The following is a 72089-nucleotide window of genomic DNA, read 5'->3' as shown; positions in this document are numbered from 1 at the left end:
TGACTATGTCGTCCAAAATTGAACTAATGCTTGCTCCGGTATCAATGAGAGCAGTGGTCGCAAAGGTGTGGACCTTGATGCCCAGGGTTACAGGAAGCAAGAGTTGAGGGCCAGAAACAGTTGCGCCCAGACCCCCGCCGGGCTCAGGCGTTGCAGTTTCCCGGACGGACGGGTTAAAACTGCAGAAGATGTCCAGAAGTGCCACAGTAAAAGTGCCACCTTTCGCCGTTGTAGATTTTCGGTCGGAGACAATCGTCCACAATTCACCTCCATAGGTTCTACCATGGAGGAAGGTGATGGTGCAGGAGTCTTCGCTGGAGTGCAGGGTTCACTTGTGGGGCATACTGGAGGAGGGCATGGAGCCTTTACTTCTAGGCGTCTTTGCCGGAGGTGATGATCAATCCTCCCGGCAAGGGAGATCAAGTCTTCTAGAGACGTTGGAGTCTCACAGACAGAGAGCTCATCTTTCAGAGCACAGGAGAGTCCATCTAGGAAGATGGCTTGCAGACAATCTTCTTACCACCCAAGTTCTGTGCCCAAGGTCCGAAACTCCATTGTGTATTCGGAGAGGGTCCTTGACCCTTGACGGAGGTGGAGTAAGCTATGACTAGCGATAGCCATACAACCTGTGTCTCCGAAGATCTGCTTGAAGAGGGCAATGAAGTCAGATAACTTGGAGAGAATGGGATCAGAACATTCCCATAAGGGAGAGGCCCATGCCAGAGCCTTCCCTTCCAAACGAGACAGAATGAAGGTGACTTTAGTGATCTCCTTCAAAAACAACGAGGGTTGCAATGCAAACTGCATAAAGCACTGATTAAGGAAACCACGACAGGAGTGTGGATCCCCATTATACCTGGGGGGATGCAGGAAGTACCAGTGTTGCTTTGGGAAGCATAGTGGCCGAGAGGTCCACCGGGTTGGCCATTTCTGTATCTTGTAGCTGAGAGCGCAGTTCTTCAACCGAAGAGGGCAGCGTCTCTAAAGCTTGATGATGTTGTTTCACTGTGGCGGCCAGTCCTGGTAGGGCCCTGGAGGTGGGGGACTCCTCTGAGTCCATGGCCTTGGCAACCTGTTGCTCTCGGGGGGTGGACCCTTGTCCTGGGGCAGAGATGGAACGCCTCCTGAAAGGGAACAGGAGGTAATTGCCCTCGGGGGCGGAGCACTGGAGGAGACAGAGGCTAGGAAGAGCTTCACCACTGGAAGCCCGAGGTCCCCCCAGAGGAGCCCGTAGGGACCTGGGCCGCTTGGACCTAGGTGGGCCTCGCAGGGTCTCCTAAAAGAGTGAATGTCTGGCATGCCCACGGAGACTGGGGGAGCGCGATCGGGTTCGAAGGTGGCTGCTGGTTGGAACAGGGAGAACCAGAACAGAGCTGGTGATGACAAGGTGAGAAACAGAGCCAGAATCTGAAGATGAGGTCAGGCAGGCAAAGGTCAATGTCCAGAGATCAGTTTGAGGAATGGTCAACAGAGCAGAGGTCAGTTACCAGAGGTCAGATGAGGTCAAAGGCAGGCTGAGGTTTTGAGGCTGGCGGCAGGCAGGCGGGCAGGTCAGGAGCAAGCTGTGTTCTTTGAGGCAGGCGGCAGGCAGGCAGGCAGGCAGGTCAGGAACAAGCTGTGGTCTTTGAGGCAAGCGGTGTTATGGTTTTGAGGTGTTAGAGTGGATTCTTGGGTACTGCAGTGATGGCTACTCCCAAGGGGAGGAACCCCATGAGGAACCGCAGTTCTAGGCTAGACTCTATACACGCAGACACAGAGAATTCATATTTATTATACAGCTTGGTGGTACTGCCCAGGGGCGGCAGCAGTGAGGTAACCCAGTAGACGTAGTCCAGGGATCCTCAGCAGAGAAGACCAGACCCACGCTCCCGTAGATGGTAGGCTGCACAAGGTAGTAGAGAACGTCCCGGATGCAGACTCGCAGCGCTGAAGCTGGAGGTGAGACAGACTGACAATGTTAGTTACTACTGAAGTAGATAGCTGAATTGAAGAAGATCCTGGCAGGCAGAAGTAGTTGGACTGTAGGCACCAAGGTAGTGAGAGCAGGCCCTCGAGGAGCAAGTACCCGGTATCCCAGATATGTACCTGAAAGAAAGCACAAGGGCCCCCGAGGAGCGGGTACCTAGGTTAGAGATGACCCCGAAGGGCAGAGAGAGCTTCCAGCGGCAGCAAGGAAGCGGCAGAGCAGCTTAGACCAGAGGCATTCAAGATCCTTGCTAACTCAGTTTGTTAGCAAACGAAGGGCAGGCTAAATACCCGGATGTCGTGACATCACTCGGAGGGGACACCCCAGAGGTTCCCGCCATGACGTGGATAAAGACGTGGGTGGCGTGCGCGCGCACCCTAGGAAGGCCCTCAGGAGAAACATAGCAAACACCGTCGCCATTGCTGTTCCGGGGACGTCGGAGAGAGCGGCATGAAGACGCGGCAGCAGCCATCTTCCCAAGGCTTGTGGAGAGAGAAGGAAGAAAGGTGAGGCACAGAGGTCGAAGCCATCTGAGACCGACGAACGCAACAGGCGGCAGGCAGGCACGCAGGTCAGGAACAAGCTGAGGTCAGCACCAGTAAGACAGTCCGAGGGTACTACCTGGGTAGACAGACAGACGAACACAGGAACGAGCAGGACACAGGAACTAGGATGCAGGAACGAGTCAGGAACAGAACTGGAACAGATGGATCCTGGAACGAGACTAGGAACAGGCAGAAACAAGTACAAGCGCAGAGGCAATCTCAGAACAAACCGACCCGATTGACAAGGCAAGGAAGTAGAGACAGGAACTTCCTTATACCAGGGAATCAATCAGGGCGCGCCGTGGGGCTAGGACCCGCCCCTGGCCCTACATGAGTCCGGGCAATCCGCATGCGCGCGTGTATGGGCGTGGCTAACATGGCCGAAGTACCCGAACCCTCGGCGTGAGGCCCAGTGCACAGTGGAAGGCCCGGCGACCGCCACCGCAGGACGCCGGGGCCTGGCAGGACTGCCAAGTACCGCGAGGGAGGTCGTCCTGGGACCCGCTGTGGCACCATGAAGGTGAGCAGGCCTGCGCACGGGTCGGCTGTGGGCAGGGCGCGTAACATGATGAAAGTAGTATATCTAAGATTTATTATATTCCGAAATCCAGATTAAGGACCCAAGAGGGGGAGGAAGGTATGGATCTTGTTCAGCAATCACCTAATTTGACTTCATTCCTTGAATCATTAATTGATGATATTCTTCAGAGAGCGACTATGTTAGTCACCTTTTGTAGAGAAAGGGATAAAAACCTAATTCTACAAAAGTATTTTTCAAATAAAGATTATCTGTTTTGTGGGCAGAAGATCCAACTATTTCCAGACGTGTCCAGAGTGACACAGCTGAGGAGGAAACAATTTTTGGTTTTGAAACCGAGAATATTAGCTCTCGGAGCAACATTTTTTCTGAAATTCCCTTCTAAATGTTCGGTTGTCCTCCAAAAGAATAAGTTCATTTTTCAAGATCCCTGCCACTTGGAAGCCTTTCTGGGGGATAAAGAACAGGGTTGAGGTATAAGTCTGTAAAATGTTTATTCTCCATATTGCTGTATAAATATTACAGTTTTTCCTTTCTATTGATTTAAGAATGATGTGATATATCCTCCCAATATGAGGACTATTGATTTTTGAGTGTAAATTGTAAGAGTTTAGGATATATGTTATTGATAATTTGTTCTTTTAACTCAATAACCATTTCTTGATTTTTTGCAAATGTAAAATTGTTTAAAATCTTAATAAAATATAAATATAAATAAATAAATAAATAAATATTGGGGCTACATTAGCCACCCTCCAGTCTTCAGGTACAAATTTTTACTAATAGATCTGAAATTTCATTTTTTAGTTCCTTCAGAACCCTGGGGTGTATCCCATCTGGCCCAGGTGATTTACTACTCTTCAGTTTGTCAATCAGGCCTACCACATCTTCTAGGTTCACCGTGATTTGGTTCAGACCATCTGAATCATTACCCATGAAAACCTTCTCCATTTCGGGTACCTCACCAACATCCTCTTCAGTAAACACCGAAGCAAAGAAATCGTTTAATCTTTCCGCAATGGCCTTATCTTCTCTAAGTGCCCCTTTAACCCCCTCGATCATCTAACGGTCTAACTGACCGTTAGTAACATGCTTTCTGCTTCGGATATTTTTTTTAAAGTTTTTACTGTAAGGTTTTGCCTCTATGGCCAACTCTTTTCAAATTCTCTCTTAGCCTGTCTTTGTTGCAGTCCCAGTCGCTGCAGCCGCGACTAGGCCCTTACCTCCTTGGTCCCAGCCCGTCTCCGAGGGTCTGCGGCCTGTTTCGCGGCATCCCCACGGGGGGGGACGCCGCCGAGAAGTCCTGCCTGGCCGCCTTCTCCCTAGGCGCACGCGCGCAAGCAACCCATGCTTATGAAGGCCGTTTCCAGCCATTGGAAGCTCCGCCCTATCGATGACGTCAGACGCCGCGGAGCCCAGGACTTTGCCTTGCAACGGGGTTCCTTGCGGTTCTCTGTTGCTCCGTGCCCCGGAGTGTGCTATTGTGTTAGCGACTCCATTCCTGCCTGAGACTTGTTTCGCTCCGTGCCCAAGTCTTGCTTTTGTCTGGCTTGCTTGTAGTAACCTGTTCTGCTTCAGTTCCAGCTTGGTTCCAGGTTCCAGTAGCCAGTCCTGCTTCAGCTCCTGTCTGGTCCTGCTTCAGTTCCTGTCTGGTTCCAATGGCTGGTTCCAATGGCTGGTCCTGCTTCAGTTCCTGTCTGGTTCCAGTAGCCAGTCCTGCTTCAGTTCCTGTCTGGTTCCAGTAACCAGTTCTGCTTCAGTTCCTGCTTGCTTCCATCCTAGCCTGCTTCAGTTCCTGCCTGTCTCCTGTTCCCTGCCTACCTGCTCCTGCTCCAGCTTCCGTGATCTCCTAAGTCCCAGCGGTTGGGCTCCTACGGGCTCCTCCCAGGGGAGTACCGGCTTCCAGGGTGAAGCTCACGTCCAGCTCCTGCCTGGTATCCACCTCCCGACCTGTCACTCACCAGAGACTATAGTACACCTCTCCCCAGTCTCTCACAGGTCGGCCCAAGGGTCCACTAAACAGTTCGCTCACAATATGTTTTATTCATGTCTTACATTTAACTTGCCAGCGCTTATGCATTATCCTATTTTCTTTTGTTGGATCCTTCTTCCAGATCTTTTGGCTAAAATAGCTTCTTTCACCTCACCTTTTAACCATGCCCGTAATCATTTTGCCTTCTGTCCATCTTTCTTAATTTATTTTTATTTATTTATTTAGAGTTTTTATATACCGGCAATCATGAAAACATATCTTGCTGGTTTACATAGAATGGGGGTGCAATAAAATACATAGAACTTAAGAACAAAGAACTAGAACTGTGGTGACAGAAGGTACAGTTACATTTAACAAGGTGGCCAAACTTGGAGTAGGAAAAATAGAAAAGAGGATAGAAAATGGTTAAACAATATACAATTTAAATGTAGTATACAAAATAGATAAATGTTATAAACAAACGACAAGGTGATTTAGGAGTTATTGGATTGTGTCATTGAGTTGTGTCCGGAAAGGCTTGCTTGAATAACCAAGTCTTAAGTTTTTTCCTAAAATTTGGGAGGCAAGGCTCCTGTCTGAGGTCTGAAGGAATGGAATTCCACAGTAGAGGGCCAGCTGTGGAGGTGGCACGATCTCTTACGGTAATGTGTTTGGTCGTTTTCGCTGGGGGAACCAGGAGGGAACCTCTATATGCATCTCTGGTAGGTCTAGTGGAATTATGTACTTGGAGAGGGAATTGGAGATCGAGAGTGGTGAGTTGATGTATAGTTTTATAGGTGATAGTTAAGGCTTTATACATGATGCGGAAGTATACGGGTAACCAATGAAGCTCTTTCAGGATGGGTGAAATGTGGTCTCTTTTCCTTGCGCCTGTCAGAATACGGGCAGCTGAATTTTGAACCATCTGTAGTGGTTTGGAGTATGATGAAGGTAGACCTAGCAATAGGGAGTTGCAGTAGTCCAGTTTCGAAAATATGACTGCTTGGATGATCGTTCTGAAGTCTTGAGCGTGGAAAAGAGGTCTTATCCTTTTCAGGACCTGAAGTTTATAGAAACAGTCTTTGGTTGTTTTGTTGATGTGTGCTTTGAAGTTTAGCCGGTTATCTATTAACACTCCTAGGTCTCTAGTTTGTGTGGTAGGGAGATTGGTGGGAAGAGTACTGTTGTTGGTGTTGTTTTCAGGTGAGATAAGAAGGATCTCAGTCTTGGAGGAATTTAAGATGAGGTGTAGACTGTTGAGTAGTTGTTTGATTTTTTGGTGGCATGATTCCCAGTAGTCAAGAGTATTAGAGTATGTGTCTTTGATGGGGATGATGATTTGGATATCGTCTGCGTATAGAAAAAACTTTAGATTGAGGTCGGTGAGAAGTTGGCATAGAGGAAGAAGGTAAATATTGAATAGAGTCGGAGATAATGAAGAACCTTGTGGGACTCCTATGGTAGAGTCAAATCTTGAGGATTCCTTGTTTTGGAGTTTGACTTTGTAACCTCTATTGTTGAGAAAGGTTTTAAACCAGGAAAGGACGGTGCCTCTGATTCCTATGGATGACAACTGGTTTAGGAGGATAGCGTGGTTGACCGTGTCGAACGCTGCAGATAGGTCTAGCAAGATCAAAAGGAATGAGTTTCCTTTGTCGAGGCCCAGTAGGAGATGGTCTGTCAAAGAGATAAGGAGAGATTCTGTGCCTCGGTTTTTTCGGAATCCGTGTTGTGGGGCAAAGAAGAGATTATTGTCTTCGATGTAGTTTGACAGTTGAGAGTTGACTAGTTTTTCCATGATCTTGGCGATGAATGGGAGGTTAGCAATGGGTCGGAAGTTGTTGGGGTCCTTCGGGTCAAGGTTGGGTTTCTTTAGGAGTGGTGAGATTGAGGCCATTTTGAGATCATCTGGGAAGGATCCTTGGGCTAGAGAGCAGTTGATGATGTTTGTTAATGATGTGGCTATTGAGTCAGGAATAGATAGGAGTAGTTTGGTGGGGATGTGGTCAGCAGGATGAGATGAAGGTTTCATTCTTCTCAGGATGGTTTGTATCTCAGTGGAAGAGATGGGCTCAAAAGTGTTTAGGCTGGAGTTTATGTAAGTCGGGTGATTATATGTCGGGAGGGCATCAGCTGTATTGGAAGGCAGTTGAGTTAAAAGATTGCTGATTTTATTTTGGAAAAACTGGGCGAGTTCTTCAGCTTTGGATTGTGTCAAGTCGCTGGGGATTTCTCGTGGTATAGTTTGAGTGAGGCTGGATACATAAGCGAAGAGGGCTTTAGAATCAAAGACCAAGTTGTGAATCTTAGATGCAAAGTAATCTTTTTTTGATTTTGAAGTGAGGGCTTTGTATTGGTATAGCGTGGATTTGTATGATGAAATGGTGAAGTCACAAGGAGTTTTACGCCAAGTCGCTTCTTTCTTTCTTAAACTTTGTTTTAGTTTTCTGAGTTCATTGGTGAACCAAGGTTGTCTGTTGGAGGCATTGGTGTGAGATTTTTTTATAGTTGAAGGGCAGAGCTTGTTTGCTATATTTTCTGTTATATTATTCCAGGAGCGAATGGCAGTGTTCGGGTCGGTGAGATCTAATAGAGGGAGCTGTGACTCTAGCAAGTTGTTGAGATCATCTGGGGAGCATCGCCTCCTGTATTGGAATGAGGGTGAAGGGATATTAGGAGTGGTGGTTTCTTTCAAAGTGAAAGAGGTAGAGATAAGCATGTGGTCCGACCATGGTACTTTTTGGATCTTCAAATTTGATGTAGTCGTAATGCCTTTGTTGCTGAAGATCAAGTCCAGTGTGTGACCCGCTTTGTGAGTGGGTTCGTTGACTAATTGTTGGAATCCCATTGCTGAAAGGGCTGTGAGGAGGGTTACGCAGCTATTAGATGGTGAAGGATTGTCTATGTGCAGATTGAAATCTCCTAAGATGATTGTTGGAGAATCCAGGTCGATGAGTGTGGTGGTGATTTCGAGGATTGGGGAGATGTCTGCTTCTAGGAGCCCTGGGGGGGCGTAGACAAGGAGGATTTGAAGATGTTGTGATGTGAAGAAACCGACTTCCAGTTTTGTGTTAGAAGTGAATGGGTGTTGGGTGAAATTAAGACTTTTTTTAGTAGCTAGAAGGATTCCACCTCCTCTTTTTTTCAGTCTCGGGAGTGAGAAGAAGTCGTAGGTCAGCGTAGGGAGTTGGTTTATTAAAGCTGTATCTGTGGGCTTAAGCCATGTTTCGGTTACAGCACAAATATCAGGCTTGGCGTCAGTGAGATAATCGTTGAAAATAAGGGATTTTTTTGTTAGGGATTGTGCATTGAAGAGTGAGAGTGAGAAGAGGGTGAGGCCTAAAAGCTGGGTGATTGGTGCAATCAGAATAGGGGTGAGTGATTTTAAGTTGTTGTGAATGGCTTGTCTGGTGGATGGTCTTTTAGGTAGGAGGCGGTGTTGCAACGTTGGTATTGGAAGAGCTGGAGACATAATGGATGGTTAACTGGCTGTCGCTGAGGTAAGATGTCGCTGAGGTTAAAATGGAAGGCCAATGGGGGGGAGGCTAGGATGAGAGGATAAATTAATTGGGAGGTTAGGGCTCTGGATGAACGCTGGTTAGCTGCTTGCTGGAAGAGTTCAGGAAGAGCGCAGGATGGTTGTTTGTAGGATGAGTGCAGAATGGTTGTTTGTAGGGTGAGCGCTGGATGGTTGTTTGGTGAGCGCTGGATGGTTGTTTGGTGAGCGCTGGATGGTTGTTTGCAAAGGTGAGCGCTGGATTGTTTGGTGAGCGCTGGATTGTTTGGTGAGCGCTGGATTGTTGTTTGGTGAGCGCTGGAAGTTAATGTATGGAAGTTAATGTATGGTGAGCGCTGGAAGTTAATGTATGGAATACATCTGGACTGTGCTTCTAGAATGGTATTTTTTAAGAATGTCCATGCCTCTTGCACACTTTTTACCTTTGTAGCTGCTCCTTTCAGTTTTTTTTCTATTTTTCTCATTTTATCAAAGTTTCCCTTTTGAAAGTTTAGCACGAGAGCCGTGGATTTGCTTACTGTCCCCCTTCCAGTCATTAATTCAAATTTGATCATATTATGATCACTATTGCCAAGTGGCCCCCACCACTGTTACCTCTCACCAAATCCTGTGCTCCACTGAGAATTAGATTTAAAATTGCTCCCTCTCTCATCGGTTCCTGAACCAATTGCTTCATAAAACTGTAATTTATTCCATCCAGGAACTTTATCTCTCTAGCATGTCCCGATGATACATTTACCCAGTCAATATTCGAGTAATTGAAATCTCCCATTATTACTGCACTACCAATTTGGTTAGCTTCCCTAATTTCTCTTAGCATTTCATGTCTGTCTCACCATCTTGGCCAGGTGGATGGTAGTATACTCCTATCACTATAGTCTTCCCCAACACACAAGGGATTTCTCTACCCATAAAGATTCGATTGTACATTTAGTCTCATGCAGGATGTTTATCCTGTTGGACTCTATGCCATCCCGGACATAAAGCGCCACACCGCCTCCCGGGTGCTCCTCTCTGTCATTGCGATATAATTTGTACCCTGGTATAGCACTGTCCCATTGGTTGTCCTCCTTCCACCATGTCTCTGAGATGTCAATTAAGTCTATGTCATCATTCCCTGCTATACATTCTAATTCTCCCATCTTACTTCTTAGACTTCTGGCATTAGCATACAAACATTTCAAAGTTTGTTTTTTGTTTGTATTTTCATTCTGCTTTTTAATTGATAGGGATAAGTTAGAATTTTTTAGCTCAGGAGAGGTTTTAGTTACAGGCACTTGGACTACTTTTCTAATTATTGGAACCTCACTGTTGGGATGCCCTAATTCTAATGCTTCATTAGTATCCTTTGAAGATACCTCCCTCCGAACCATGCACTGCTGAGCAACTATCGGCTTTCCCCTTTGTTCTAGTTTAAAAGCTGCTCTATCTCCTTTTTAAAGGTTAGTGCCAGAAGTCTGGTTCCACCCTAGTTAAGTGGAGCCCATCCCTTCGGAAAAGACTCCCCCTTCCCCAAAAGGTTCCCCAGTTCCTTACAAAACTGAATCCCTCTTCCTGGCACCATCACCTCATCCACGCATTGAGACTCCAGAGCTCTGCCTGCCTCTGGGGACCTGCGCATGGAACAGGGAGCATTTCAGAGAATTCTACCCTGGAGGTTCTGGATTTAAGCTTTCTACCTAAGAGCCTAAATTTGGCTTCCAGAACCTCCCTCCCACATTTTCCTATGTTGTTGGTGCCCACATGTAAACAGTCAAGCTTCTGTTCATTCGCTGCCTTACTATTAAAAGCACAAACACACTAAATAATATTCCCCAATATTAACTTCGCCCCAATACTTAAAAAAAAAAAAAAAATTCCCAAGCAAAACTTACTGATTATTTTCAGCCACCAGCAAGGTGATCCTCTCCTCTCAGTGCTCCCACTGGATTGTTTTTGTAAAGGGAAGTTTTGCCTTACCAGTTTACTAGATTTTTGTGAGTGAATAAATAAACATGCAGATAAAAGTGAGCCAGTAGTGTATTTGGATTTTCAGAAGTCATTTGACAAAGTCCCTCATGAGATACTCGGGAAACTGGAAGATCATGGGAATGGAGGAAGTGAATAAAATACAGAAAGGAGAGGGTAGGATTAAATGATCCGTTTTCTGAATGGAGAAAGGTTGTTAGTGGAGTGCCCCAGAGGTGTGTGATATTCATAAATAATTGGAAGAAAGGAACAATGAGTGAGGTGACCAGATTTGCAGATGACACAAAATTGTTTTGAGTTGTTAAAACGGCAGTGGATTGTGAAGAACTGCAGAAGGTCCTTCTGCGACAAGGAGATTGGGCTTCTAAATGGCAGATGCAATTTAATGTGGACAAATGCAAAGCAATGCATGTAGGGAAAAAGAATCCCAACTACAGGTTCCATGTTAGAAGTCACCACCTAGGAAAAGGACCCCAGAGTCCTTGTGGCCAATACCTTGAAACAGAGGCGTACTGAGGGTCTCTGGCACCTGGGGGTCAACTTCCCCAAGCACCTTCCCCTTCCCTTCCCAAGTACTTCTTGTAGAAATGCTTAAAGTCACAGGAATTCACACTAATACAAACCCCAGAAAAGAAATGAACTGCCAAATTGTTATGAATAGCCTATAGAGCGAAAGGTTTCCTGTGCTCATTGAGATGGGGATCCCTTGTGCTTCTAGGGTGAAGGCTGACATCACCCTAAAAGTCCCTGGCTGTTCACCCTGTAGGGGTCCACATAAAAAATGTCCCACCCTCCAGCTGCTAAACAAAACATGGAAAATTATATGCAGCTGCTGGTGCCCTAGAGGTTAGGAAGGACGACTGGAGAAAAAGGCATGGGGCGGGATCCCCTTGAAACAAGTGAGAAAGGAAACCACCAAGTTCAGCCTCTCTGAGGGTGCACACAAGGACCACTGTGAGAATGGTCACCATTAGGTAGATCTTGATACTTCACAATAACTTTATACCAATTAATCACCTAACAAGTTTCCAGTACAAGTCTGCCACTGAACAGGAGTGAAATATATATATTTTTTAATTACAAGGACTGCTCAGTTTTATGCTAAATATTATTAATCTAATAAGGATTATCCCATGACCTGCACAAAACACAACCAATTAAATCATTTTTGGGGGTTTCAACCCAATACAAAACCTCCAGTTGACCACCACTGCTATGATCTTATCTTTCTTTCCATGTGCACTGTCTACATGTGGCTCCAGACCCGGGCCAGTGCATGGGTATTAGACACCTTTGCTGAACCTTACAACCTTGTGCCCTCCCCACAATGACCCTGTTATGGACACACCAGCTGATTTAAGGGGGTCCGAGGGAGTCAGGAGCAGGTAGGAAAGGCTTAGGTCCAGCTACCTCCCCTTTGGGTTGGACCCTCTGGTGCTGGTGGCTGGCAGGTCTTGTCGAGGGTGGTGTGCAGGGTCAGGGAGAGAGCACCCACCGGAACCAGCAGGCAGTGAGAATCAAGGGGGCAAGAAGGTGCCTTGGCCACCCTGAACACAAAAAGAGGGGGCACTTTTAACTCAGTGTGGGGTTTGGTTGGGGGGTACATACACCATAGGTAGGTATGAACAACAAAAGTTGACATCACTGAGAATTTTCTGCTGTGTGACTCGTTAAAAGGTACAAGAGGAGTTGACTTGTACGATGCAAAGAGTGTTAGAAAAACATATCCCAGACTCCACACCCGACAGCCTGAGAACGAATAGGCTGGTAAGCAATTTCCATTTAAGAAGTAGTGGTGGTTTTCTCACTGCATGGAATTAGATTGGCTGTTATTTAAAGCCTTGTAGTTGTAGGCATGCCTGGGATGCCTTAGGCCAGGACTTCCCAAACCTGTCCTGGTCAGTTAGGTTTTCAGGATATCCACAATAAATATGCATGAGATAAATGTGCACATACGGAATCTCCATGGTATGAAAATTTATCTCATGCATATTCATTGTGGATATCTTGAAAACCCAAGTGGCTGTGGGGCCCCAAGAAAGGTTTGGTTGTGACCTGTAAATAATGAGTGCTCATTTTAAGGTGCTTGTTATTGCATCGGCCTGTAAGTGCTTTAAACTTTGAAGGAGGGGAGGGCAGGGGAATGCTGGCATTAAGCTGCCATCCTGTTCAGTGGCTCTCTAGCGCCCTCCAACTGCAGACATTTGTAAACAGCTGGAGATTGACCACTGTAACCATCAGCCTGATGGAGGGAGGAAAGAGGATGGGAAGGAGAGGGTGGGAGACATTAGGAGAAGCTTCCGTGATGGTACTTTTATTTATTTATTTATTTATTTATTTCATATATATATATAATCTGCCTTTCCAAGTAAAATTTTGCTCAAACTGAAGTACAATAAATAATTATAATACAAATAAAAATTAACAATAAAAGTTTAGTACATAATTACATATGAAAAACTAAAAATGCAATGAGTGATACATTAAAAATTAAAATAACCCAAGTAAAAAATTAAACAATTAAATAATTCATTGGGACAAGGATAAGAATAAACACATTCAGAAAACAGTTTTGACAGGAGAAACCATCAAGCCACTCCTTTATTAATGAAACAAGGTTCAGGAACACTTCATTTTTATTCTAAAGTAAGTGATTACAAATGAAATGTCACAGGACTCTAAGAAAAAACACAAGCAAAATGACAGCAGAGTGGATGAACAGAGCAGCAGCAGCAGCAGCAGCAGCATGTGTTTTGAGCTTTCTTCCCCCTAACTTTAATAGCTATCTGCACCAACTTCTTCATAATCCTTCTCCAAAGCAGCCATGTCCTCCCGGGCTTCAGAGAACTCACCTTCCTCCATACCCTCACCTACATACCAGTGCACAAAAGCACGCTTTGCAAACATCAGATCAAACTTATGATCCAGACGAGCCCAGGCCTCAGCAATGGCTGTGGTGTTACTCAGCATGCATACAGCACGTAGCACCTTGGCTAGGTCACCTCCAGGCACCACAGTAGGGGGCTGGTAGTTTATGCCAACTTTAAATCCAGTTGGGCACCAGTCCACGAATCGTATGGTACGCTTGGTCTTGAGGGTGGCAATAGCAGCATTAACATCTTTGGGTACCACATCTCCACGGTACAGAAGGCAGCAAGCCATGTATTTGCCGTGGCGTGGGTCACATTTCACCATCTGGTTGGCTGGCTCAAAGCAAGCATTTGTGATCTGACCTACAGAAAGCTGCTCATGGAAGGCTTTTTCCGCAGAAATCACTGGAGCATAAGTGACTAAAGGGAAGTGGATGCGGGGGTAGGGCACCAAGTTGGTCTGGAACTCTACCAAATCTACATTTAGGGAACCCTCAAATCGGAGAGATGCTGTGATTGAGGACACAACCTGAGCCATCAACCGATTCAGGTTAGTGTAGGTTGGACGTTGAATGTCCAGGTTCCTGCTGCAAATGTCATAAATGGCCTCGTTGTCTACCATGAAGGCACAGTCTGAATGCTCCAGGGTGGCATGGGTGGTTAGGATTGAGTTGTAGGGCTCAACTATGGCTGTGGAGATGCGAGGAGCAGGATAGATGGGGAATTCCAGCTTAGACTTTTTGCCATAGTCAATGGACAGATGCTCCATCAGCAAGGCAGTGAAACCAGAACCAGTGCCACCACCAAAGCTGTGGAAGAGTAGGAAGCCTTGGAGACCTGTGCACTGGTCAGCCTGTTGAAACAAAAGAATCCATGTATACAATAGCAGCCAATTCTACACTGCTTAATCACAAAGAATATTTTGCATCATTGAGTCATTCCCATTAACCTTAGTACCGGGCATGGAGTGAATGGTTTCTTCATCTACACTTAAGAGAAGAGACCCGTCATACAAGGCAACACTAAGTTCTTGGAGGAGAAGTCCATTACCTGCTATTAAGTTCACTTAGAGAATAGCCACTGCCATTAGCAATGGTTACATGGAATAGACTTAGTTTTTGGGTACTTGCCAGGTTCTTATGGCCTGGATTGGCCACTGTTGGAAACAGGATGCTGGGCTTGATGGACCCTTGGTCTGACCCAGTATGGCATTTTCTTTTGTTCTTATGTTCTTAATATTAAATCTTTCTATTCAGCATAGGCTGTTTCCTCATTAATCTAATGAAACGAGGATAACTCAAAAGATACTCACCTATTTAATCTAATAAAAAAAAAAAAGCTAACACCTACAACTTGTTTGTTGATTCTTATTTCTACATGCTCAGGGCATGTAAAGTTGTATGGCAGAGGCAATGCCCTGCTGGTTCTGTGGTCAAACAAGAGATACTTTATTCTGGGAATTATTGGGGGAAAATCCATAGAAGCCCAGCAAGCCTGCTACATGGTATTTATCTCATAATGATTACAGATTTAGTATTCAAAAGGCCCAAAGTGCATAGATTCACTCACTAGCTTGCGAATCCTGTCCAGAACCAAGTCAACGATTTCCTTGCCAACCGTGTAGTGTCCACGGGCATAATTATTTGCAGCATCTTCTTTGCCTGTGATGAGCTGCTCAGGATGGAACAGCTGGCGGTAGGTTCCGGTGCGCACCTCATCTACAAGAAACAAACCATATTACATTTTGTATTTACATGCCGCCCTCTTCCAAACGGACCCAGCGTGGCCTAGGGCCAGTGCTCCCGTTAGGTGAACAAGCCAGTTGCCTACCGCCCCCAAACCTTTGGTGAGGCAGCAAATTCCTGCCAAGTCCTGGGGCTGCCAGCAGAGCCCATCCCACCAATGGCTGAAAAGAAGGAAGAACCCTAAAGCTGCCGGCGGCCGGAGCAGAAGTAGTCTGGGGCTGCTGGAAGCCAAAGAATGCAAGAGGAGGCCTGGCATTAGGAGGAAAGAAAGAGAGGGAAATAAATGTTGGGAACGTGTGGAAGGATGGAGAGAGAGAGGGAGAGAGCGAGAGAGTATATGCTGATCGGGTGGGAGGTGGAGAGAGTGTGCATGATGAGCATGCAGAGGGGTAGAGAAAATGAGAAGATGCCGAGTAGGGCTGGAGAGAGAGAGTGTGTTGGCAGGGGAGGGAGGGATGGAGAGAGAAAGGATACTGGTACCGAAGAAAGAGGGCTAAAAAAATGCAGGTGATGCTGATATGCTAAGCACAGAGTGGAGGGGGGTTAGGAGAATACTGTTGGGGGTGGGGAGAAGAAAAGATGCTGAACAAGAGGAGAATGAGGGAGTGATGGGCACTAGGGCAAAGGTGAAAGAAGAGACTCATGGGGGTACTATGCCAGCCAGTGCCATCAAAAGGAGGGAGTACTGTGCTGGAGATGTCGCTAGTGTGTAAGGGAGAGGGCACAAGGCCAAAGGTTTGCCTAAGGTGCCTAATACCCTTGCACTGGCCCTGAAGCAGCCTACACCATAACAAAAATCCCCAAATTCATAATTAAAGTCTTTTACAAAAAAACTTTGTGTAACTGGTCCACTGTGATTGGGGATTTATTGACCGAAAACATACTAATGTGGAAAAGAAAGCAGAGATAATTATCCAAAGACATGATGATTGGTTTTGCACTCACCAATGACAGTGGGTTCCAGGTCTACAAATATAGCCCGGGGAACATGTTTTCCAGCTCCAGTTTCACTGAAGAAAGTGTTGAAGGAGTCATCTCCTGCATCATAGGCCCTGTAGCCAGGCATATGACCATCGGGCCGGATCCCATGTTCCAGGCAGTACAGTTCCCAGCAGGCATTGCCAATCTGGACCCCAGCTTGGCCAATGTGGATTGAGATGCACTCGCGCTGTGACAACACAAAAATGTTTACTGAATTCTCTCTTTCAACAATCTTTGCATTGGCATCTACATATTACCAACATACAGTATAGATTTATTTTTTTTTTCATTTTAGAATGCCTGTGTTTTTGTTTATTGAAATCAAATGGAAACTTGAAATCAAGCATGATATCCCACATCAACTCACAGCAGCTTCCAAGCGCGTGTTATTGATTTCAAAAGATAACTGGATGCTTGGGCAACACACCACCTTGTTTACAGAACCTTCTTACTATGCCAGCACAGAAAGCACAAGGGCCATATGCTACTTTGGAGCTTAAATTTGTAGCATGCAATCAATGGGGAGGCGCTAACTAGAATGAAAAAGCACCAGTTCTTAATTTGGGGGATGTGGGATGGAGGCAAGCTGTTCGGTGTGATGTAACTTTAATTGAAGTGCATTGTGCTAGTTTTACCATTTTTTCTGGAGGGGGGGGCCAAAAGTATTACAGAAAAGAACAAGTGAAGTGGTTCCAGTCTCAGAGGTACTCCCTGGAGAGGAGCCAGTGGTTTTTTTTACTGCAGGGGCTTTCGGACAGCCCACTAGCTGCGGCACTGCTGAGAAAGGAGGAAGAGCCAAATTAGCGCTACGTTCACTGCCCAAAAGCCATGGCACAGCCAAGCACGGCAGCTAGCGCACTTCTTCCACTGAGAAGCGGTCACACACAGACCGGCTGCCTTTTCTTTTTTTTTCTACTTCAGAAAGAATGCCTAAAACGGAGGACCTGACCTAACATGTTTGAGAGATATCGATCCAAAGGAAAAAGGCAATTGTCAAAACTGCACCTTCCATTTGCAGTTTCATATTCTGCAAATAATGGACACACAAGGAAATTGCTGGTCTTGTTGATCTTTTTTTAAATTTAAACTTCACACTAGCTCAGACTGACAAGGATATGAGCTGACAGACACCACCTAAAGATGTCATCTTCATAGCGCTGCTTCCTGAGCCTCCTTTTCTTCCCATCAGCCTTTCCTTCCCTCAAGTTGGAAATAATTTCACAACAGTTAAGACCTGCAGCTAGAAAGAAGCTCGAAAAAATGATAACAATTCCTCTTTGGCACCCTAAATGCCTTTTCCACCATAAGATTTTGCCAAGTTAGACAATAGCCCTTTAAATCACAAGCGCTCCTTCTTCCCTTAAGTACCGTATATACTCATGTATGAGTCGATCTCATGTATAAATCGAGGGTATTTTTTGGGCCCCAAAATAAAGATTTATCTGTCACCCATGGATAAGTCGAGGGTAAAACCTAGGGGGGGTTGGGGGGCTTATGAAATGGTGAAATCATACTAAGAAACAAACCCATGACTTAAGAAAATCGCTTTTATATATTTTTTATAATTATATCTTTATTAGGTTTCAATGTTATTACCAAAGAAAATAAAGAAAACTAGATATATAGAAGGAAATGAATCAATCAGTACAATAATTGTACACAAGAAATAACATCTGTATACTTAAAGTTCCAATCATCATGGGGGAGAATTAGAAAAGAGATTAATCTAACAAAGAAATCTAACAAAAAAGGAAAGGAGTCAAAATACCAATTTATAGGTCATGTTAACATTCAGTCAGCTAAGCTAGAGTATCACATGCAGTAACTTTATCTGCTATAAAAATCTCCAAGTGTAATGGATCAGTGAACACAAATTTTTTTGCCTGAAAAGTAACAAAGCTGCAAGGAAATTTTAAGAAAAAGGAAGCTCCAATAGCTAAAGTTTTACTTTTCAGAGAAAGGAAATGTCTCCTACGGGCTTGGGTAGCACTGGAGACGTCAGGAAATACAGAGACTTTCTGACCACAAAAAAATAGTCTCCTTATTTCTAAAGAATTTTACAGACACTAGATCCTTGTCTTGTTCAGCACAAAAAGACACTAGCAAGGTAGCTCTATTACATATCAAATCAACCGACTGTCCTAAAAAGGTGGTTCTACCAGGACTAGTCACTACCTATTCATTCTCTCTTTGCTCAATATCAATGAAATTTATTTGCCTCGGTAAATAAAAAAATTTTGAAATACTTGGAATACTGTCTTCATCATAAGCTAATATCTCTTTAAGAAATTTTTTAAACATTTCAAAGGCTGACAATAGATGAGTATATGGAAAATTAACCATGTGTAAATTTTTTTATCTAACCAAATTCTCAATATTTTCCATCTCATTACGTAAGATCAAACTATCTTTAATATGTACATTCTCAGCATTTTGCAATACTTGAACATTTGAATTTAATGAATTAACAGAGGTTTCTAATTCTTCAGTCTTTTTACCTTGTGTCTCAATAAAGGATCTATTTGCCATAATTAAGGAAGATAAATGTGCAGTCGACTGGGAGACGTTTATTTTAAGTTTAGCTAAAATCCTCCACATATCTGTAAGGGTTACTTTAGGAGGTTCAGAAGAACCACATTGATCAATATTAGAAACAGTAGGTAAATGTGAAACACTCACAGAGTACAAAGATCGATTAACCGGAGCTCTCATAGGGTCATTTTCCAAAGTGCAATAGCCCATTTTCACATGCGTTAGGGCATTATCGTGTGCGATAATGCCCTAACGCACATGATAATGGGTTTATCATGGCGATAAAATTAAAATTAGGGGGAAGGGGTGGAGTTAGGAAGGAGTTTGGGAGGGGTTTAAGGAAATGGGTGGGAAATAGCACCACCTTTTAGCGTGGCGCTATGGGGTGATAGTGTGCGGCACAGTCACACCGTGGTAGGTGAAACCGCACCGCTGTGATGCGGCCAGCTGCACACTAGCTCCCTCATGCCTCTTTTTTCGCCCCGCCACCCCCTTTACTGCAGCAGTTCATCATTCCGCAGGGAATGATGAATCTAGCCCTCAGTCTGATCCAGAACTATAATCGGGTCAAGTTCAGTCCCACTAGGAAGCTCCAGCTCTTCTGCCGGAGATGCCTCATGTGGTAGAGCTCCAACTGGTTATGGAGGTGGTAGACCACTGCCAGGACTGAAGAAGGTACAAAGAGTATCCTCTATGCAGTCATTATTAGGCACCTCGCTCACTCTGAGCAAATGAGTGTCCATGATGCCATGAATTGGAAGAGAGACAGGAGAAGAAATTATCTTAGCCTCTTTTCTTTCCCATTTCACACAAAGCCACGTGCAACTTAGGTGGCATGCCGGCGGCGGTGGTGTGCCGCACAGCCAAGAACTTTAAAGGGCCAGCGGGGCTCAAGTTGATGATGTCGCTCCAGCGACTCACGATGGAGAGGGGCAGATGTGCATGCCTCCTAAGCTGCTCCAGGGTCCAAACAAGCCCCAGTGATTCTCGACTCCTTTTCTCCTACTCCGGAGCTCCCCACTGGTGCACTGCACAGCCAGGAAATTTAAAGGGCTGGTGGAGCGCAAGTTGATGATGTCACTCCAGAGTTTCACGGTGGAGAGGGGCAGATGTACAGGCTTCCTAAGCTGCTCCGAGGTCTGAACAAGTCCCAACAACTCTCTGACTCCTTCTCTCCTCCTCCAGAGCTTCCCTACTTTTATTTTTTAAAAGCAGAATAAAGTGTCTCATAAGAAACATTATCATTTAATAACTTAAGCAAATGTTCCTGCTGTATGAAACATAGAAATGATGGTAGAAAAAATGTTCTATCCAGTCTGCCCAGCAAGCTTATGGTAGCATCTTCTATGCCATACAAGTCTCCCTCAAACTTATCAATTTCTCATACCAAAGTCAGGGCCCTTGTTGGTTGCTGTTTGAGTCCAATTCTCCATTACCTCTTGCCGTCGAAGCAGAGAGCCATGTTGGAGTTGGATCAAAAGTTTCAGGCTTATTGGTTAAGGGTAGTAACAGCACATCAGCAAGTTACCCCCATGCTTATTTGTTTTCCCAGATTGTAAAATTCAGTGTCCTTGTTGGATGCTGTTTGAGTCTAATTCCTCTTTTCCTCTTTTTTTTTCCCTGCCTTTGAAGCCGAGAGCAATAATGGTGTTGCAGCAACAGTATGAAGGCCTATTGGTTAAGGGTAGTAACCACCATAACAGCAAGTTATCCCCATGCATTCTTTTCTTCATTTCTGTCCACTAGCCTTTAGGGATCCACAGTGTTTATCCTATGCTCCTTTAAGATTTTCGCTCTGTAGTTCAACCTTTAATTCTGACAAACCTAGACTACTGTAATTCCCTATATTTAGGTTTACCTACATCTTCAATACATTCCTTACAACTTATTCAAAACTCTACAGCTCGTGTACTATTTATCTTATCTCGCAGAGATCATATAACTCCGATCTTACAACATCTTCACTGGTTACCGATCTCATAATGAATTACATACAAAATCCTTACAATCGTACATAATCTTATATACAACTTTGAATCAGTATGGCTTTGTACATCACTAAGAATTTACAAACCAAATCGTCATCTACGCTCAATGAACAAATGTATACTGGAAGTACCATCAGTGAAAACAGCAAGATTAGATCTAACTCGCCGCCGTGCCTTCTCTGTCGCTGGTCCAGTTCTGTGGAATTCACTACCGGAAGAACTAAGACTAACATCAAATATAAAAGAATTTAAAAAGTCGCTAAAAACCTACCTATTCATCGCTGCTTACAAAATCAGTTAACCATCTTTTTTTCCATCAAAATCATTAACTATGTCCAAATGCACCTTACAGTTTAAAACAAGTACCTTTGTATTTTAATGTCACTATGTGTTAAGTATTTGCCTGTATTGTTTTTAACTATGTATGTTTTATTGTACACTGCTTAGAAGGTCAGCTATCTGCCCAATTTGCGGTTTATAAAAACTTTTAAATAAATGGGGGAGGGATAGCTCCCTCCCCCATAGCTATACCTAATGTTTGAATCCTTCTCTTTTATTCAAATCCTTCCAAGTCTGATTCTTTATTGCTGGAATGTCCGAATAAATTGTGGAACTGTTCTTTGGTGATGTCATCAGCATAAATGTTGTCTTCACTGTCTCCATCTTCATAGATTGAATCAATTTCTGATCCATACATAGCATTGCTAACGCCGCATTTCAGGAATGACTTCTTGACCATTTCTGTTGGAATTGACTCCCAGGCATCCTTTATCCATTTCACTACCAAATCAATGTTTGGTTTCATCAGGTTCCCTCCTTTTGTTAACTTGGCTTGACCAGAACACATCTATTGTTGCCACAAATGCCACAACTGGTCCTTGAAATGCTTGTTGAGACAGACATCTAATAGCTGGAGCATTGATGTCAGACCTCCTGGAATCACTGCTAATGTGTTCGCCATTTTCTTTGCATCGTCCTTCACATCCTCTGTTATATGTGTGCGGAACATATTCCACACCAATAGTGTTGGTCGTTTTCTTAGCCCTGGTCACCTTCCCCACATACCGCACAGCCACCATTTAATTCCCTCCTCATCCATTCAGCCTTTAAGATGAACCTGAACAGTTACGCCTGCTGGAATTTTTAGGTTCTTCAGCATCGTTTTCCTCTTTAATATTACCACCGGACGCAGTTTTGTACCATCTGCCAGGCAAGACAGGACCACCGTGAAATGGGTCTTTTCATGACCAGTTGTTTTTACAAGTATGGTACAAGTACTTCTCACCAACGCCAGCAACAGTGCGATTGCTGGCGTTGGTATATCAAATGTCATCAGCATTTCATCCATACTACCAATGTTATTCATATTGAAATGATTCTTTATTCTCCACCAAATAATGAATTTGTGGAATGAACAGATCTTTTCATCAAGCTCTTTAGGCAATTTCTGTGAAATCTTTGTGCGCTTGACGAAGGCACAATCCATATCGGTTCATGAACTGCGAACATCAACCAGACGATGCTGTGAATTCTTTCAGACCTATGGTTGCTGAATGTTTTCTTCTTTTGCCATTTGAGGGCACGAATCCTAATGCTCGAGCGAGTCACAATGTAGCCATTCTGTCTGCATTCCATTACCCAATCATTCAAATCCTTTTCCATTCCTTCAAAAGACGCAATTTTGAAACGTAAGGCTTTCTTTGACTTTGGCATTTCTAGCAGCTTTTCTTCATTTTTTCTCCAATCTCTGATGAGTTTTTCACTAATGTCAAATTCTCTTGCAGCTACACAATTATTGGCCTCCTTTGCACGTTCTATAACTTTCAGTTTCAGCGATGAGGTGTAAGATCCTCTCTTTTTCTTCTCAGCGCTCATTTTCCTGAGAGTAAGATGTCATTATTCTAATGGCTGTCCCTGCTGTCAGAGTCCTTCCCTCCCTCCCCCATGGCTGCCCCCCCCCCCCCCCCCCCCCCCCCCCCCGTTTGAATCCTCCCCCACTCCCTCATGGTTACCCCCCCCCCCATTTGAATCCTTCTCTCTCTCCTATGGCAGCCCCCCTGTTGAATCCTTCCTCCCTCCCCCTTGGCTGCCCCCCCCCCCCCCATTTGAATCTTTCCCTCCCTCCCCCATGGCTGCCCCTCCTGTTTGAATCTTTCCCCCTACCTGATTCCTTAATTCACCTGCTGCTATCTGGACAAGATGGCACTTGCATTTGCTCAGAAAACGTTCTTCCCCCTCCCCCGTGATGCCCAGTGTAGCAGTAGGACAGCTTCTCCCCTACAACTTCTCCAGATCCCTTAACTCAAATGCTCGCTGCTGCTATGAGGACGATGAACTTGCAGTCGCTCCTCTCTCCTCCCCCGTGGTGTCCCAGTGGCGCACTTTGAACCACATGGTTCTAAGTACGCCAGTCAGTCCCTGCGCAACTGCAAGTGCTGTCATTGTCCTCATAGTAGCGGGTGAGTTAGGAGATCGGGAGGAGGAAGGTGTGAAAGATTCCCTCATTCATCTTAAAATTACGGTACCGGCATTATGTGGATTGACCCGTGGATAAGACGACCGCGATTTTAAGGACTGGTTTGGGGGGTAACATTTTTTTACTTATACATGAGAATATATAGTAAATAAAACATTCTATTATGCCACAATAAGTGGAGCAAAATAGATCATTGGGTAGGTGCAATCTGGACTAATATGAAATTAAAAGAAAAGAAGATTGACCAGTAAGACCAAAATTCCTTTTCTTTAATATTTGCAATCAGGCCTGCCCAACATAAGAACATGCCATACTGGGTCAGATCAAGGGTCCATCAAGCCCAGTATACTGTTTCCAACAGTGGCCAATCCAGGCCATAAGAACCTGGCAAGTACCCAAAAACTAAATCTATTCCATGTTACCATTGCTAGTAATAGCGGTGGTTATTATCTAAGTCAACTTAATTAATAGCAGGTAATGGACTTCTTCTCCAAGAACTTATCCAATTCTTTTTTAAACACAGCTATACTAACTGCACTAACCACATCTTCTGGCAACAAATTCCAGAGTTTAATTGTGCGTTGAGTGAAAAAGAAGTTTCTCCGATTAGTTTTAAATTTGCCACATGCTAACTTCATGGAGTGCCCCCTAGTCTTCCTATTATCCGAAAGAGTAAAAAACCGATTCACATCTACCCGTTCTAGACCTCTCATGATTTTAAACACCTCTATGATATCCCCCCTCAGCCATCTCTTCTCCAAGCTGAAAAGTCCTAACCTCTTTAGTCTCTCTCATAGGAGAGCTGTTCCATTCCCTTTATCATTTTGGTCACCCTTCTCTGTACCTTCTCCATTGCAATTATATCTTTTTTGAGATGCAGCGACCAGAATTGTACACAGTATTCAAGGTGCGGTCTCACCATGGAGCGATACAGAGGCATTATGACATTTTCCATTTTATTCACCATTCCCTTTCTAATAATTCCCAACATTCTGTTTGCTTTTTTGACTGCCGCAGCACACTGAGCCGACGATTTCAATGTGTTATCCACTATGACGCCTAGATCTCTTTCTTGGGTAGTAGCACCTAATATGGAACCTAACATTGTGTAACTATAGCATGGGTTATTTTTCCCTATATGCATCACCTTGCACTTGTCCACATTAAATTTCATCTGCCATTTGGATGCCCAATTTTCCAGCTTCACAAGGTCTTCCTGCAATTTATCACAATCTGCTCTCGATTTAATTACTCTGAACAGTTTTGTATCATCTGCAAATTTGATTACCTCACTCGTCGCATTTCTTTCCAGATCATTTATAAATATATTGAAAAGTAAGGGTCCCAGTACAGATCCCTGAGGCACTCCACTGCCCAGCCCCCTCCACTGAGAAAATTGTCCATTAATCCTACTCTCTGTTTCCTGACCTTTAACCAGTTTGTAATCCACGATAGAACATCGCCACCTATCCCATGACTTTTTATTTTTTCTAGAAGCCTCTCATGAGGAGACTATCAGGGCAGCCTATTATTGAGAGCCTACAGAACTCTTCCTCTAAATGCAGCATCCACAGAAGGTCACTTGTTTAGTCTACGTTTGGACAACGTATGCCAAGAACTCCATACTGATACCTTGCAAATGTCAACCGCTGAAGCCTGTGCTCTCTCAGCAAATAGGTTCTGGCTTTGTCGACCAAGTTTTTATTGAATTGTGGAACACCTGTTTGTAGGCCTCAGACAGACAGCTTCTTATCTCTCCATCTTGCTATAGTTGTTTTGGAAGCAGGTTAATCTCCTTTTGCAAAACCATAAAAAATCTCCAACTTTTCTGTAGTCTTTTGTTCCGGCCAAATAAATACTCTTTTTTATACCTGAACTGAAAACCTCTCTTGCTTTAGTTTTTGGACAGTGCAGCTAGTGAAATATTAGCCCTTTGGTATAAAAGTTGAAACTGTTCTTAGGACAACTTTTATCTTAAAGAATTGAATAAAGGTTAAAGGGCAGATAGGGCTTGCATTTTATGTACTCTTTTCACTGAGCAAAGTACAAACAGAAAATAATATAATGGTTTGAAAATATAAAAAAACAGAGTCTCATGGCTGAAAGGGATATTTTGTGAGAGTGTTCATTGAGAGACCATTTATCCACTGGAGTTTTTCTTTTTGTAAACTAACAGCTGCATGCACCTATACGGGTAGATTTTAAATGCCCGGCGCGCGAAACTCCTGGGGTTTACACGTGTGGCCGGGCCTTGTGCGCACCAGGCAAATTTTCAAAGAGGCCCGGCCATGCGCATAAATCCCAGAACGCACACAACTGCTGGGCCTCTTCAAAGCGGTGGGCCAGGGCGAGATAGTGCCATGGATCGCTGTCTTGAAGATTCACGCGCCAGCCAGCTGCCGGCTCGCGCCACTTACTTCAGCCTGGGGACCTGAAGTAAGTTCCGCAACAAACATAAAAAAATAAAATAAAAAAAATAGATAGGGTTTAGGAGATGGAGAGGAGAGAAGAGGGGAAGGGGAAGGAAGGTTAGGCAGAGGGTTAGGGAAGTTTCCTCCCGGTCCGCTCCTTAACACACCTGCTGCTGCTATCTGGACAACGATGGCACTTGCATTTGCTCAGAAACGTCCTTCCTCCTCCCCCGCGGTGTCCCAGTGCAGTGGTAGGAGAGCTTCTATCCCCAAAACTCCTCCCGATCCCTTAACTCGAACATGCGCTGCTGCTATGAGGACGACGAACTTGCAGTCGCTCAGGGGTGTCCTCCCTCCTCCCCCGTGGGGTCCCAGTGGCGCGCTTTGATCCACATGCTTCTAAGTGCGCCAATCCGTCCCTGGCTTGGGAGGTTGGAGGACGTGCCTGTGCAACTGCAAATGCTGTTATTGTCCTCATAGCAGCGGGTGAATTAAGGGATCAGGAGGAGGAGGGTGTGAAAGATTCACTCATGCATCTTAAATTACGGTACCGGCATTATGTGGATTGACCCGTGGATAAGACAACCACGATTTTAAGGACCGGTTTGGGGGCTCCTTAATTGGAGCTGACTGGGAGGGAACTGGGGAAGGCTGAATGCATCGCCATGCAGAAATTGAGAAAGTCCCTCCCCTTGCGCACACTGCCCGCACATAGGTGCGCGGATTATAAAATCCAACGTGCAAGTGTGCATGGCCCTTAGATTTTATAACATGTGCGTGCCAGCACATGCATGTTATAAAATCAGCACATCTATGTGCATGCCAGGAAGCGCACACACATTATAAAATCTATCCCATAATGTGATGGGTCTGAGTCATAGTTCACATCCTTCAAACAAATTCTAACATTATCTTGATGGATGCTTTAGAAGGCTGTATGGACTCTCTTCTTCATCACTTTGCAATTATTTTTTCAAATTTTATAACCTTTACATGACAACAAAAGACCATTTATTAATTGCTCTGAGTATCCTTTTCTTCACAGTATTTCCTTCTCATTTCCATCATTCTTACCTCAGCAGCCGAACCAGCTGCTTGTCTCCTTGGCGTGGTGGGATGCCGCCGGCACTTCCCCAGATAGGAGACCACTGGGAGCCATGCAGCAGGATGCCACCGGCTTCTGCCCCCACTGCTTCCTTAGGCGCGCACGTGCATGCCAGATGTCAGGTTATTTAAAAGGACCATGGTGGGAAAGTCCCTGCGGCCCCTACTGATGACATCACCATCATTGCCCTATATAAGGGCAGCTCTCCCAATGCACCCTGCCTTGGCAACAGGTCCAGTTATGTTGTAGTGTGTATTGCTTCCAGCCTTTGTCTGCCCAGCCTGTTTTAGCCTTCATCTGACCAGCCTACTCCTGTCTTCATCTGACCAGCCTGTCTCCACCCTATCCGCCCCTCTCCCTCGGACGGATACTTGGATTTGAATCTTGCTTGGGCTCTCGACCTGTCTCGACCCTTGCTTGGAACCTTGACTCACCTGAATGCTGCCTACCCTTGACCACAGCTTGCTCTTGGACTACATCCTTAGTCGTCAGCAGAGACCTTCACCTAAGTCCTGCCAGCCCCGGCACTTAAAGGCTCAACCTGAGGGGAATGTGGGTTGGTAAAGGTGAAGCTACTGACTGGTCTACTTCACCTAGGTCGGCCTGCTGGCAGTGAGGACCTGCAGGGCTGAGGCCATGGGCTCAGTGGATTTTACCTCACCCCAAGCCATCCCAAGTATAGCTTGCAGGCTGCAGGATCAACAGGATGTCTTGGAACGCCTTGCTGCAGCTATGGATCACCTCACTACCCACTGGACGCTCTGACTTCACCCGCCACACCACCTCCATCATACCAGTGCCATCACCTCCTCCAGCACCCAGTCAGCCTGTTCCTCAGCTGCCCACACCACCCCGGTATGCAGGGGATCCCAAGCGGTGTTGTGGATTTCTCAGCCAGTACAGAATTGCAATTGCATCTACAGGCTCCTCTGTTATCCAATGACCAAGCCAAGAAAACCTATATCCTCTCTCTGCTAGATGGAGCAGTGCTGGCCTGGACCTCCTCCCTCTGGGAATAAGGGGACCCTCTCCTACTTGACCTCAATGGAACAATTCTGCTCCATCTTGAAGTACCAGGTCAAACAGCCTCAATGGGCTTCGATCTACTCCATCTTCACCAGGGCTCCCGAACCTTAGAAGAGTTTGCCACGGAGTTCAGAACCCTGGCTTCCAAACTAAATTATCGGGAGAACTGCCTGGTCACCATCTTCCTGAAAAGCCTCTTGGGGAAGATTAAGGATAAGCTCACTGCCCAGGCCCTACCTTGCTGGAGGCCCTCATTGCACTAAACGGCATGATAGATGACACTTGCAGGAAAAGGCCTGAGAGACATGTCTAGCACACAGAAGAGTCACCTTGGCACCTTGCTTCCAACAACCACTCTTGCCTGCTACTGCACATCCTTGGCCTTTCCTCCTCCAGAGGAACCGATGCAATTGGGCTGCTGTTGCCTAGTCCCAGAACAGAGGCTCCATCGCAGGCAACAGAGCCTCAGTCTCTACTGTGTGGCTCTGGGCCATCTCATGGCTCACTGTCCTGAGAGGTTAGAAACTTAAACACCTAGGGTCATTTGGGGAGATGATCCTAGGTCTCACTGTCCCTGCTCCCCAACTCCTCTTGCTGGTTACACTGGAATTGGGCCTGATGTGTTTCTGCACCCAAGCATTTGTGGACTCTGGCTCTGGGAGGAACTTCATTCTACAGGACCTGGTCTGTCAGCCTTAAATACCCATTATCTAAATGTCTCCACCGCTTATAATATGCTTGGTCTTTGGGGATCTTCTCCCAGGACAGGTTACCCAGAACACCATTCCACTAACATTATGCACCGGTCTCTTGCACACAGAGAAAAATCACATTCATGTAATTCCCAGAGTCATTAAGCCCATTATATTAGGCCTGCCGAAGCTCCAACATCAACCTCACTTTGATTGGTCCACGTTGGAGCTCACCCACTAGAGGCGTGGGTGTACAGACTCCTGCTTGGGATGATCTCGCTCGTTGACTGTGGCTTCCGCATTTCTGGGACTTCCAGCTCAATATGGAAGAATAAAGAGGTCTTCTCTAAGAAGAGCGCCAAGACGCTGCAGCCTCATTGCCCTTATGACTGTAGCATTGAGCTTATTCCCGGAGATACGACCCCAGGGGGCCAGGTCTACACTCTATCTCTGCCCAAGACACTTGCCATGTCAGCCTATATTCAAGAAAACCTGGCCTGGGGATTTATCTGGCTGTCCTCTTTGCTGGTGGGAGCTGGTTTCCTTTTTGTCACAATGAAAGATGGATAACTCAAGATTGGGTATAGATTACCACAGTCTAAATGCTATTACCAAAAAGGACAGGTACCCCCGTTCTGGTTCAGACCATGCAAACTGGCATTTTGCCCAGGGGCTCTGTTATGGTTCTTGCTAGGAAGTTAGCAATCTGTTACGCTCTCCTTCTCCAGAGGGGAGGAGTTAGCAATCTGTTCTGCTTTCCTCTTGAAGGAGGAGGAGTTAGTAGCCTGTCATGATCTGCTCCTCCAGAAGGGAGGAGTGAGCTATCTGTAGTGCGTACCCCGTCAGGAGGGCGGAGTTAGTATTCTGTTAGCGAACTGCTGTTAGATGCTCCTGTAAGGAAAGGAGGTAGCAACTCCCCAGAGAAGAGGAGTTGGCAATCTGTTCAATGATACTCTTCTGAGGAGAGGAGCTAACAATAGGTATATTGTACTTCGCTACTGAGATAGCAATCTATTATGCCTCTGCTAAGGAGTAGCAATCTGTTACATATAGGCTGTTGGCAAGTCCCATAGAAAGAGGAGTTAGCTATATATATATATATAATACTTCCATGAGCGGTGTTAGTAGTCTGTAATTGTTGGCTCCCACAGAGTGATAGTTGTGTAAGAAATGACCACTTGGAGGAAATGGTGATTCCCTGGGCAAATGGCAGATGACAGCGTGCCCAGGAGGAGATCCTGAGAGGAACCACTGGCTAGGCTGGAATATGAAATAAACACAAATAGTTCTTTATTAACTGGAAGCTGGACCACCAGTGGTGGCAGTAGTGAGTCAATGTGTCCAGCAGGGCTGAAGTCCTTCTAATACTGGAATATATCTCTGGGTAGCTGAGCTGTAGAGAGAGACTAGAAGTAGTGAGTAGACATGGTATACTGGATACAAGATGGTACACTCACAATAGTAGATGTCTGCAATGGTCTCTATGCCACAGAGAGTCTTCAGTATATTCAGGAACAGGAGACGTAGGCGAGCACTGGTTCCTATAAACAGTCCGTAATAAGAACTCACAATAGCTTTATATGAAATGGCTTCTAGAGTAGAAGAGAGTCTGTAAAGGATTCTAGGAACATAGGCCCTCGTGGAGCGAGTACCGGTTCCTCTCTGTAATCTTGCCAATATAACTCATGATCTCTGTACCTGCGATAACGTCTAGGATGGAAGGAAGTCTTCAGAGCTATAGGAATGTAGGCCCTCGTGGAGCGAGTACCGATTCCTATTACAATAGAACTCACTGTGCTCACGTCCGCGATCGCTTCCAGGAAACAAGGATTCTTCTGAGTGTTCTGGCAATCTGAAATCAAGAAGAGAGAGCGGAGCCCCCGTGGAGCGGGTACTCCTGGTAAATTTGAAAAGGCCAAGCAGTGGAGAAGGATTCCCCTCGATGACTCGGATCGTTGTTGCAAGTATCGTGGACTGTTGAAGCAAGTCCTGTTGGAGTTCCTTGCTAACTCGTTAGAGGTTAGCAAACAAAGACCTTTTAAAGTGAAAATGGATGACGTCACTACGGGGGGACGTCCCCGAGGTTTGCGCCCTTGCTGGTACAAGTCTGGAGCAGGCGCACGCCCTTACCTCATCAGGAACATGGCGGATCTGTAGCGTCGAGCCAGCCTGGGGACACCTGGACCAAGAAGCAGGGAGAAGCCGCGGCTGCAACTGTCCATCAGAGCCGAAGGGAGTTGCTTCCAAGGTAGAGAGGGTGGAGCGAGGGGCGAGAAGAGGCACAAATACAACAGGCTCTGACCTGGGGGGCTAATCATACTGAGGTCTACACTGGGGGCTACCTGAGGGGCTTATCGCCTGTGTGCACACAGGACTACCTCGGAGGCTTACCCAATATAAACACACAATTACTGGGATTATATATATATTAAGCTTACGTGTTTCCAAAGGATCAGCCTGTGCTATCATGTCCAGAAGCTCACTCTCCCTCTCTCTAGCTGTTATTTCTCCTTATACACTAAATGCTTGGGAAAAGCAGCAATATTCCTTCCCTCTGAGTTCTTATCAATTTCAGGCGCAGCTGTGTGGCTTTCACTCTCTCTCAGGCTTTACTATAAAGTTAATTGCTTGCTTTCTCATCATAGACCTACTGGAATAACTAAAATAAACAGTAAATATGAGTTCATTCAGAGGTTGGCCTGTGGCCTTCAAACTAGTCTGTGTTTGGGTGAGAACTCTGAATCCACATGTCCCAACCTCCACACATCCTCAGCCAAAGTAACAAAAAACTCCAACACTCCCTGCTGTTAATAAATGAACTCTTTGCCTACAGGGCACCAAGACATTTACAAAACTGGACCTCTGGGGCACGTACAATCTTGCCCACTTCAAGGCTTGGGATGAATGGAAGACCACCTTTAACACACGTGAGGGGTACTACAAGTATTTAGTAATGCTTTGGGCTTTTCTACACCCCTGCAGTCTTCCAAAAGATGGCCACAGGCGTAAAAGTCTAGTGTTTGCCAAACTCTCTCACTCATCTTGAATTGGGGGCTGACTTCCTTCAGGCATCGGCAGTTTTCTTGGCTTGTGTGGTGGTCTTTTCAATTAATTACATAGGTCATGTAATTCTTGGGCCAAAAGTTGAGCTGCAAGTGAAGAGACTGTCACGTGTAGTGGCTGATTTCCATAAAGATGCTGGAAAGGGTGGTCCGCGACTCAGTCCCGTGGGTGGGCTGAGTAGGGCGCCCTGATGGACAGTGCCATGTTTCCTTCCAGCCCTCCTCTTCAACGTCTTGCTTCAGCCTGTCTTAGATGTCTGCTTCAGCCCCCGTCTGACATCTTCTTTGTAAGGACTCTGTCTGCCCTCGCCTCTGTCCGGCCTGCTGCCCATTGCCCATTGCCGTTCCCTGCGGCAGGTCCGAAAGGGCCAGGAACAGTCGGAGGACCATTCATCAGTCAACCTCCCAGTAGTTGGCTACCATGGTCCCAAGTGAAGCAAGATGTTAAGCCCTATGTCAACTCATGTCCCACCTGCACAGAGCAAAAAGCTTGCATGGCCAATCCGAGGGGCTGTTACAGCCATTGCCAGCCACCAGGTAACTCTGGAACCACTTATCCATGGACCTTATCGTGGACCACCATCAATCTAACCGCGCCACTGTGATTTGGGTGATAAATCGATCGTTTCTCCAAGATGGCACACTTCATCCCATTGCCCGGCCTTCCTTCTGTAGCAGAGTTGGCACATCTCTTGGCTCTCTGCATCTTCCACCTACACAATTTACCAAAGTACATCCTATTGGATAGAGGAGTTCAATTCACTGCCTGATACTGGCACTCTCTCTGCAAGAAATTTTGCATCACACTTAACTACACGACATCATACCACCTGCAGGACAACAGGCAAGTGGAGTGTACTAACCGAACTCTTAAAACATTCCTTTGCTCCTATGTCAATGAATGCCAGGATGACTGATCCACCCTCCTGCCCTGGGCCAGATTCTTCCACAACAATCATGTTAACATAGCTACCGGTTCTTCCCCTTTCCAGCATCTTTATGGAAATCAGCCACTACACGTGACAGTCTCTTCACTTGCAGCTCAACTTTTGGCCCAAGAATTACATGACCTATGTAATTAATTGAAAAGACCACCACACAAGCCAAGAAAACTGCCGATGCCTGAAGGAAGTCAGCCCCCAATTCAAGATGAGTGAGAAAGTTTGGCAAACACTAGACTTTTACGCCTGTGGCTTCTCTCACTACGTTTGGCACTGCTCTTCACTGGACCGCTTCCAGTGCTACAGCAAGTATGCCCTGTCACTTACCAGTTGAAGCTACTGCCTACTTTAAAAATTCACGTGTTTCATATTTCTCTACTCAAGCCATTAGTACTTTTCTGGCCCTCCAGAGCACTGCCTGAACCCCAGGAGATTATTTCAGAAGACACGGTATATGAAGTCCAAGAAGTCCTGGACTCCCACTGGAAAAGCAAGAAAATTGAAAACCTGATTTTCTGGAAAAACTACAGTCCAGAGGAAAATTTGTGGGAACCACTGTCCAACATATTAGATCCCAGTCTTCTAAAAGAATGCCATCAGCAATACCCCATAAAACCCAAAGCTTTGGGGGGGGGGGGGGGGGGGAAAGAGTGGCGTGTTGTGATTCCGTCTCCCATGCCCAGTGTCACTGACCTCCTGGTGTGACCTTGTGCTGCCATTCTCCATAGCAGAAATGTCACTATCACAGCTTTGTCTGTTGACGCGGCTGGAGTGCTGCTTCAAATCAACGCTGCCTCTACCATCTAAGCAGCGGATGAGCACCACCGAGGCTGCTGTGATCTTTGCGGACTATGGGCTGCCAACATCCATCCCTGCTCCTGCATGCCAGTTTCTCCTTAGGCATGCACATGGGCCTTAGCCCCCGATTTAAAGGGCCCACAGCGGGAAATACTGTGGAACCTCCCAATGATGCCTTCTCCAGCCAGCCCTATAAAAGGGCTCTTCAGTCAGTTCTTCATTGCCTTCACAATGATTTCCTAGCACCTTCAAGGTCTTCCATGTTTCTTGTTCCATGTTCTTGGTCTCGTCATCTTGTTCCTAAATCCAAATCTTCATCTTGTTCCTAGTATCCAAGACTTTGCCTTGTTCTGGACTCCATATCTTCATTCCTGGTTTCATCATGTTCCTGGTTCCTGAGTCTCATGAGTCCTGTTCCTGGTCTGCGCCTTGTCTTCATTGCTGGTTCAAGTCTTCTGAAGTCCTTCCTTGGTTTTAAAGTCTGAGTTCCAAGTTGCTGAGTCCAGTTGTTGCGTCCAGTCTCAGACGGCTTCGACCTTTGTGCCTCACCTTTCTCTCTGCTCTCCCCGCTAGCCATGGAAAGATGGCTACCACCGTGTCTGCATGCCGCTCTCTCTGGTGTCCCCAGAACAGCAATTGGCAAAGCCTCACTCCATGTTTCTCCTAAGGGCCTTCTAGGGTGCGCGCATGCACACCACCCACATCTTTATCCAAGTCATGGCGGGAACCTCATGGGCGTCCCCCTTGAGTGATGTCATGCCATCCGGGTATTTAGCCTGCCCTTGTTTGCTAGCTCATCGAGTTAGCAAGGATCGTGAATGGATGGAAAGCCTCCGGTCTGAGCTACTCTGCTGCTTCCTTGCTGCCGCTGGAAGCTCTCTCTGCCCTTCGGGGTATTTCTCTAACCTGGGTACCTGCTCTTCGGGGGCCCTTTACTTTCTTTCAGGTGCCTATCTGGGATCAGGTACTTGCTCCTCGAGGGCCTGCTCTCCCGGGCTCGGTGCCTGTGTTCAACTACTTCTGCCCTCTGGGATCTCCACCTATACAGCTACCAACTTAGTGAGTAATCTAACTTTCTCAATCTGTCTCATCTACACCTCTGCTGCGCTGGGAACCTGCATCCGGGTATCCCTATACTATCTCTGTGAGACGGGTCCCGTGACTGCTACCTCTGGATCACCTCACTACTGTCACCTCTGGTGGTATACATCAGCTGTATAATAAAAGATGAATCTCTGTGTTTGTGCGTCCTGAGTCTAGCCTAGTACTGTGGTTTCCCACGGGTCTCCTCCCCATGGGGGTGGTCATTTCCACAGTACCCAAGAATCCACTCAAACACCTCAAAACCATAACACCAGTCACCAGTCTTCGGAGTCTTGTTCCAGCTTCTGCCTTGTTCCTGAGTCCAATGCCTGCACTGCTAATGTCATGGTCCGCAAAGAGCCCTCTGGTTGTGTAGGGCGCAGCAGTGCCGGACCTCCTCAGAGCCTTCATCTTGTCAAAGTCTTCAGAGCATTTGTCTGTTCTGAATCTTCATCGGTCCTCATGCACGATCCACTTCCAAACAACAGTCCAAAAGGGCTTCAAGTGGCCGGAGGGCTACCCCAGAGACCAGCATTGTGTTACTGGGTCTCAGGTCCTGGTACATGTTGGACTTTCAAGAGTATTCCTGTCTCAGACAGCCCATGCCTGGATGCATTCGCCCACCAGCAGTGTGGATGATGGCTAACCCCTGGGTTGCGCAGTTCGTGTTGTGGCACAGGGGCTCATGCTCTTGTGCATCCATCCATGGTTGCAACATGGAGGGCTTAAGAAGGTGGGGTACTGTGCCACTCTTACCTTCACAGCCAGGCTGGCCACTCACCTCGGCACGGCAGGACATTGCCGATATGTCCACCAGCAGGAGGTCAATAGGTGTCATGAGGCAGAAAGCTGCCAGCTTCTGCCCCCACTGCTTCCCTTAGGCACGCATGTGCCCAATGTCGGGTCATTTAAAAGGATGGTGGTAGGAAATTCCCCATGGCCCCCTACTGATGACATTACTGTCAATGCCCTATATAAGAGCAGCTCCACTGATGCACCCTGCCTCAGCAACAGGTCCACCTACATTGTTTTATGTGTTGCTTCAAGCTTTTGCCTGCCCATCCTGTTCCAGCCTTTGTCTGACCAGCCTGTCTCCACCCTATCCATCCCTTTTTCTCTCTCTTGGATGAATACCTGGCCTTGAACCTTGCCTGGACTCTCGACTCACTTGAACGCTTCCTGCCTTGACCCTTGCCTGGACTCTCAATTCGCCTGAATACTTCCTGCCCCTGACCACAGCCTCCCCTTAGACCACATCCTTAGTCATTAGCAGAGACCTTCACCTAAATCCTGCTGGTCCTGGCACCCAAACGTTCAACCCTGCAGGTAGAGCCAATCTCACCCCAGCCCAAGGGTCCGCAGACACAACATTGACTAGTTGTCCTGTTAATGGCTCCAGCAACAACAAATCATGATCTTCATGGCCAGTTTGGGGCTACCAGAATGAATTCTCCTGCATGTTTCCTGATGATTCCCAACTCTTTGAGCATCAGATCTCACAATGGAAACACATGCAACTTAATCTCCCATATTTGCTATAGTATCTATTGAAATTGCCTCTCCATTTACTTTATGTATCTGCTCACTTTTTAACATTTTATTTGTGTCAATCTATATCTACCTTTTCAGAAAATATGCTGAAGGTAGAGGAACTGGCCTTATAAGATTGTGTCAGTCTGTCCTCTCTAGATGTTTTGCCTGTCTGTCCCCTCCTCCCCCCACCCACAAGCTTTGTACTGCTCATCCAATTTCATTCAAATTTGTGCCATAGAAAACAGAACATCCAGTAATCCCCAGCTCACACTTTTCATATGATTTCCAACCCTTGCAATACTTGTCTTTAATTTCTCATAGGATAACAGACCAACACAGTTCAGCTCAGTTAAATATCAGAGAGGTCAGGGCATACCATCATGTCAAGCATTTTTAAAGCTCCCCTTCCATTAGTTAGGACCAATGGTTACCAGTTGAACTATGTCCAATGCAGACACCATTAACCCAAGAAGATGTAGGCATTGACCTGCTTCCACCAGTTTCTTCACTTCTTGCATCAGAAATACCAGTTTTTCAGGACTGCAACACAATTTCTTCTCTGGTTCAGAACCTGGTTCCCAGATGCTATCTATACTGACCCAAGGTATTTAACTCTTCTCCAAGTTCATCATCCAGTCATCTCTATCACTATGTCAGTGGACTGTTCTGTCTCTAAACAGGAGGCACTTGGGTTGATCAGGTTATCTAAGTAAAGATGAAAAACATTCCCTCTTTTCATATGTTTGCCACCAGAGTGATTAGAATTTTGGAAAATACTTTTGGGGCCAATGCCAATCTAAAGAGAAGTGCTCTGCTTTGGTTGTTAGTTTTGTACTACAAATCAAGGGAACATTTGAAGGCTTGTAGTTCTAGGGTCCTGCACATAGGCCTCCTGCAAATCTAGAGTGCAAAGGAAATCTTTCCAACAAATGCCCTGAAAATCTCTATTCTGGAATGCTTGTTTCATCTTTATAGACGTGGCATAGTAGCATAATAAATGATGGCAAATAAAGATTCAAATGGTCCATCCAGTCTGCCCAGCAGCCGATCTGTGCAGGTTACCCTTATGCAGGAATGGTGCAGCTAAAGTTACCACCGGTTACGCCGTTTCTTCATTTCCATCCGCTAGCCACTATTTATCCCAGACCCTTTTGAACTCCACAACCATTCTTGTCTTCACCACTTCTTCCGGGAGGGCCAACATTCTGTGAAGAAACACTTCCCGATGTTGTTCCAAATCTACCCCCTTGCAGTTTCATAGCAGAGGTTTGATATTGAAAGAGGTTTGATAGACCCTGTTTCTTCTCTAGAATGAAAAAGAATTTTGAGGAAACCCACTTGAATCTAATGAGCCTAGATACTGCCACTTTTCTGTTTTGTTTTTCTTTTTGTTTTCTGGAACTCTTAATATGAAGATATTTCTTGGAACTACAAACAGCCTTATGAGATAGCGAGGGAACATAACCTTCAGTAAGCAAGTTTCTGTTGCAGGCTAGACCAAATGATCTCTGAACAACAGGAGCCTTCCCCACAGTGCTCCACAGGCCATGTATGGCTTTTAGTGCTGTTCTTTGTATATTTAGTCTGAATCTTTGGTTAAAGTTTTGTCTAGATAGCCAGAAACTGCAGAAAGAAAACACAAATCTTCCTCCCAAAATCCCTCTAGGGACCTCTAGGACAAAGCTGTTAGGCTTTGGTTTGTCCAGGAGGAACAAAGGGTTTTTATTCCTTTGATGAATCCATCCAATTTGGAACCAAACAGAAATATCCCATCACAGGGCAAGTTTATAAAATGGGCTTTTGAAGCAAAATCTATAGCCCACTGTTTTAGCCATAAATGACCTTTGGCAACACCATAACCTGTAGTTCTGATACAAAAAAAGGATTCAAATGTTGCTTCTCTTATAAACTTGGGCTTCAAGCAGGCAGAAAGCAGATTTTTGTTCTTCTAAGGTTATCAAGCCACCCTTAAATCACCCTGGCAACATATACTGACAGCTTATCATGTAGGCAAGTCTCAATACTTTGTTTAATACAATCTCCACCCTGTGGTTCAATACTGACTATAGCCCAGCAGAGCCAACCTCTGAGATTATGAGCATACCAGCTCTTTACTTTTGCTTTCACTAGCCTGAGGAATCACCAGCATCTTACCAGGCTTCCCCCAATCTGTTTTCAACATTTCTTGCAGAGCTGGTTACATTTGTTTAAGGAACTGAAAGGGAAATCCATCTCTTTTTTCTTTCTGTAGCTTCCAGATTGAGCACCATAGTCATCTGCTTAATTAGGGAACCCATCCCAAAGTGCCTCTGTATCTTCTTCCTATTAGTGTCAGATTAAGAGCTCACATGCTCTCAATTGGAACACTGTCTTTGGAGGAGGGAAATATTGATCCCTCAGAGGACAAGCCTACTGTCCCGGCCCTCTTGCCTGAGTGGGTTTTAGTTCTGCCTGTGCACGGGTCCACTTTATCAGACTTTGGAGCCTCCTCTTTAAGGCACTGTTTCAGTCAAGTCAATAACTGCATGCTCAACCCTTATGGTTTTATTGGTGCAGAGGTAATGGGGTTCTTGGTTATCTCCATGCCGGGCTGATCAGCATCACATCCAATCTCCACTGGTCCCTGCTCACTCAAACAGTAAGACCTGGCTCTTACTGCTTGCAGTCGATTCATCTGGGATTGGGGTCTTGGTGCCACCTCACTCCTCTGTTCACCTGTCAGGTTTGAGTTCCAATGATCCAACTTATCACCCAGGTAAGAAATACAATTCTACACCTGATGCTCTCGGGAGGACTGTCTTATTTGCAATCCAGCTTGCTTCACATCCACAGAGCACACCTGACTTTTCAGAGCACAACAAACCAAAATTGGCAAGACAATGAGGCTGATGGGAAGATGAAGTGAAATAGCACATTTAATTTTAATTTTTTTTTAATTAAGTGTTTATATACCATCATTAAGTTATTTACCATCATAACGGTTTACAATAGGGTACATATATCAAGGAAAATATAGATCATACATTACATAGAGGGTGCCATTATTATTCGGTAACAAAAACACATTTAAGTATAATATGGTTTATGACGTGGAATTTACATTAATGAAATTCTCATGGGAGATTTATATGTTTTATTGCTATTCAACCTGTCGGTTTGACTACAATTATCAGAGGGATAAAATAATTTCCAGGTAGAATCTGGAGATTGTGAGCTGGGTGCTCTATGTCCACTTATCCTTATTTATTTGCTTGCGTCGTTCTCTTTATTGAAGGCTTGTTTGAAGAGCTAGGTTTTAAGGTGTGTTTTGAACAGTTTATGATTTTTCTGAAGTCTTAGATCAAGGGGCATGTGCCACAAGCTAACTTCATGGAGTGCCCCCTAGTCTTTTTATTATCCGAAAGAGTAAATAACCGATTCACATCTACCCGTTCTAGACCTCAAATGATTTTAAACACATGGAGCTTTAAAAGGAGATCTTGAAGAGGTGAACAATATCCTTGATGGTCTTGGCCTGCTAGCTGAAAGAATATCCCTGTCAGTCCAGACTGGCTATGAACATAATAAAAATGCTCATGACAAAATCCTAGCGGTAGAAACATGGCACAGTAAAAGCTTTTAATCACAAATAAAGAGGGGTAGGGACTTTGGTGTCATGGCCGGAGAGAGACTTTGGTGTCCCTGCACCTCTTTATTTCGATATTGTGTTTAAAATTTGGGAGGTGTTGCTCTTTGATGTGAAATATTAAGAGCTTTTAGTCTACATCCTGGTAATAATCACACAGGTTAAGTCTATTCAAACTACTCCAGTTAACAGCGTTCTGCCATTTCAGTCAATGCTTGGGGCTATGTACAATTCTCCATTTAGTCCCTAGCTGGGATGTATGCTATAGGATTAAATAACTGACGGCGCCTCCTCTCTTCATGATGGCTGCCATTTTGGCCTATCATAAGAACATGCCATACTGGGTCAGACCAAGGGTCCATCAAGCCCAGCATCCTGTTTCCAACAGTGGCCAATCCAGGCCATAAGAACCTGGCAAGTACCCAATAACTAAGTCTATTCCATGTTACAGTTGCTAGTAATAGTTATTATCTAAGTCAACTTAATTAATAGCAGGTAATGGACTTCTCCTCCAAGAACTTATCCAATCCTTTTTTAAACACAGCTATACTAACTGCACTAACCACATCTTCTGGCAACAAATTAAAGAGTTTAATTGTGCGTTGAGTGAAAAAGAACTTTCTCCGATTAGTTTTAAATGTGCCCCATGCTAACTTCATCCTTAAAACAGAAAATTCATTTCCAGTTCAAACCTTGATTAACCCAGTAAATGCCAGTTAGTTATCTGACATAGCTGACAAAAAAATGTTAGATAAGAGGCAGGGAAAAATAATTGGTCTTGCTAGATCTAATGGAATTTCACAATGACATGGAATTTAGATCTTGTAGAAAACAAGTGTTACAATAGAAGCAAGGTCCTAGAAGAGTAAAGTGGAAATTTCTACAGCTTTGTGGCAAAATAATCTATATAAAGCCAACAGATCAGGGGTACCCAAATTCCCATTTAAATGAAAATTAACCAAACTACAAGGTTACTGGACAAATTCAGCAAGCAAAACACATTGAACTGCTTCTGTCAACAGCCAAGATTGTTTGTCTTTCTGAAATGTATGGCTCTACATGATATCTCGGGATTTATTTTAAACGACAAAAGAAAATACAGAGAGGGAAGCAGCTAAACTCCTATATGCCATATTCAATGGAGAACAGAGTTTACCAAATATTTTAAGCTTGTGATATCTGATTGTGCCTAGGATTCACTTCTAAGAATTGCAATGTCAAGCATCCCTAATTTTCTTGGGGCTATTCTTTCACAGCAGAAAATTCTGTGACAGCATGAGCTCAGGTGCTCTACTTTTACATCGTATTTACTGTATAGGCTTGTTAGCTGAGAAACTTTCCAAAACAATTCTACTGGCAAGATCACGGAGGGGTAGCAGAAGATGTCTATGTTATCTCTACAAAAATGATGTATCTATTCTCTGCCATGTAAGAAATTAATTGCTGAAACCTACTCTGCCTGCATCTAGACTGGAGTGCATTTTCACATAACTAGGTAGTTGCCACACCCCCCCATAATAAAGGTGGGCATGGGTATAGTCAAGGGCCTGTTCTAATTTTGTCCTTATAATGAATTAGCAGCTAATAAAACACAAATAGGCAAGGAAGGAAAAGAGGTCTGAAGCTGCTAATATCACATGTTCTCTCATGAGTTGCCTCTCCTTTCTTTCAATGCCTTCATCTTGATTTTGGCACTACTTCTAGATACACGTCCATGGGACTCATGGGTGATCTTAAGACAGGGTGATCAGTACCCACACCAGGGGACTGAGCTACGAAAATTGATAACAAATAAGGCACTTGTATCTAGTGAAATATCTAACATTTACTTTTTATATTCATTCAAATATATTTCATTTTCAGGAGGAGTAGGACTTGAAAGTTCTTTTTCTAAGATTTTAGCTATATAATACATGACTTTGACAAAAATACTGATTTTCGTTTTATAGTAGGGAGAGTCTCACAATTCCGATCTGCCTCAAGCTCTCACAAGTATGCTTCTGATCTGTCCTATGCCTTGCCAGAACGCCCACTTGCTCAGGTCACTTAATAGCGCTAGTCTTACATTTCACGCTTTTGGGCAGAGCCCACCAAATCTACCAGATATGTCACTATACAAAATGGCAGGTTTATTTCAGCAATATCTGGATAGCATAAGTAAGGCTGATAATAAAGCGACTATGAGCAACAAAAGAGGGACACGTAGAAAACGGCACACAAAAGTGCAGTTGTTCTTCCCTAGTCCAGCCCCCACGTGCTCTAATCACGTGACAGTTCCCTTTAACAATGAACTCCCCTAGAGGAAGCTCCAAGGATCCCTGGGAAGGAGGCTCCGGGCCGGGATTTCCTCAACACAACTCCTTCCACGCCCAATGTCCATCCCACCCCCCATATTCACCATGATGCTGCAGCTGCCGATGCTCAGATGGCTTAGAGGGAGCCTCTCACCCTGCGTTCATTATGAGTCCCAGTGAGATGGTTGAGAAAGTGGCTGGCGGGAGATGCTATTTATATCACTTTACCTCGGCAACGTCACTAAGCAATACACGTGAGGCTATTGGCTCCACCCACCTGAATTAACCTCTGTCATTTCAGGTTGTGCCGATCGGCTCGGCTCTTTGCGTTCTGATTGGCCGGTTCGAACATTCCGCCGGAAGGGGGATTTGCTTTCCTTATGTGGAGGGCAAGTTCGGGAGGCGCTGCCGGAATGCGGACTGCGCGCCTCCTGCCGTTTAATGAATGGCGGGAGGCAGCGGAGCGCATTGGGTTTGGGTTTGGGTCTGGGACTGATCGCTGGAGAGCACAGGCTCCTCGGAGAAGCAAAGGTGGTTAGCAAGGTCTCACGAAGTCCCGAGTCACTAGAACGTTCTATTCAGAAATCCGCCCGTGATCGTACTTTTCAACTAGCTTTTCTCCTTCACCAACTCCAGTCTTGATTTTACTCAGGCCTAAGCATGATGAAATTTATACTTTGATGGCATTTCCCCTTTTAAGCCATGCGATTTGTAGTGACAATTAAAGGAGGCTGGCAAATCCCAGAATGCTAAAAGATGAAAGCTTAAAGAAAGAATCTCAACTGGGCAGACTGGGTATGGACATTGGTCTTTATCCGATACTCATTTACTATGTTAAAAAGCAGGTTGTGTCACCCATGGCTTGAATTAGTTGGGTGCTCTGGGCAGAACTAGTCCTAAGCACACTAAGCAATTGGTAAGGCTCTATATAGTTCAAGGGAGCCAGGTTTCACTCTAGGCGTTCTTTAATAAAGGGACATCTTATGGGCAGGTCGTGTCCATCCTTCTGTGCAGGGCCACATTTGTGATTACAATACCCATACACAAGACTGGGAGGGGGACGCATCCGCGTTTCCCCCTTAGAGATTGAAGAATGGGAGTAATCCCTCAGAGACTGGAGAGCATGGAAGAATCCTAGTTTTTTGAAACCTTCAAAATGTGGCACCCTAGGCCCGTGCCTATGTTGCCTATGAAGCCCCTGTCGCGGTTAGCTCTTTGGCAGGGGGACACACAGGGAGGGTCACTGACAAGGCACGAGCTCCTGACCTCCCGAGGTTTGGGAAGAGGCAATCTTTCAAGGCCCTTGGGGCTCTTCTATGCACCAATTGAGTTACCCCAAAATCACCACACTGACTCAAGTTCTGTTGCTCAAAAATAAGTCTTTACTGGCAATTAATGAGCAGGAACAATACACCAGCTGAAACCAATACAAAAAAAATAGATTTGGTCTCTTTCCATAACACTCCACAGAATTTCCATAAACAGTGAGCTTTTTGGAAAAGGTGCCTTTCCTCCCTGGGCTTCTCAGTACCTTGTTGGTAGAACAGGCTATCTTCTCTTTCTCTATTCCCTCTCTTCTCAATCACCAATACAGACAGCTCCTTTCTGAACTCTTTATCAGTCAGGTGTAACGCTAGGACCAGTCCTGAATGGAGCTGAGAGAGAGAGAGAGAGCATACTGTAAAAGGGGGACCATAACTCTATATATCTACCACTGTCAGCGGATTGTGGTAAATTGCAGGAGGACCTTGCAAGACTGGAAGATTGGGCATCCAAATGGCAGATGAAATTTAATGTGGACAAGGGCAAGGTGATGCATGAAGGGAAAAATAACCCATGCTATAGTTACACAATGTTGGGTTCCATATTAGGAGCTACCACCCAGGAAAAAGATCTAGGCATCATAATGGATAATACTTTAAAATCGTCGGTTCAGTGTGCTGCAGCAGTCAAAAAAGCAAACAGAATGTTAGGAATTATTAGGAAGGGAATGGTGAATAAAATGGTGGATGTCATAAAGCCTCTGTATAGCTCCATGGTGAGACCGCAGCTTGAATACTGTGGAGAATTCTGGTCACTGCATCTCCAAACAGATATAGTTGCGATGGAGAAGGTAAGAGAAGGGCAACCTAAATGATAAAGGGGATGGAACAGCTCCCCTATGAGGAAAGGCTGAAGAGGTTAGGGCTGTTCAGCTTGGACAAGAGACGGCTGAGGGGGGATATGATAGAGGTCTTTAAGATCATGAGAGGTCTTGAACAGATAAATGTGAATCAGTTATTTAATCTTTCAGATAATAGAAGGACTAGGGGGCACTCCATGAAGTTAGCAAGTAGCACATTTAAAACTAATCGGAGAAAGTTCTTTTTCACTCAACGCACAATTAAGCTCTGGAATTTGTTGCCAGAGGATGTGGTTAGTGCAGTTAGTATAGCTGGATTTAAAAAAGGTTTGGATAAGTTCATGGAGGAGAAGTCCATTAACTGCTATTAATCAAGTTGACTTAGGGCCGGATTTTAAGAGGTACACGCGGGCGTACATTTGTGCGCGCAATGCGGAGCACACACATCTCTACCCAATTTTATAACATGCGCGCGCAGCTATGCGCATGTAATAAAATCCGGGGTTGGCGCGCGCAAGGTGCACATTTGTGCACCTTGCGCGCGCCGAGCCCTAGGGGAGCCCCGATGGCTTTCCCCGTTCCCTCAGATGTTGCTCCGAAATTGGAGCGACCTCGGAGGGAACTTTCCTTCCACTCCTCCCCCCCACCTTCCCCTTCCTTCCCCTACCTAACCCACCCCCCAGCCCTACCTAACTCCACCCCCTCACCTTTGTTTAATAAGTTGCTCCTGCCTCTGGGCAGGCGTAGGTTGCGCGCACCAGCCAAGTGCCGGCGCATGATCCCCTGGCACAGCTGCTGTGCCGGAGGCCTCGGTCCCGCCCCTGCCCCGCCCCTTTCACAAAGCCCCGGGACATACGCGTGTCCCAGGGCTTGTGCGCGTCGCCGGACCTATGCAAAATAGGCGTGGCGTGCGCAGGAGGATTTACGCATGTAACCCTTTGAAAATCTGGCCCTTAGAGAATAGCCACTGCTATTACTGGCAACAGTAGCATGGGATCTACTTAGTTTTTGGGTACTTGCCAGGTTCTTATGGCCTGGATTAGCCTCTGTTGGAAACAGGATGCTGGGCTTGATGGACCCTTGGTCTGACCCAGTATGGGATGTTCTTATGTTCTTAGAGGGCAAAAATATCACACACACACACACACTGGCCCTGTCAGTTAACATATCATTTTCCAATAACCATGCAACAGTATAATAAAAGTCATAAACATACATTGAAACAGAAGCATTGGAATTCCACCAGCCCAGCTCCCAGCGTCTTCACTGCCATGAATATTCTTGAAGCAGCATTATGGAAAAGTTCCCATAGACTCATACGGTCTGAAAGTTCATGTCCAGAGGTTTTTAACATAGTAGAAAAAGAAAAGAAAAAAATGCTCACTGCTGAGTTAAATGAAGGCCGTCTCCTCAGTCTCTCTCTGGTCATAAACTGGCATTATTCTTTTCACTTTTCCCCTTCCTTACATTTTTCTTCTATTTTTTCCTTTCTTTGTCCTTTTACTCTTCTTCTTTCTCCATCATCACACATATAATTCAATGATATATTAATAGCACTGGATCCAGAACTACCTCACAGTACCAAAGAAGAAATTCATTCTAAGAAATTGGGTGTCTTGCTTTTTCTTCATCCCTGAAACATGTGCTTACTTATTCTGTAGCATAACAAGAAGTTACAGCTTGTATCATGAAAATTAAATTCAGCAACAATATATATGAACGTAAGTATCATCTTACTAGAAAAAAGGCAAAACAAAATTAAATGTTGCATAACTGAAGGCTGGAGCCCTCCTGAAACTCCCAGAATCCTCTGCAAAGCGTAACTGAGATTTTGCATTGCATCAAGGATATCCTAAGTGTAAAACCCCATGGGCTGAGCAGGGGAGGGAGAATTTAGTATAGTCCATGGGACAGATTGGATGGCATCTCTCCCTCATTTTTCCTCCAAAGGAAGTCACAAAAAGAGAACATCTCTTTTCTGTACTGTAGTGGCAATACAAGGGTTTCCCTATAAGCAGGGGAGGAAAGCAAGTGCCATATGATTGATTGGAAGTACTAATCAATGATAAATTCCTCTACACTCAGGCAGGCTAATCCACACTAGTGGGTTATGCACCTCTACCAGCAAATAGAGATGGAGCAAAAGCTGACGTAATGGACATATAGTCCCGCCCTGACATCAGCCCGCCAGTATTCTCTGTCTTCAGCAGATGGTGGACATGCATTTCCCTTCTGGGACTTGCTTGTGGTAAATATTAATGAAAGGAAAGGAGAAGACAGAAGAAATTTTGAACACTGCTTGACCTGAGATGATACTAGTGGGTCCCTTCCTCAGTTGAGCATTTTCAGTACCGCAGCCTGCCCCAGGCATGGATTAAAAAGATAAGCAGTTGGAGCCAGACGGAGGCTCGGCAGTGACGGCTTGTACCTTCTCTCTCACCCCCCCCCCCCCCCAATAGCCGGAAACCCATTCACGTTCTCAGTCATGAGGGCTGAGTTCAGATATGCCAAAAAAATAAATAAATAAATATAAGGGAATGAGGAGAAAGTTTAGGGAGATTTTTTCCCTTTCCTTCCCTCGACGCTGGGTGTTCAGCATTCCTTCCCCCCTTTTTCTCTCACACATTCCTTGGAGTTTAGTGTAGAGCAGGCGGTGCGGACTTGGTGGGTTGAGCAGCCCTTGGCTGGGCCCCGCTTGTAAGGCTCGTTTTTCTTCAGCCGCATGGAGGGGCCACCGCGGCATGTTTTCACGCGCAATGGCGTGTGCGCACACCCCGTGGCAGTGCACTGAAGGGAATGCACAGGTGCTCTTGTGATTGTGTGTGTAGGACTGCGGCCTATAAAGAGCGCAGGGGGGTTGTGGTTTGAGCGCATACTAAGCGCCCACTATTTGAGTACCCACTTTTTAAATTGCCCACTATCTGAGTGCCCACCATGTGAGCGCATACTATCTGAGCGTTTACTGAGCACACGCTATCGGAGCGTATACTGGGCGCACATTATAGGAACGCGTACCGAGTGCACACTATCAGAGCGCATACTGAGCGCAAATTATTGGAGCGCGTATTGAGCACACGTTATTGGAGCGCATACTGAGCACACATTGAATGCACTCTGTCTGGCTCCTCCTATCTGAGCACCTACATCTGGACGCATAATATTTGGGCACATGCTAGCTGAGCATTTACTAGCTGAATGCATACTGTTTGGGCATTTAATGTTTGAGTGCATCCTGTCTGAGCGCATACTGTTTGTTCTCCCAGAACATTTATGGTGTAGGGGACAGGTTTCAGCGTCTAACTCGGCTGGCCTAGAGGTTAAGACTCAAGCCTCAGCCTTGCAGCTGAGACCAGTTCAGGCCCCTTTGGGGGTCCCTTCTGGACAAGCTTGTTTGCAGGAGTATGCAAGTGTAGCTGTTTTAATGAAGTCATATAAAGACAGCTGGCACTGGGTGTATGGTGTAATTAAATTTATGCGGTTTGTCACATAAAGGCAATAGAACCATCGCCTTCTCTGTGTCTGTGTCAGTGCTGGTTGGACAAGATGCTTTGCCTACTATGGTTTCGTTGATGTTGGACCATTCCCTCAGACTGAGGGGAGTGGGGCGAAAGGAGATACAATGTATCCCCTCCCTCTTGATTTTTTCATGTCCTAGACATCTACAAGAGATGTGGGTCAGTCCAACAGCATTAGTCTTGGGCCTATGGGCTCCGAAATGGACCCATCCTCCTTTTTCTGGCTGGAATCCCAGGGTCTTCAGGTTTTTTCTGCAGGGCTGCCCAGTGGACACTCCAGGCTCCCACTTTTCTGCCACTGTGTGCAAGCGCCATGGTGAGATGGTTCCTGGGTATGTTCAGGAGGATATGCTTGACAATACATTGGAGAGCTCTGCTGGGGATTTGGGTTTCTCCTTCTGGACAAAGGGGAGATTCCTCCAAATTTGGAGCCTCATTACATTTTTCAGAAAGATGAGTTGCCAGGTCTGTTGTTTCAGACTCCAAAGACATTCGAAGTGGCTGGAGGTGACTCTGCTGGTGTGCAGAAGGACTCCTTACTGGTCACCCTACTCAAGGTGTCATGTTTTCTTTGTCTTCCTGGGTGTGGTTTAAGGGCTCATTGTCCTTAAATGGAGTGCCTCTGAATCTAAATTTATTGGAGGGTGCGCTTTAGCGGGATTGTGACCCTTGGTAAACAGTGAGGGTGCAGTTGTGATTCCCGAAGGTGGATACCAAGTGATCCACCATCCTGGTATATATAGGTACAGCTTTACATGGTGCTCAGGAAAGGTTTGAGACTGTCCTTAGGCAGATCTTGCAGCCATGGCAATGCATTTACAGATCACATCTTGTTACTCCCTGGTAGTCGGTATGGAACCTGAGAGAGTCCATATTCCTAGCCAATGTGAGCTGCGACTTAATGTGGACAGCCACTAGACAGGGAGCTTTCATAATTGCGACCTCATGCCAGTTGTGGCTACAATTTTAAGGTCCAGTCTTTTTGCGAAAGTAGACCCTTGGGCTGAGGGGGAGTTGGCGCAACCTGCAAGGAGGAGCCCTGCAGGTCCCCACCGTCAGCAGGTGGAGCTGGTTGAAGCAGAGGCCCAACTGGAGCTTCAACAATACCATCCCTCGTTCCCCTTAGGTTGAGCCCTCGGGTGCCAGGGCCGGCTGGACTTAGGCATGGGTATCTGTGGAGTTGAAGATCCCTTGCGTAGAAGATGTTGCGGATGAGCACAGTAAGGGAAAGCGAAGTTAGGTCAAGCAGCGTTCAGGGCAAGCGGCAGGCAATCAGAGTCAGGCTGTGGTCAGAGGTGGGTGAGTACACTCAGGGTCAAGGTCAGGCAGAGGGTTAGGCCAAGTGGAAGTCAATCAACAACAATAATCAGGTGGAGGTCAGAGGCAGGTGGAGGTCAAACAGCTTTGTCCAAGCTGGGGTCAATGCCAGAAGTCCAAACCAAAGAGATAAGGGACAATGGAGGATGAGAAGCCACGGGAACAAGGAAGAAAACTAGGTAATGATGAGGAGGACTGACCAGGAAGACAAGAACTCGGGATGAAGAGACAGATGATCAGGAACACAGCAGGAACCAGGAACAGATATTAGGAGTGAAGAACGCTAAGGCAAAGCACGACTCCAAAGAGGCTACCTATTGCCGAAGCATTGAAAGGGCATCCAAAAGGAGTTGTGATGTCATCAGGCGACATCTCTGCAAGATTCCCCGCCACTGGCCCTTTAAGAGAGCTCAATTGGGTGTACGGGGATGCGCCAATGGGAGGCCTGGGGAGTAGCGCTGGAGGAAGGCTGTCAGCATCGGAAGGGACAGCTGTGAAGCCAGCAGTGCCCAGCAGAGTGGAGTATCCTGGAGGAGATCCTCCCCCGACATCGGGAAACATCAGGGCCCGGCACTGGCAGCGCCTCTGCTGTAGGTGGCAGTACAGCGTGCAGGGAGCTGCAACTTCGCACCGGGATGCGGTGCATTCATACAGCCGGCTAGCAGGTGAGAGTGGTGGTCTGTGAGAATAGCCCGCAAACTGCCAAGCGTAACACAATCTCACAAGGTTACCCTTTTAGGGTATTCATCTAAGACACACGCTCCAGTACCAGAGCTCCTCCTTCTTCACAATGAAGGTCCAAAGACTCACCTACTGACTTAGAGGTGGGTCCAGACTACATGGACCGCTAGATCCTAGGCATAAGGGGTGACTATGCTCTGGAATTCCTCTAGATGCTTCTGTGCTCTCTCTGTGCAAGTCTCTACTGAATAGAATGGTGATAGAGATTACCCTATCCAGGCTGTTGTTCCCAGACCATTTAGAAGAAAACCATTTTTTTTTTTTTTGCGGGCCACTATTCCCCTTCTTCTATTGTTCTTAAGAAAATTTAGGGTTTGACTCCTTATGAAAAAAAAACCCCAAAAGCCTGCGTTAGAGGATTTCCTTACATCTGCGTTTCTGATGGAGGCATAACTACTCATTTGCCAGGAACATCAGCATTTCCTGAACTTTGCCAGTCTGGGATGTCATTATCATTTTCAGACATTATCCCTCGACCTGGTGATTGCGCGCATGAACTTTCTACAAAGTCATGGTGGTAGTATTGGTGCCTTTACACAAAGGACGCACATATCTAGATAATTTACAGTCATCGCAGACACGAGTATTTCGGTGTGCAGTCAGCTTGGCACTGGGCAGACTAATTCTGCTGGAGAGTTGCAGTCAGAATTTAATTGTTCAGTTGCTGGGGTCAACGGTTGCCATTTTGTCCTCTGTGAGTAGGCGCACTTGCATCCTCTTCATCGCACGTTGCTTTCCCGGTGGCATCCGCAGTCGCAGGAGTGTGTAGTGTGGCTTCTCTTGCCCCTGAGGATGAGAGTCCAGTTGAACTGGTGACTACAAGCGGATTATCTCAGGGAGAGATTTCCCTGGAGGCATTGAGCTGCTTGGTTCTCATATCTGATGCAAACTGAGTTATAGGACTCACTGTCAGGAGTTGGAGGCTTGTGCAGTCCATCTGGCATTTTGGTCTGCTCTGAGTGGCTGGAAGCTCTTTTGGGCACGGTATTGTCAGACAATGTGTAGACAGTGGTCTACATCAATCATATAGGCAGCAGCACAGAAGCCTTTTAACTCCTGTTAACACGTTGCAATTGTCCAATTTCGCAAAAGTACCATGATTCTTCCGTTAGCAGTCTGAAAATACAAAATTATGGTGCTTTTGTTCAGGTATTGCCATGGAACATAGATAGGCATCCTCTATCTCAAGATTGCTAGCCAGACTGAAGCTGGGTGCTCCAGATTGGCTCTGGAGGCCGTGTTTGCTGTTCTGCAGAGGCTGCTAATGGGCAGTTCTCTAAGCCTGTCAATTGCTTCAGGGACCCGTGCTAATCCAAGTTCTGGGTCGCTTTTGTTTCATAGTTTGGCCCTTGAGAGTTCAGTTGCTGAAGTGTGGTCTTCTTCTGCAGTGATTGCCACTTTGCTCCAGGCCACAAAGTGTTTTATCTTTCGGGCTTCTTTTAGAGTTGGAGATTTTCCAGGCCTGGTGCGAGGAGCGAGGTCCTCAACTTCTCAAAAAGAAATCCATTACTCTTGGAAGTTTTGCCGGAAGATTTGCTTACAGGCTTGGTCTTTACCACCCTGAGGGTTCAGAGAGCAACCAGTGGTGTAGCCAGAATTCATATTTTGGCAGGGCCTGAGGTTAACTTGGGTGAGTACTAGGCATACAAATGTGACCATGCTAGTTATACATTTATCCACAAACCAATCCCCCCATATACCCCCAAGCAGTCATTCAGTCTCTCTCTCCCGCTCTCAATGATCGCGCTTCCCATGATGCGAGAGGGACAGACTGATGGAGGAGGTGCATTGAGAGTGCACAAGACTGCTGGGGACAGGATGGGTAACAGGATGAGTCTCTCTATCAAGTCTGCCTCCACCCCCCTAATCCCCAGTAGTCTCTTTCTCTCAAGTCCAGAGCACCTCCCCTGTCCCCAGCAGAGTATCCCCGCATCTCTCTTGAACATGCCACCAAGTCCTCCCAGAATCAATGCTAGCTACATAAACTCAGAGTTTGTACCTATAGAGTCCCCACCAAAATGTTGGTAACAGAACCAATCATGATTTCCATTCCCCCACCCTTAAGAACAATCCTGTCAAAATGCATAATTGAATATCATACTTTTATATTGTAAACTTTAAATTAATACTCAAATTCTGGTGTCACTTTAGTAATCAGAACACAAACTTTCTCCGCTGCCAGGCACATTGAAGTAATACAAAACATAAGAAAATAAGATGTGCCATCCTGGGTTAGAACAAAGGTGCATTGAGCCCAGCGTCCTGTCTCCTAATCTAGGTCATTAGGAAGTATTCAGCAAATCCCAAAGAGTAGCTCCAGTTCTGTGTTGCTCACTCCCAAGGATAAGTGTTGGCTTTTCTACGTCTACCTGGCTAATGATTGTTTATGGAACAATTGTCAGACTTCTTTTAAACCCCTTCTATATACTAGATGCCTTGACCATATCCTCCAGCAACAAATTCCACAGCTTAATTGTACACTTAAGTGAAAAAAGAATTTCTCCAATTTGTTTTAAATCTGCTGCCCTACAAAAGACACACAGGATCTACAGAGCAAACCTGTATCAGCACTAAATCCCAGAATGCACACAGCAAGGAAAAGACAGCACTGCAAATATATTACACCAGGCCCTAGAACACTAATACACTTGCAACAGAACAAGCTAAACTGCTACAAATCCCTACACAGAACTAACTGACCTTTACCTAATACAGAGTAAGGGACCCTAAACTAGAAACAGAAATATGTAGACAAAAATTAAACATGATAACCCAAAAAGCCATCTTTGCATGAGGTACATTGGAAAAATAGAAACAGAAATATATTTTCTCCTGTACTAAACAAAATATAAAGATATCAAAGATGCACATTCCCAAAATGAACATATCTCAAACATTAAATTGAAAATCAAATGCTTTTTTTTGTACCTTTATTGTCTGAGCATCTTAGTTTTCTTATTGCATTGGTCCCAATTTCTCTCCCACTTCCCTCTATCTTCTTTTAACTCTCTTTCCAGAGTCTCCTTTCTACTGTCCATTTCTTTTCTCTCCTCCTGGCTTCTTCACTTCATTTTCAACATCTGTCTCTGACATTAGAACATAAGAACATAAGAAAATGCCTTACTGGGTCAGACCAAGGGTCCATCAAGCCCAGCATCCTGTTTCCAACAGTGGCCAATCCAGGCCATAAGAACCTGGCAAGTACCCAAAAACTAAGTCTATTCCATGTAACCATTGCTAATGGCAGTGGCTATTCTCTAAGTGAACTTAATAGCAGGTAATGGACTTCTCCTCCAAGAACTTATCCAATCCTTTTTTAAACACAGCTATACTAACTGCACTAACCATATCCTCTGGCAACAAATTCCAGAGTTTAATTGTACGTTGAGTAAAAAAGAACTTTCTCCGATTAGTTTTAAATGTGCCCCATGCTAACTTCATGGAGTGCCCCCTAGTCTTTCTACTATCCGAAAGAGTAAATAACCGATTCACATCTACCCGTTCTAGACCTCTCATGATTTTAAACACCTCTATCATATCCCCCCTCAGCCATCTCTTTTCCAAGCTGAAAAGTCCTAACCTCTTTAGTCTTTCCTCATAGGGGAGTTGTTCCATTCCCCTATCATTTTGGTAGCCCTTCTCTGTACCTTCTCCATCGCAATTATATCTTTTTTGAGATGCGGCGACTAGGGATGTGAATCGTTTTTTGACAATTTAAAACAATCGTCAGATATATTTTAAATCGTCAAAAATCGGTAAGAGTCGCGATACAATAGAAATTCCCCCAATTTATCGTGAAAAATCGTAAATTGGGGGAGGGGGAGGGCGGGGAAAACCGGCACACCAAAAAAGCCCCTAAACCCACCCCAACCCTATAAAACGAATCCCTTACCTTCCCCCACCCTCCCGAACCCCCCCCAAAGCTTTTTACGAGTACCCTTGTGGTCCAGTGGGGGCGCGGGGACCGATCTCCCGCTCTCGGTCCATCGGCGCCATTTTGGCTGCCACTCAAAAATGGCACCGATGGCCCGATAAAAAAAAAACTCACCCGACCCTTTAAAAATGACCCCTTAGCTTCCCCCACCCTCCCTATCCCCCCAAAACATTTTAAAATTACCTGGTGGTCTAGTGGTGGTCCTGGGAGCGATCTCCCATTCTCAGGCCGTCGGCTGCCACTCATAAAGATGGCGCCGATGGCCCTTTGCCCTTACCATATGACAGGGTATCCGTGCCATTGGTCGGCCCCTGTCACATGGTAGGAGCACTGGCTGGCCGGCGCCATCTTTAAAGATGGCCGCTGCTGTATTTAAAGATGGCCGGCGCCATCTTTAAAGATGGCGCCGGCCATCCAGTGCTCCTACCAGGTGGGGTCTCCTGGAGAGAGAGTTCAAGAGAAGTCCGAGTCGAGGCAAGCAGCAGTGGAGCAAATCGTGGAGACAAACCAGCAGTCAGGGCAGGCGGCAGACAACAGAAACCGAAGACAAGCCAGGGATCAAGGTGAGCCAGGGAGATGAACCAGGGGGAAGCAGGAGCAGGAGGCTATGGACCTGGAGACAGAGCCAATCTGGAGCAAGCCGAAATCAAGAACAAGCCAAAGTCAGGAACAATCCGAAGTCAGGACCAAGCAACTATCACTCTAAGCGAGACAACCTGTTGCAAGGCAAAGAGTAGGGCTGGCTGCAGTGTTTAAATCCCTGAAAGCATCCTACAACATCCTCAGGGTGGAGCCATCTTTCCCGCGCTGGTCCCTTAAAATTCTAGGCCCCTGCATGTGCGCACATGCCTAGGGGGCGGGACCAGCCGGAGAGTGTCAGCAGTTTCTCCCTCAAGGAGGGAGCGTCACAGCAAGGCCTAGCAAGGCCCAGAGGCCTGAGATGCCGCGGCCGTCCGAATCAGCCCCGAGGTAGGGAGAGGGACGGTCCGCGAACCTTCGCGTACCGGGACTGTAACAGCTAGTTATACAGCACCGTGTTGGATTGAGTATTTCAAGGTAGCTGTACAGTATCAAAACCAATCTAGGAATCACATATGATGCTCATATATGATTAAAAGAACATAATTAATAAATTGTGTATTCATGTATACACATGCATGCAGACAGACACACATACACATACCAATGGAATGTGCATCGATTAAATCAGTTATGATGCACATTCTGTTGGCTTGCAATGACGGCGAGATAATAGTAAACTAAATCCGGAGTATTTAATTTCATTCAACGGTTTTAAATGTATTCTTGTGTTTGTTTCTGGTATATGATAAAGCTGATTTGTTTAACTTCTCTGAAGTGTAATATATTTACAATACATATGAGGCTAAGTATAATACATTGATTTAATATGTGACTACTAATGACATGTAAGTACACAATCAATAAGGTTCAGAAAGCAGTGTTATATCCATTAATTATGATTGAGTAATAGAGATATTTTAAAAATATTTCTAATAAAATTGATCCATACATACAATTAAATAAATGCATGTATGCAATGCATGTGTCTGTACACAAATATACATATATGTGTGTGTGTATAGGCGAAACTTGGCCAGAGTCGGGCAATTTGAATCTTTTACATTTGTAATTTTACCTCATCTCCTAAATAAACAATTATTGTGAGCTCAGATGACTGGTCTACATTTTTTTCCTGCCACCCGTGGCTATGCCATGGAGAGAAACTCTCGCTTGTTATAGCAGGCATGTATTCGGTGGCCATTATCTTCTTATCCAGAGGTGTCCCAGTTCTTGACAGGAGTTAACCGTTTTCAACCTCCCGTGCGGCTACTAGTGCGGCTGAGGGACTTTCATCGGGTCTTGACTGTTTTTGATGAGCTCCACCTTTCGTCCACTGTGTGGGCATTACTTGCAGCTATTTGCCTTGAAGTCATTTTTTCTCATGGCAATCTGTTCAGCATGTTGGGTTTCCAGGCTGTGAGATCTTTTTTGTCGTGAGCTGTCTTTGTGCCTGCCTTCAAGGGTGGTACAGTTTGATGCTATACCTTCCTTCTTGCCGCAAGTGGTTTTGGAACTTTCACTTGACTCACTCTATCCCCCTGCTCACGCTGGCAGGGTTCGTGATGAGAGTGGGTCTCGTTTTTTGCTTGCATTGGATGTCAAGTGGCATTGGATGAGATACTTGAAGATTTCTGAATCTTTCAGGCAATCGGATCAGTTGTTTGTGCTCCATGGAGAAGGTAAACAAGGAGATATGGCAACAGGGGCAGCTATAGCCTGGATGCCGAGGCTTCCTTCTCTAGGTAAGTTAGAGTGCATTTGGCAGTATCGTGTGCGTAGAGTTGGTTATTAGGGATGTGAATCGTTTTTTGACGATTTAAAATATCGTCCGACATATTTTAAATCGTCAAAAATCGTTAGAGGCGATATTTAATAGGAATTCCCCCGATTTATCGTCAAAAATCGTAAATCGGGGGAGGGGAAGGGGGAGGGCGGGAAAACTGGCACACTAAAACAACCCTAAAACCCACCCCGACCCTTTAAAATAAATCCCCCACCCTCCCGAACCCCCCCAAAATGCCTTAAATTACCTGGGGTCCAGTGGGGGGGGGTCCCGGTGTGATCTTTTACTCTCGGGCCTCCGGTGCGTTGTAGAAATGGCGCCGGCGCTACCTTTGCCCTGTCATATGACAGGGCAAAGGTAGCGCCTCCTGACCCCCACAAGACTTTTGGCAAGTCTTGTGGGGGTCAGGAGGCCCCCCCCAAGCTGGCCAAAAGTCCCTGGGGGTCCAGCGGGGGTCCGGGAGCGATCTCCTATGCTCCCGATGTCGGGGGACAAAAAACAAAATGGTGCCGGCGCTACCTTTGCTCTGTCATATGACAGGGCAAAGGTAGTGCCGGCACCATTTCTACAACGCACCGGAGGCCCGAGAGTAAAACATCACACCGGGACCCCCCCTCTGGACCCCAGGTAATTTAAGGCATTTGGGGGGGGGGTTCGGGAGGGTGGGGGATTTATTTTAAAGGGTCGGGGTGGGTTTTAGGGATGTTTTAGTGTGCCGGTTTTCCTGCCCTCCCCCGATTTACGATTTACATGATATTTAAAAAAACAAAACCGCGACGATCCGATTCCCTCCCCCCCCCCCAGCCGAAATCGATCGTTAAGACGATCGATCACACGATTCACATCTCTATTGGTTATTCTATCCTGGCAAGATTTTCCAAGCAGCAACGAGATCTTCCTTGTGCACATTCCCAGGCATTACTGCTTTGATATTCGGGCTCCAATGGGCACAGACTTTGCGCATGCAGTGTTAACTGCACCCGCGAGCAGCCTCCTGCCCTGTTTGGGAGTAGCTTTGGTACATCCCACTGGTGTGGGTTAGTCTGCCAGAGTGCAGAGGAAGGAGAAATTACTACTTACTTGATAATTCCCTTTCCTCTAAGGAAGGCAGGCTAATCCACAACCCACCCTCGGCTGCCTATTTGATTTTAGCTCGTCCCTTCTTGCGAGCGATGCAGGCCATTATTCTGTTCATTCATTGACTGGCCCCTGAGATTAGTGCATGGTAATGCTTTTGTCTGAGTTCTGTGTTCCTGATTGGGTGAAAACATGATTGGTTCCAAAACCACTTGCGGCAAGACATGGTTTAATGGAACAAAGTCAGCATGGCTTTACCCAGGGCAAGTCTTGCCTCACAAATCTGCTTCACTTTTTTGAAGGAGTTAATAAACATGTGGATAAAGGTGAACCGGTAGATATAGTATACTTGGATTTTCAAAAGGCATTTGACAAAGTTCCTCATGAGAGGCTTCTAGAAAAAGTCATGGGATAGGTGACGATGTCCTTTCGTGGATTGCAAACTGGCTAAAAAACAGGAAATAGAGAGTAGGATTAAATGGACAATTTTCTAAGTGGAAGGGAGTGGGCAGTGGAGTGCCTCAGGGATCTGTATTGGGACCCTTACTTTTCAATATATTTATAAATGATCTGGAAAGAAATATGACGAGTGAGATAATCAAATTTGCAGATGATACAAAATTGTTCAGAGTAGTTAAATCATGAGCAGATTGTGATAAATTGCAGGAAGACCTTGTGAGACTGGAAAATTGGGCATCAAAATGGCAGATGAAATGTAATGTGGATAAGTGCAAGGTGATGCATATAAGGAAAAATAACCCATGCTATAGTTACACAATGTTAGGTTCCTTATTAGGTGCTACAACCCAAGAAAGAGATCTAGGCGTCATAGTGGATAACACATTGAAATCGTCGGTTCAGTGTGCTGCGGCAGTCAAAAAAGCAAACAGAATGTTGGGAATTATTAGAAAGGGAATGATGAATAAAACGGAAAATGTCATAATGCCTCTGTATTGCTCCATGATGAGACCGCACTTTGAATACTGTGTACAATTCTGGTCGCCGCATCTCAAAAAAGATATAATTGCGATGGAGAAGGTACAGAGAAGGGCTACCAAAATGATAAGGGGAATGGAACAACTCCCCTATGAGGAAAGACTAAAGAGGTTAGGACTTTTCAGCTTGGAGAAGAGACGGATGAGGGGGGATATGATAGAGGTGTTTAAAATCAAGAGAGGTCTAGAACGGGTAGATGTGAATCGGTTATTTACTCTTTCGGATAATAGAAAGACTAGGGGGCACTCCATGAAGTTAGCATGTGGCACATTTAAAACTAATCGGAGAAAGTTCTTTTTTACTCAACGTACAATTAAACTCTGGAATTTGTTGCCAGAGGATGTGGTTAGTGCAGTTAGTATAGCTGTGTTTAAAAAAGGATTGGATAAGTTCTTGGAGGAGAAGTCCATTACCTGCTATTAATTAAGTTGACTTAGAAAATAGCCACTGCTTTTACTAGCAACGGTAACATGGAATAGGCTTAGTTTTTGGGTACATGCCAGGTTCTTATGGCCTGGATTGGCCACTGTTGGAAACAGGATGCTGGGCTTGATGGACCCTTGGTCTGACCCAGAATGGCATGCTCTTATGTTCTTATGTTCACTGTTAATAATCATGTTCTTATATAACCAGTTTGACCGTAGTTTGGCTTTTCCAGAGAATACTGATAGGCTGATGTCTGGGTGGGACTATATGTCCGTGACATCAACTTTTGCTCCATCTCCATCTGCTGGCAGAGGTACATAACCCACTGGTGTGGATTAGCCTGCCCTCCTTAGAGGAAAGGAAATTATCAGGTAAGTATTAATTTCTCCATCTGGTTTAAGCAACTATAGATTAATTTACAAGAATAATAACTTTGACTACCATTCTGAAATGAAATAGAGTTTATTTTTAAAAGAATATAAACTGAAGAAACTTGTTTCATTAACAAGTAACACTTCTTTTTAATATTACTTTCCAAGAACACCTTTAACCATACACTGGACTAAATCTTCAACAACCTTAAACTAAGAACATGATTCTTTTCTCAAAATATTCTCACTTTTGTGACTTGCAAATTTTCACTTCTTTCCCAGGAGTTACCAAGGTAAGTATAGATTTTATTACTCAATGGCCAATATGTAATTTTTGTCAGTCTTATTTTCTTGTATCTCCTTGTGTAAACCAATTTTCAGAGTGTCCATAAATAATTCTGCATGTATTTCTGGCCAGAAATGTAGTGTCTTAGTAGTAGGTGTGTGAGCACAGCTACATTGGCACGCTTTCTTCCTCTGGAATATTTGGTCCTCTGGGCCTTGGTTCTGTATCTGTCCTCAGCAAAGCGCCTGCTGCTCTCATATCACCAAAAGAAAATGTGGAAATGCCTGCTCTTTCGCAAATGTATCCTCCGTAAGCCCTGAATATGCTTAGGCCTCATTCGCTGGAAAACTGTAAGCTAATAATAAAAGGAACATTAATAAACCTGTTTCCTTAACTAAAGTTTGTCAGAGATAATCACATTTCAGTTTGTTTTCCCTCTAATTATTTGTCCTTCAGTTTTCCTTGAACAATATTTGAGAGATTCACTGGACAATTCTATTTCTTTTTCAAAAAGTGTAAAACATACAGGGGGTCAATATTCAAATCCTGGCCGGCTAACAGGGTCAGTTATCAAATTGCTATAAGGCATTTTCACATGCGTTAAGCCCCTTCAATGCCTGCAAAAGCACCATAACGCATGGTGCGATGCAAATCAGAAAAAAGGGAGGAGTTTGGGGTATGATTTGTGACCAAGTTCACAATTTTTCAAAGCCTTAGTGCATGGCTGAGAGAGAGAGAGAGGGAGAAGGAGAGGGAGAGAGAGAGACTAGCTTTAATGCCCTCATCCTAAGTAGGTATTTATCTCTATAGGAGGCCCACCCAGTAACTCCAGGTGAGGTTTAGGTATTAGTGTAGGGATTAGGGACCACTTTGACATTCAGAATGAGACGTACGAACAGAACAGTGCTCTCTTGTGAAGATTTGATGACCTTTGGAGTGAGGAAACTCACCCAAAGATGAGATTTGTGCAATGTTCTCTCAACCTAGCTTGATGTCCAAAGATGAGATTTGTGCAATGTTCTCTCAACCTAGCTTGATGTTACCCAGTTGGAGAGTGTCCATCAAGCTAGGTTGAGAGAACATTGCACAAATCTCATCTTTGGGTGAGTTTCCTCACTCCAAAGGTCATCAAATCTTCACAAGAGAGCACTGTTCTGTTCGTACGTCTCATTCTGAATGTCAAAGTGGTCCCTAATCCCTACACTAATACCTAAACCTCACCTGGAGTTACTGGGTGGGCCTCCTATAGAGATAAATATCTACCTAGGATGAGGGCATTATGGCTAGTCTCTCTCTCTCATGGTCCCCCCAGTGATTGTATGTAGGAAATACAAATTTTGGCACTTATCACAAAGTGTGAAAAAGTTATCGCAATTTGCGGTAACTTAGCACTTCGCATAGGTATTAGTGCAAATTGCGATAAACTGCCTATTACCATAAAACACGCCCCTTTTGCTATCACATGCAATATTTAGTGCATTTTGATAAATCCTGGCCTAAGTAACTTAGCCGGATAGCACTTTATCCACATATATATTGCAACTTAGCTGGATAAATGTTGTGTTTGTGGCATTGTGTGGACCCTTGGTCATTGTGGAGATGACTCCTCCCACGGGGAGGGGCCTCGTGGGGAACCACAGCGATAGGCTAAACTCAGAAAGCAGACGTGTAGTAGATGGAAGGCTTTATTGTACTGCTGTAGTTAGATGGTATGAAGCTGGAAGGTAAGGCACTGCAGTCTGCGAGGTGCCAATACGTTCAACAGTCTCTGATGTTGAAGTCTCACCCAGATGTTCAGATAGGTGGGAGCCCGCAGTGCGGGTAACGCCGAGCCTGGTGGGTGGAATTGGAGCACCGGATCGTAGAGGTACTCACAGGAGCGTAGTGTTGGGGCCTTCCTGGTAATGAAGATGGTGGGGCCGAAGGTCCGAGGTGCAGGAAACACAGACTGATAGGCCCTCGAGGAGCGAATACCTGATAGTCCAGAGATCCTGAAATAGAAAGAGAGAGAGAGACCCCCGAGGAGTGGTTGTCTAGTTAGTAGAGGCCCCAAAGGGAGATGGAAGTGAGAGACCCCCGAGGAGCAGGTGCCTAGAGCTTCATAAGGAGCGAGGCCTGGAGTGTAGAGAGGCGTCTAAGCGGGCAGCTTAGAGCGGTCAAAGTACCTAAACCGAAGTCCTTGCTAACTCAATGATGGTAGCAAAGTGGAGGCTTTAAATACCCGGAGGTATTGATGTCATGCGGTGGGGACGCCCCCGAGGTTCCCGCCATGACGTGTATTTGAGCGTAGTGAGCATGGTGGACTGGAATGCCCATGCTGAGCTGGAGACGCTGAGGCCCTCGGCACTCAGCACCAGAGGCAGCCATCTTGCCCAAGGAGGAGGAAAAGGGAAGAAAAGAGGTAAGGCAGAGCGACTGCAGCCGTCTGCGACCGACGGATGGAACAATATCCGTCTAAGTTTAGACCTGCTATTGAGTGCCTCCCTGATCCACCCACTACCCGTCCACTAAGTTCTCCAGCTAAGAGATAGCCAGATAAGTCCTACTTATCCAGCTATCTGCCAGATGAATATCAGGCCCATAGATTTTTATCTCAGCTTCAAGTGTTTTCTACAGCTCCTTCACTGATAACAGCTCTAGCAGAGAAGATTTTATTTGGCAGATAACATTTTGCTTACTTTTGTTTATCTCCCAAAGTATTAATTTGGGGATTTGGTTCCAGTTTAAACCTCATAGCCACAGGCTGCCCTTTATAGCAGCGGTTCAATCTGCCAGGTTCTGCACGTAGTCAGTGTTTGAAAACCCTATTCCCGTCAGCTTTCACGGTGTTTTGGTTCTAAAACCAGCCTCCGACTGAACAATTCCTTCAGTCTAATAGCTAAATTCCAATCCAATCAGATCTAATTCAATTTCTTTACATCCAAGCCTTTGACTACAGAAGATTTCTTCATTTCTGTGCAGTTCTGCTGATAAATTTAACTTTAACAAAATTTTCTTTCATACAATTTCTCATTTGCTTACTTTCTCTTCAAAGGCTCTCTTTCTATTAATAGTTGCCTTTCATTACCTTAGACAACCATTTCTTCATTGTAGAAGAACTCTCTACCTTATATAAATTTTTCTATAAGAGCTGTCATAGAGGGTTAAAACCCAACCAATGTCTATCTCTATTAAGGATTTTCTTCCTCAAACAATTTCTTTTTCTCTGTCACAACAACTACTTTTTTCTCTCTCACTGCAGCAGCCTGATATGCTTCTGGTCCTGTTAATGTCTCGCTTTGTCTACTCCCAGCTGCCTCCTTTTCCACATGTACATTTTTTTTCTGAATCAATCCACTAGCTGGTACCAAAAAAAAAAAATAGTTCCTGCTTTTTACATTTCTAGTCCTCTCAAAGGAATTTCTTTAACTTCCGCGCTGTACCTCTCTGACTCTCTGAATGTGGGGACAATCTTTATATTCCAATTATCACATTAAAAAGGAATACAATTTTCCCCAGGAACAAACCCTGTCACTCTTCCATTTATTTTTCACAAATTGTCACAACCTCATGCATCATCAACCAGCACAGGCTTCCTCTGAGTACGCTAATGGCTTATAACTGTCCCTCCTGCAAATGTCTCTGGTGGGCAATTTTATGATATAGGACTTCCAGGGCTTTTCAGTCTCTCTTGGGGCTTTATTTTTTCATTCCCTGGTTTATTTCATCAGCAGGAGCCTTCCTAGGGGCTCTCCGCTGTTCAATTTTAACCTGGAACAAATACATGGTTCCCAAGGAGGCCGATGAAACTAAGGTGTGCTCAGCAGAGAGTACAGTTTAACTCGCAGCTGTGCGCACATTTTTTTTTTTTTTGCACAAACTTTACTACTGATGCAGCAAGATTGACGCACAACAATGTGTGTTTAAGTTAGCAACCTTGCATGGAAATTCCACGCTAATGATGGCATTAACTACCACCAATGCAGAGAAATGTGCTGGCTTACCTGGGGTTTTCTTAGTGCTCGAAATTTAATTCCTAGTTCGATGTGGAGTAAACTTTCCAGGACTAATGTTAGTCTATGGGCGGAAGCTGGAGTTCCAGTGTCGGGAACTGTAGTCCGGATTTTATGCGTAGAATACATGCTTTGTGCACAAAAAAACATTTTCCATGCATAAAATATGATTTATGCATATCAAAAAAAATGCTCTGGAAGTATGTTTCAGTATGTGCAAATATTTCCCATGCACGAAAATACATACTTTCTCTGCTGGAGGACTCGGGACTGCCCTCGGACCGTTCCCGAACCTCCAACATGCCCCCGGACCGCCCTGGACCTGCCCCCAGACCCGCCCCGGACCACCGCCACGCCCACAGACCCGCCCCGGACCACCACCACGCCCACAGACCCGCCCCTTTTTCGAAGCCCTGGGTCATACGCACATCCCGGGGCTTGCGCACGCCGCCAAGCCTATGCAAAATAGGCTCGGCGCGCGCAGGGGAAGATTTTCTCGGGTTACACGCGTATCTTACGCGCGTAGCCTTTGAAAATCTACCCCTTAATGTGGGTAAAAACTGTTCATAATTCAATAGCATATATTGTAGCAATTTTCAAAATATCAATTTTTGCTGGCTATGGAGGAACTGCAACCCAGTAAATAAGAGGAAGGAGGGAGAGTTGAAGCTTTCAGTTAAACTAGTCAATGTAAAAACTTGTTACTTAGTTTTTGTTCAATGTAAAACTTCTTTTATTCTGTTCTATGTAAACCGCTATTTGTAGCGATAGTTACTGTTCTTTGTGAACCGGGGTGATAATTTATATACCGGAGGTTCCTGTATAATATACATATTTTAAATAAATAAATAAATAAACACTTTTTTTTTTTTTAACTGCTTGCCCAAAAGTACTATCACTGTGAGAGTCCTCTTCAAGACAGTAATGTTGGTAAAAGTAGAAGTAGGAGACCTAAATGGCTGCTTTGCAGATATCATATCTATACAGTACCTGAATGTAATCCACTTTGAAGCGCTGAAAAAAGTGTGAAAAGTGGAATATAAATCTAAATTAAATAAATAAAAAAAAAACCATGGATTGAAGCCGAATGAAGATGAGCTACTGAAGCTGAAGCTGTCCTTACTTGATGGCCATTAGCTTTACAGAATGTGCGTAGCAATAGAAAATACAGCCTGAAAGCCTTACAGATAGTCTGCTTTTTCCACTAGTCAACTTTGTTTAGCTGCCTCATAAGAGAGAAATAATTGAGGAGATTTTATGAAGGGTTTGAAACATTCCAAATAAAACAGCAAAGCTCTTCTACAGTCCAAGGTATGAAGAGTTTGTTCAGTGGAAGTGATGTGAGCCCTTGTTGCTGTGGTGAAGTTGACACAGCCTATGGTGCAAACCCCTTAAGCCCTCACTGACAGCTGGTGGAAGTTTGCTGGCAAGAGACTGCTCTAGGGCTTCACCTGTACCAGCTCCTTTCCTCCGCGGGTAGCCCTTGGATTCCGGGGGACGGAGGGACTTAGGTGAGGGTCACTTAAAGGCCTGCTTAAGCAAAGGTCCAGGGCCAGGCAAGGGTCAGAGGCAGGCAGCAAGCGAGGAAGGTCAATGTCCAGGCAAGGGGGTCAGAGGCAACCAGCAATCAAGAGTAGTCAGTGTCCAGGCAAGGGGTCAAAATCCAGAGATCGTACGGAAGAGAAGACGAGGAGGTGGCAGGAAAGACTGACACAATAGGGCAGGTAAAGTGGACAAGGCAGATCTGGAGATGATGAGGCAGGGTACTAACTGCGTTGAATCTTGGGTACCTGGGTCATTTCCCCCCAGTATCTAAGAACACGCAACCCCCATCTGGCCCTATTACACAGGGGCTGGAGGAGATTTCTGCTTCAGCACACCTCCAGCCATTGGTGGCAGGTTTCTCCCCACCTCGCCTGGTGGGGACGCTACACGGAAGCGGTGGCCCTTATGGGAAGATAGCGGGTGGCTCGGGGACCCAAAGAGATGGCAGTTTCTCCCCCCTTTCGTAGACAGGTGTTCTGTCACAGTGCAATATGAAGAGGCACTTCCTCCTTAATTGGTGCCAGGGTGAGGGAGTGGATCCTGCCCGTGCTTTCCTAGTGCAACAAGTCCCCTTGGAGATGAGTCTACAAGAGATCCAGTTCATGGTGGGGGAGCATTTGGAGATAAGGTTCATGAAAATATTGGGGAGGCTGCATGATTCCACACAAGAGACTTTAACTGCTTTATGTGTGTGTGGAGCATCTGAGAAACTTTAGACCTTGCCCTCAGAAATTAAACCCTCCAGAGACTCCCCCTGCATAGCGTATTTCCATGATAGGCCCTACACGAGCAGGCCTAGGGACCTCCTCTACTGTTAGTCTGTTGCATGATAAACTTATTTTGCTTTTAAGTGAACCAGAAAAACTGGGCCAGACTTAAAGACTTTGTTTTCCCATGAAAACTCTGCCTCCTCAGATGCTGCTTCTATAATACTGGCTATAGGGAACGTGGTAGAGGCTGCCCAAAAGCCCCATTCAGACAGAAATGCATACAAACATCTGCGGACTTTCTCTGGAAAGATTCCAGTACCCAATGGAGAGGATGACTATGAAAATTGGATGGAGCAAGCAACACAAATGGTTCAGGAGTGGACCTGCTCAGATGGGGAGAAACGGCAGGTCCACTGAGCAATTGGGGAAAGTTTAAGTATATTTGGGGCCCTCAAAGCTGAGAACCTCCAAGCCACAGCAGTGGAGTACCTGAATGCCTTGGAAAACAATTTTGGTACCACCAAAAGTGGGGCTGACCTTTATTCTAGGTTCCAGATGTTTATGCATTTGTGTTTTAGAGAACAGCTGGCTGCTTCTTTGAGATTTCTACAGCTCCTTTGAGAGATCAGAGATGAAGAGGAGCAGGAGGCCGTTAGTCAGACCATGGTTAGGGCTGAATGACCTGAGATGGATTCCCCGGTAGTGGTCCACAGAGCGGGGTAACCCGGGGAATACTTGCTTCTTGGTAGTTCTTGTGCGTGGTAGGACCGGTAGTGGTTCGCAGCGCGGGGTAGGACAGAGTTGATGTTGGCAACAGGCACAAGACCGGAGCCAAACACACACACCTCAACTCCACCAAAAACCGTGCTTTATCCATTGCCAGCCCCTATCACTGGAACTCGATGCCCCCTGATATTCGACTTGAGCCTTGTACCCAGACCTTCAAAAAGAAACTAAAAACCTGGCTCTTTAAACAGGCCTTCTCACAACACCCCTCCACTCCTATTTGACAACCTCCTACCCCTCCCCCCCTGTACATTTTTCCCCTTTTGAGTTAATTCTATATTTTCTTAAACCAGTTACTTGTTCCTCTAACTTCCCCCCCCCCCCTTTATCTATCCGCTCTTCTCTATCTTTTTCACTTTTCCTAGCCTCTCTTATTTATTTAATCAGTTGTTTGTCATAATGTAACCTATTTATTCAGTTATTTGTTATAATGTAACTTTTTTCTTCCGATTTCTCTTCCTCCTCTTCCCTTTCATTTTATGTAAACCGATGTGATGTCCATACGAACTTCAGTATATAAAAATGTTTAAATAAATATATAAATAAATAATGTGTTGTGTTGTATCCTGGGTCACCTGCTCAGGAACTACTTAGGGGTACTAACTGCATTGAATCTGGGGTGCCTAGGTCATTTCTCCCAGTGTCTAAAGCAGCGCTTCTCAACTGGGGTGTCGCAACACACCAGTGTGTCGCCAAGCACCGGCAGGTGTGTCTCATGCTCCCGGTCTCTCCCGCTGCTCTTCCTTCCCTGCTGCCGTTGCCACCGGGTTATCAGTACGTTCAAGCCTAGTGGGAACGGCAGCGGTGGTAGAAGAAGCAGTGGCACCTGTGGCTGGGCCTTTTCTTCTTCCCACGCACCCCCCCCCCCCACCCCCGGTGACCCGGAACAGGAAGTGATACGCGGTACGCGGGAAGGAGAAAGAGCTGTACCGTGTGGAAAAATAGCAGCGGCAGCAGCAGCATTGGCCCCCGAGCAATCGAAGCAGCTGGTAATCAGGAAAGGAGACAGCAGCATGAGCCTTCCGTGGCCGATGGGATTCTTCTTTCTTGGCCTGCGGGAGCTGAAGGAAGAGGCTGCTGTAGTTACCATTTGTGCTCGGGGGGGGGGGGGGGGGGGGAGAGGAAGTGAGTGAGAGAAAGAGAGAGAAGCAGCCAGCCAGCCTGCCTGTGTGTGATTGAGAGAAACTGGTCAGAGAGCTGATGTGTGTGTATATGTGAGAGACAATGAAAGTGACTGCTCAGGGAGATGACTGATGTGTATGTGAGAGTGTGAGACATTAGTCAGGGAGGTAACTGATGTGTGTGTGTGTGAGAGAGAGAAAAAGCATGGAAGTGAGAAATCTGGGTATGAGAGAAAGCATGGGCGTAAGAAGCCTGGTGTTGTGGGGGGGGGGTGTGAAAGAACGCATGGGAGTGAGAAGCCTGTGTGTGTGTGTGTGCATGCATGAGAGAGAGAGACTGGTTGGTAAGGTGACGGTGTGTGTGAATGTGAGAGAAAGAATGTGATTCAGGGAATGAGAAGCCTGTGCACGTGGAGAGCGAGCATGGAAATGAGAGAGAGACTAGTGTGTGTGTAACAGAGAGAAAGTGATTATGGGAATGAGAAGCCTGTGCATGTGAAGAGAGTGAGCAGGGGAGTGAGAAACCTGGGTGTGTGTGAGACACAGCATGGGAGTGAGAAACCTGTATATCTGAAAGAGAACATGGGAGTGGGAAGCCTGTGTGTGTGTATGCATGAGAGAGGTCAGGTGACTGATGTGTGTTTGTGTGTGTGTGTAGGTGAGAGAGAAAGAAAGTGATTATGGGAATGAGAAGCCTGTGCATGTGGAGAGAACAAGCATGGGAGTGAGAGACTGGTGAGTGTGTGTGTGTGTGACAGAAAAAGTGATTATGAGAGTGAGAAGCCCATATATGTAAGTAGAACACGGGAGTGGGAAGCCTGTGTGTGTATATGGCATGAGAGAAACTGTTCAGGAAGGTGACTGGTGTGTGTGTGTCAAAGACTGTTTGGGAGATGATTGGTGTGTGAGAGACAGAAACTGGTCATGGGGGCATGACTGGTATGGTGTGTGTGTGAGAGACATGGGCACTAAGGAAGAGGACCATGAGTATAGAGCTTAGCTTCTACTGCTGCTTCTGGTGTGTGCCACGGCCTGCATGGAAGGGGAGTAGGAGAGCTGCTGGAGGGGGTAAGTAAAAGTGGCTTTTTAAGTTTATTTTTCTTGATTGACTGCCATTTTAATTATTTAATATTATGTGATGTCTGCTTTTTTGAAATATTTTATTGGTGTTTGGAGAATATTTAATAGTTTTTATGAGTTTTTAATTGTTGAATGTTATTCTGTTCATAGCTGTTTTGAAACATTTATTCTGCTTATTAGTATAGTTTTACAATTATTTCTGTGTGGGGATCTATAGCTGCTTGCTAGTTCTGTTTTCCTAATAAGAGGTGTATTGGTTTAATGGTTTTTAGGACCTGATTTGATTTTTGTAGTGTTGCCTTTTCATAGATAGGGTTGCTCCTGTTTGAGTGTATCCCATAATACAGGTGTAAGAACATAAGAACATGCCATACTGGGTCAGACCAAAGGTCCATCAAGCCCAGCATCCTGTTTCCAACAGTGGTCAATCCAGGCCATAAGAGCCTGGCAAGTACCCAAAAACTAAGTCTATTCCATGTTACCGTTGCTAGTAATAGCGGTGGTTATTATCTAAGTCAACTTAATAGCAGGTAATGGACTTCTCCTCCAAGAACGTATCCAATCCTTTTTTAAACACAGCTATACTAACTGCACTAACCACATCTTCTGGCAACAAATTCCAGAGTTTAATTGTGCGTTGAGTGAAAAAGAACTTTCTCCGATTAGTTTTAAATGTGCCACATGCTAACTTCATGGAGTGATCCCTAGTCTTCCTATTATCTGAAAGAGTAAAAAACCGATTCACATCTACCCGTTCTAGACCTCTCATGATTTTAAATACCTCTATCATATCCCCCCTCAGCCGTCTCTTCTCCAAGCTGAAAAGTCCTAAGCTCTTTAGTCTTTCCTCATAGGGGAGCTGTTCCATTCCCTTTATCATTTTGGTCGCCCTTCTCTGTATCTTCTGTGTAACTGTACCTTCTGTGTAACTGTGTGCGGATTAGTTTATGTGTATTTCTACAGATCCTGGAAGTATGTTAGGCCGGTTCTGTGTCTGTTACCGAGATGAGATATTTTACTAGCATGTAAGCGTTTGTATCAGTCTTATTTGTTGTGTTTTCTCAAGAGGACATGCATTGGTGGTAAACTGCTGTCTTTTCATAAGTAGGGCTAGTGAGCCTGGAAGTAGAAGGAGTCTGAGTTGCTGTTACTGAGATGACACCAGAACCGGAATATTTTTTTTGTAGGGTGAGTTGTATGGGGAATGTCATAATTCTGCTTTACATCCATTATTGTGGGTCGGGGGGGGGGGGGGGGTTCCCGTGGATGCAAACTGTACTTTTACATCTAGCCCCGTGACGATCATGGGTCAGTGTGTCACGCATGTGAGAACCACCTGTCAGGTGTGTCCTGACAGAAAAAAAGGTTGAGAACCACTGGTCTAAAGAACCTGCAACTCCCACCTGCCCTATTACACGGGGGCTGGAGGGGTCTTCTGCTGCAGCACACCTCCAGCTATTGGTGGCAGGTTTCTCCCCACGTCGTCTGGTGGGGGCACTGCACTATAAAGGATTATACTGAAGTCCCATTGAGTAGGAGGCATTCTAATTGGAGGAGAGATGACAGAGAATTTTGATGTATCTTGTTACCATGGGATGGTGAGAAACTGGATGACCTCCCAAATGGTGGTGATATAGAGCAATAAAACTTAAATGTGCTCTGACAAAGTTTGATTTCAAGCCTTACTTTGAGAGCCTAAGAACTTACTGAAGTAAGTTGGAAGCACTCCCTGCGCCACATGCAGGACCTCAGAGGCAGGCTGAGATGATGGTGCAGGGAAGAAGGGTTTAAGATTTGTTAGGAACTGGGGAACATTCTGGGGAAGGGGAAGCCTTTGTCATTGGGATGGACTCCACCTTAACCAGGCAGGGACGGAGTTTGGCTTTTGTCATCTTTGGGCACTCTTGGTGCTTTCTTTCCCCCCTCCTCTTGTAAGGGCCTGTTACAGGGTAGCAGAGGGCTGTTCTCTGCTGAATGAGTCTCATCAGAGTTGGAAGGCAGTAAATGTTAGCCAGTCTGCTGTCCCTAATTGTTTGCCACACTAGACAGACATAATGGGTGCCTGTTGAAAAATTCAGGGCTGTAACCAGAGTGAAACCAGATTGCTGGCACGAACATATAAAAAGGAGATGGAGCAGCTTTTAAACTAGAACATGGGGGAAAGAAGACAGTTGCTCAGCAGTGCATATGTCCCAGCCACGAGGGCCAATTTGATGATACCCCAAAGGTAGGGAATGCAGGGGTCAGGAGCAGGCAAGTCAGGCATGAGTTCTTCTGCCTGACCAACCATCATACTTGTGTTGCGATCGGCGGGAGCCGACCCCCACAGCCGACCGCACCTACCAGCAGTGGCAGAGGCGGGTCTCTTCGGTACTCTGCGCCATCCTCATCATCGGCTAAGGTGGCAGGGAACCAGCAGCATGGCTCCCGCTGTTCGGTTTCGGAGTTAACAGTCTGCTTGGAGTTAAAAATCTGATGTTATATAGGAGAGGTGTGGGTGGATCCTTGGACCAGTGGCAGATGACCATGTCCCCGGGGGAAGATCCCGAGAGGGACCACCGGTCGGGCTCAGAGTATGGAGACAGACACACACTAGTTCTTTTATTAGACAGTATACTGAACCACCAGAGATGGCAATAGTGAGCTGGAAAGCTCGGCTGGGCTGCAGTCCCTCAGATACTGGAACAGCGATCCCTGGAGGCTGAGCTGTAGAGAAACTGAAATATAGTGAGTAGGCAGGGTATGCAGAGTTCATGTACTGAACCAGATGGTAACACTCACACAATGTCTCATAGAAGCCCAGGAGCTGGAATGTATAGGCCCTCGAGGAGCGAGTACCTGGTTCCAGGGAAAGCTCTGAGAGAGCGATGGTAATTCACTGATGTAGTTGGCAGTGATGACTTCCAGGCAGAACAGAGTACCTGGAAACAAGGGCCCTCGAGGAGCGAGTACCGGTTCCAGACTGTCACCTGAAAAACAAATTTGCTCTCATAAACACTCTTACAAGTTCACACAAACTTTCACTGCTCATTCTCTCACATTCTCACATGTCCATTTACACCTTTACTTCTGCCATTCTCCCACCAACACACACACACTCACTCACGTCTCTCCCTCTTCCATACACACATGCCCACTCACTTTTACACCCATGCTCACTTGCACTCAGCACTCTCCTACTCACCTACAAACACTCTCAGATCTCTTCTTCCTACACAAATGCACACTCACTTTCACAGACATGCTCATTCATTCTCTCTCCCCTCTTTCAAAACACACTGGGGCAGACCCAGCGCGCACAATTGTATGCCCGATTTTATAACATGCGCACGCATCTGCGTGCATGTTATAAAGTCAGGGGTCGGCGCGTGCAAGGGGTTGCACACTAGTGCACCTTGCGCGTGCTGAGCCCTCGGGGAGACCAGCTGGCTTTCCCCATTCCCTCCGAGGCCGCTCCGAAAGGCAGGCGTTCCCTCCGGGGCCGCTCCAGAGGCAGGTGTAACTTGCGTGCGCCGACCGAGTGCTGTGCCGGCGGGCCATCCCTCGGCCGCTGTGCCGGAGTCCTCGGCCACACCTCCCGGACTGCCCCCAGACCACCCCGCCACGCTCCCGGGCCATCTGCCCCGCCCCCTGCCCGCCCATTCAGAAAATCCCCAGGACATACGCGCGTCCTGGGGCTTTATGTGCACCGCAGGGCCTTTTGAAAATAGGCCCTGCACGTGTAACCCCCCTACGTACGTAAATCCTCCTGGATTTACGTGCATAGGGCTTTGAAAATCTGCCCCACTAGCAACAGCAGACTCTAACTTGGGCTCCTGGAGCAGCAGCAGCCTCTTCCTTCTCCTCCTGTGCTGTGGAAGTGGACGCTGCCTGTTTCTTACTCCTCATTTGATGCACGGGCAGGAAATCGCAATGTCGATTGGCCAAGGCAAACAGGATGGGGAGGGCAAGTGGCAGGATACAGGAAACAGGCTGTGCAGGAGCAGGTGGTGTCACGAGGAAGCAAAGTTAAGAGTTAAAAAGGTCCGGAGATGGTA

The 72089-nt window shown here is 45.7% G+C and overlaps 1 protein-coding gene across 1 annotated transcript; it reads right to left on the bottom strand.

Annotated features, from left to right (window-relative positions):
• Positions 1-12880: 12880 nt before the first annotated feature.
• Positions 12881-41895, bottom strand: LOC115087457 (tubulin alpha-1C chain-like). Its single transcript, XM_029594669.1, has 4 exons — positions 41773-41895; positions 16067-16289; positions 14946-15094; positions 12881-14229 (listed from the first exon to the last, which is right to left on the bottom strand). Exons 1-4 carry the CDS (start codon positions 41773-41775, stop codon positions 13282-13284), a joined length of 1323 nt encoding a protein of 440 aa, XP_029450529.1. The 5' UTR covers positions 41776-41895; the 3' UTR covers positions 12881-13281.
• Positions 41896-72089: the final 30194 nt, after the last annotated feature.

This window comes from Rhinatrema bivittatum, chromosome 3, assembly GCF_901001135.1.
Source record: "Rhinatrema bivittatum chromosome 3, aRhiBiv1.1, whole genome shotgun sequence".
Classification (NCBI taxonomy): Eukaryota; Metazoa; Chordata; class Amphibia; order Gymnophiona; family Rhinatrematidae; genus Rhinatrema; species Rhinatrema bivittatum.
This window is presented reverse-complemented; position numbering and strand designations above follow the sequence as displayed.

Bases quoted from the DNA above. Each gene is read 5' to 3' on its own strand.
- LOC115087457 (XM_029594669.1), bottom strand. The intron at 15,095-16,066 runs GTGAGTGCAAAA...TGTTTCTTGTAG, and splicing joins CCTGGAACCCACTGTCATTG to ATGAGGTGCGCACCGGAACC. The intron at 14,230-14,945 runs GTGAGTGAATCT...TTGTTTCAACAG, and splicing joins TGGACAGGATTCGCAAGCTA to GCTGACCAGTGCACAGGTCT.